General features: G+C 40.6%; 3 long non-coding RNA genes across 3 annotated transcripts; 2 read left to right on the top strand and 1 right to left on the bottom strand.

The window, feature by feature from the left end:
• Positions 1 to 1,642: 1,642 nt before the first annotated feature.
• On the top strand, positions 1,643 to 6,374 carry LOC117816218. Its single transcript, XR_004631913.1, has 2 exons — positions 1,643 to 1,682; positions 5,813 to 6,374. It is a non-coding gene; the product is annotated as an uncharacterized LOC117816218 (long non-coding RNA).
• A 3,763-nt stretch (positions 6,375 to 10,137) lies between these two features.
• LOC117816217 lies at positions 10,138 to 14,307 on the top strand. Its single transcript, XR_004631912.1, has 3 exons — positions 10,138 to 10,223; positions 12,863 to 12,961; positions 14,181 to 14,307. It is a non-coding gene; the product is annotated as an uncharacterized LOC117816217 (long non-coding RNA).
• A 9,679-nt stretch (positions 14,308 to 23,986) lies between these two features.
• Positions 23,987 to 25,022, bottom strand: LOC117816216. The gene is made up of 3 exons (XR_004631911.1): positions 24,639 to 25,022; positions 24,489 to 24,563; positions 23,987 to 24,404 (listed from the first exon to the last, which is right to left on the bottom strand). It is a non-coding gene; the product is annotated as an uncharacterized LOC117816216 (long non-coding RNA).
• Between the last annotated feature and the right edge of the window lie 35,926 nt (positions 25,023 to 60,948).

Raw genomic sequence — 60,948 nt, 5'->3', positions numbered from 1 at the left:
CAAATCCTCTACACTCAGACCTGCAGCCAACTGACTAACATTTACAGGGAAATCATCCACCTGCACTCACAATCCACAGACAGATGGTGCTGACTTTCTGCTCAGGGGAGGCAGGGACAACGTGACCAGCGATTTCTGTTTGTTTACAGAGAGGAGGAGCAGACCAGTGACAATGAGGCCTAGTGGGAGTGTTTTCTGCTCAGGGCCACCAGGTTTTTTTTTTTTACCTGTCAAGGTGTTTAATGTGATAAAATGTTTGCAGAAAGACTGAGAAAAAAACAGTGAGTGTTGTTTTTTCAAAGCTTTTTCTGAAATGTTGCTGCTTCTCTAAGCTACAAAATCATCACTTGTTCAATTCAGGTTGACATTAGCTCAGCTGGCTTTATTGCTATCTCTCCAGGAGCTTTTTAGCTGTCTGGTTTCCTAGCTTCCTGTAGGTTGTTATTTTGGACCTGGTGTAGTGCTCACAATTATGGTCAACCCAGCAGTATTAACCAGAATCTGCCTGTTTTGTTGGGGCTGTCGTGTTTTTACAGTCTTGTACTGTAAAAATGGAAACTTAAAATTGTTGGCCTGAAAAAAGTTTTTTTGGGTAGAGCTAGGGTTGGTAGTCACAAAAAAGTAGCATGAATTTGAAAGTAGCATTTCCTCAGGACTCGGTCTAAACCCTCCCTCCCTCCCCTCGGAGGGAGGGCCCCCGCTCACATGCACGAGCGCCACTGATTCACGACCATATGATGGTGACTGATTCAGAACCAGTCCTCAGAACATGGTTTGTGCTTTGCACTACGTCAACTCATGTCTCACTCAGCGGTAAGAAAACACCAAAACATTCTCATAGTGAAAATTAAAAACACAAACAAACATGAAATGTACGCTCTGCAGGAGGCGGGCAGAACGGCAGGACAGGATTTGATTGGTTTCATCATTTGGCTCCTGATGGCAGTGATTGGTTGGTGTTTTCCCAGGTTTACTCCGGCTGTAGATAGCAGCTTTTTTTTAACCTCTTTTTTAAGAACACATTATGTATTGATTACCATCAGGACATAAAGATCATTTTAACCAGTATAACGAAAAGTGGATCTAAATCTGACTACCAACCCCAGCTTTAATAGGACAGAAAATGTTCCATTTTGTTTCAAACTACATCACAGTAATTATCTCAACTACCTGTATTAAGTTTGTTGTGTAAAGTTCAATCAATCAATCAATCAATCAAGCTTTATTTATAGAGCACCTTTCATACAAATAAAATGCAACCCAAAGTGCTTTACAGCGACTGAAAACAAGAAAGAAGCAGAAATGAAACAATGCTAAGACATTTTAGTGGAAGATAATAATAATGATAATAATAAAACTAATAAAAATACAAATTAAAAATAAGAACAACATAAAAATAAATAAAATAGAGACCAATGCACACCAAAATAAAATATGTGTAATTAAAATAAGTTAAAGCATCAAAATTAAGAAATAAAAATAGTTAAAATAAGTTGGTCTCATTTCAGAAGATAGGTTGGTAAAACTTGAAATTATGAGTTTGAGGCTCAGCTAAATTATTTGAGTCTGCTTCAGGCAAAGAACGGGGTCTCCAACTCAAATCTACAGGGGTCTTCCACACTTACAATTCCCCACATGTGGCGCCACCTCTCCTGTCCTGTGTGGATTTGGTCGCCCTAAAGGTGAGTATTTTGTTTGAGTATTGTATTGAAACTCTAGCTTTACAGTTGGTCAGTTGATGGTGAGTTGATTACCAGTTAGTGTCACCTTAATTTGTTACGTTACTTTAATAATGCATGGTTATTACCAACAGTTAGCTGCTTTAAACATTGGCTAGCTACCTTGCCGGTGGGAAACGGTGCAGTAATGTGCAGTAACAAAGGGACATTTTCTGAACAAAAACTAATCAGCTGGCTCAAATATAAGATTTCTAGTTAGCATCAAAGCTCAAAAATGTAGTGCAGAGAGTTGCCTTGAAATGTTGAGTTTGCACAGCTTTTTCATTTTAACACTGTGTACCAGTGAGTTTTGTTCAATTAAAGTTTCTGCCTGCCTCTTCTTTTGCCTCTGGTGCCAACAGCTTGCTCGTATAGGATTAATATTTTGTCTCCTCAAAAGGTCTAAAGAGTGCTGTCATTACCTTCTCTTTTTGTAAAGTATCTTGTGATAACTTTAGTCATGATCTGTAGTCATTAAAATAAAAGTGACTGGTTGACGGCATCCAGACTGCTGTGTGGTGAAGCTGTGTTTTAGTTTCTGAGTGGTTCCCTTCTCAGCATTGAGCAGCAGACAACATGTGTGGAACTGTACCCGCCCTGTTGCCTCCGTAAATCCTGCACACCAGCAGCATCTTGTTACACACTAATGGTCCAAAAAGGCTGCAGTTCCTCCTCCCCACTTACTGCGGATGGATTCATTACTGAGGATAGACAATAAACTCGAGAGTGTCATCCAACCCAGTGAGCTCTGTCCGGGATTTCAACCTTTAGGTTTGTTTGAGTTAAAAACTGGTGAGAATGTCGGAGACCAGTTTTCTTAACTTGCCAAAAAATGTAACAACTTCTGCCTGTGAGAGAACTCTTTTTGTGTCAAAACTTCTATAAATTGTTGGTTTTAGGGCTGAATGGAGGACAGAAATAATAGTGACTTAGTTTCATCACATTTTATTTTTAATGCAACATCAAAAATACACCAATTCATTAGTGGTGTGATGTGACCATGACGTTTTACAGACATTGTTATTGGAGCATCTTTCAACATTTTTCACAGAAGAAGAGAAAAGAAAACTGTACATGCTCTGCTGCTTAGGTTGTGTAACTCTGACTGCAAAAGTGGAAAGACTCCTGGATGCTGATGTATCAATATTTTTAGTATCTAATATTTCCTCATTCAAGTTAGAATCATTCTGATTGAAGATACCAGTTCAAGTGTTTCCATGAAAGTGATTTAATCGTGTTTAACAGCTGTGAGACATGCATAAAAGAAATATTTCTCTGCCTTGAGCCCCTCTTCAATTCTGGCCGAAGTGCAAATTGACTTTTTCGTGTCCTTTCCTGAAGATGGATATCTACGTCTATTCAGCAGAGAAGTTGCTCTTATTTTGCCAACATGGTCTCAGCAGCAGATGTGTGTCTAACATGAGTCTGGTCCTGCTGGAGGTTTCGGTAACACTTTACAATAAGGGTCCCTTAATTAGCGTTAGTAAATGCATTATTAAGCATTAATTAACAGTTTAATAATAGTTTAATAATCGTTATAATGTATTACCTAACATTAACTAACACATTAGTTAATGCATTAATAAGCAGTTAATTAATGTCCACTGCTCAGAGTTAATTAATACATTATTAAGCATTAATAAAAGTTACAAAACTTAATTAGTTAACCATTAGTGAATGCTTTCTGGACCCTTATTGTAAAGTGTAACACATGCATCACTTAAGTAACACATTATAAATGCTAAACTGCCTCATAAGCATAAGTGTGTGCATCACTTTTAAGTGTCCTCTGGAAACACTTCTGTTGTGTTGCTGTCTATTTGCAGCACGTTTTTCTAATGTATTGTGTTGTGGTCTTTGCATCGCGTTTTCTAAATGCTGCACATGTGTTGTCAAATTGATGAAGATGTTTTCTTAATTTGCTTGTGTTTTGTCTTTTTGCATGTGTTTTCTTAAGTTGCAGTGCTGTGAGCTCTCAGGGCCACCGTACTTCTCTGTGCCAGTTGAGATGTTATCTGTGATTATCTGTTTTATTCTAAATAAAATGTGTTGAATTCTTTATATGTGTTGCTTCAACTACATTTCAACTCATTTTGCTTCAGCGTATGTGTTACCTAAGGGATACATGTGTTACACTTTACAATAAGGGTCCAAAAAGCATTCACTAATGCTTAATTATGGTTAAGTAATGCCTATGAGGCAGTTTAGCATTTATAATGTGTTACTTAAGTGATGCATGTGTTACACTTTACAATAAGGGTCCAGAAAGCATTCACTAATGGTTAACTAATGAAGTTTTGTAACTTTTATTAATGCTTAATAATGTATTAATTAACTCTGAGCAGTGGACATTAATTAACTGCTTATTAATGCATTAACTAATGTGTTAGTTAATGTTAGGTAATATATTATAACGATTATTAAACTATTATTAAACTGTTAATTAATGCTTAATAATGCATTAACTAACACTAATTAAGGGACCCTTATTGTAAAGTGTTACCAAGGAAGTTTGTCCTTGCCACTTAAAGACTCTGTAAGATGAGATCAGATTGAGTCCTGTCTGTAAGATGGGACTGTGTCACAACAAGGAAAAACTGAGGTGGAGAACCCATTTGCAGAATATAAAGATTGAATAATACAAGAACAAAAGGTAAAAACAAACTTACTCAAATGTCCAATAAACTGAATTCAAAAGAAACACTAGAAACACTGAGATAAGGAAACACAAGAAAGACTGACAATGACCCAACACACGACAGGATACACAGAGGAACTAAATACACAGGTGTGAACACAGGACACAGGTGAAACTAATCAGGTTTATCAAAGAGGAGGGACACACACAAGGACAGGACGTAAAACTAAACTGGAGACCCAGGGATCAAGAACCACAAAACAGAGAACACAAGACAAAACTAAGAAACACAAGAAAGTACAACAAGAGACATGGATCACTAAACACACGAGGAGATAAAGAATAACTAATACAGAACAAACACGAGAGGAACCAAGGCAAGAAACACAAGGAGAAAACTAAACATCGACTCATGACAGGACTGGATCTTATCCTGTCTTGATGTTGGGTCTTTGTTAATAGTAGAACATAGAGTACGGTCTAGGCCTGCTCTGTTTGAAAAGAGTCTAAAGATAACATTTGCTAGGATTTGGTGCTGTACAATTGATTGATTAGTTGATGCTCTTATTCAACCAACAGCTTTATCTCAACCAAGTCTTACTTGAGAAGAGGTTGAGCTTCCTGGCAACACAAGCTCACAGCAGCCACCCCCTCCTAGACGCTCACAAATTGCAAATTAAGATAATATTAATTTTTCAGCTGGTGTGAAATATTAAAAATCTTTGTATGAGATTAAAGAAGATAGTGATAACAATTCTCCAAACTTTGCAAATTGTATCTTGGGGGTGTATAAAAATGAAACACTGATCAGCTGAGACACTTATGTGTTAAAAACACAATCAAACAGAGCATCATGAATGTCCTGAAACTAGTCCTGATGGCACAACAACTTCTCACCAATCAGCTCCAGTAATAAATTCACACATTCATCAGCCGGTGTTATCTCACTGCTGCCAAACTGCCAGTCATCACCTCACACAGACAGACAGGCTGCTGTTTGTGCCAAGGTTACGAGTGGAAGTGACAGACTCAGGCATTTGATTGATGTTTTTATTTTTCTGGATCAACAAACTGGTTCAGAGATGACGAGCAGATTAATTAATAAATAATTCATGTTTTTTAATGTTTCTCATCGGCCAGCTCGGATCAATACAAACAAGACTTCTAATTTAGAAACAGGCTCAGCTTGGCAACTGTTTGGGAGTAAAGAGCATCATTTGTTGGGACTATTTTCAGCAGCAGAAGAAAACAAACTTTGAATTTTAGGGAAAACAGCGGTACAGCCAACAAACCAATCAATCAATCAGTTTTTATTTATCTAACCCCAGATCATGACGAAAGTTTTGATGAGGGAATCTTTGAAGGAACATGTAAAATGTGTTGCATCCCTAAAACACTGCAGGGAGTTAAGCTCTGAAGATATTCTTAAAAGTCACAGCGAGCCTCCTTTTTTCAGCTCGGGCAGGTTTCAGGACCAGGACATCTAAGTGAGTCGGACATTTTCAGCAGCATTCAGAATACATTTCCTGCTTCAGCTGAGGGAAACTTTAAATACATGCAAATGGATGCAATAGACTGCTACGGACATGACACCTGACACCTGCCTCTTTCAGTTCATCAGACGTCAGAGTTTGTACCGTGAGAATGGCTGACGTGTCAGACAGGTACATTTTTAAAAGCAGGTGCCACACTGATCTAATCCACAATGACCAGCACACCCTCTCTCTCTGCTTTGGAGTCTGTGAATGGACACTTTGTTTTTTCCAGGACTCATGACAAATTGTGGGAAACGTCTGTGGCTCTTTACGTCCGCGTTCATAAGCTGCTGATAAACTCTGCACTTTGCCCTCCCTCTCTGTGATCGCTTGGGAAAGCTGGTCCCAGAGAGTTTTTCCAAAATGATGCCTTCGAACACGGTATCTTTAATAACTGCTTGCACTTGTTCCAGATGATGCATGCTGGTTTTGTGTTTTAAGTAAACAAATAAATGTCTTGCATTCCATGCAGGGTTAAACTGACAGCTTTATCTGTCTATTTTTTCATATGTCTTCGCTTTAGTGCCGTACTGCACATGCACAAGTCTCAACAAAGATAGGAAGGAAGTAAGTTGGCTCATTTGCAAGCTACGTTTTTGCACACTGTTTGTGCTGTTCAATTATTTTTCTGGGGTGGGTTTGGGCCACTCTCATGCAATAACCATTAAATACACTGTGCAGTACCCCTACCACAATATTCATTCCAAGCACTTATGTACATACTTTTATTATAATTGTTATTTCTATCCTAATTGTGTATGAGAGCAACTGTACGGACTGAATCCCCCACTCCTGGGATAAATGAAGCATTTCTGATTCAGAGGTTACTACCTGTGGCACACACCAACATTAGTGTTTGGGTCATACTTTCTTTAAATGAGCTCAGTTTTGTCGGCAGCAGATGATAGATGATAACAGTTTCTCAAAAATAGGGCCGAGCTGACTGTCACCCCCTGTGGGTAACGCTCTTACTGTTGACAAGTACATCATGCAATCCCTCTTTAAAAAATTATGTAGCTGTCCCTTTAATAGGCAGAAATATTGGAAGACATGGCTGTTTTTCGAAACGGCCTGCTACATTCTACCTACGATGTAGCAGGCAGTAGGTACTGTCTACTAGGGATGCTCCGATCGATCGGCCACCGATCATAATCGGACGATTTCTGTGAAAAAGTACGTGATCGGCGTTTGCCGATCAATGCCTTTCATTGCCGATCACAAAAAACCATCACCAGTAGCTCATACTAGGCAGCCTGAAGAGGACCTGTGTGTAATGTGCCCCCTCCCCCCTTCCTTCACACTGCGCAGGCTCGCAGCGGCAAACCACAACAAACATGTCTGCCGTGTGGAACTTTTAGACAGTCTGTGAAAGTGATGTAAAGTTTGCATCCTGCAACACATGCAACGAAAAAATACCTCGCAGGGGAAGCACGTTAAATTTGTGAGGTTTTGAGGCTCACGGCAGTGAATGAAAAGAAGACAGCCGGAGCAGCATCAGTCAGACGGCAGCTAACACAGCCCACTCGCCTGTATGAGCGTGACAGTCAGAAGGCTAAGCAAATAACCCGAAAAATAATTCAGGCTAATTGAATATAATAATAATTGAATCAGGCTAGATGAGCCTTTCTCAGTGGTGGAAGACACCGGGTTCCGCCGACTGCTCTCTCACTAGGAGCCCCGCTACGTGCCACCAGGACGTAAATAATTCACAGACGTAGCGCTGCCAGAGCTCCAGCAGACTGTACTCTCACATCGAACGTCTCACTAAAGAAGGAATCCCATTCTCTGTAAGTTTCACGAGTTTCAAACATGGCATATTCAGAAAGACAAACTTGTGAGATATATTGTCGTTTATTTATTTGACTTTCTGCACTATTTAGCTTGTTGAGAGCCTTAATGTTTCCAATCTGTTAAAGATTGGGTTACTGATAGCAGGTACATTTAAGTGTTTTTCAGTTGTCCTTTTGACTGAATACCAGGAGGTACCGAGGTCCAAGCGGAAGCTCAGGGGGGATAGGGCTTTTTCTGTCGCTGCTCCCAAACTGTGGAACGATCTTCCTTTAGCCGTCAGACAAGCCCCCTCACTGTCCACTTTTAAAAGTCGTCTTAAAACCCATTTTTATTCCCTGGCTTTCGACTCAGCATGAGACCCTGCTCTTGTTTCAGTGCCTTTTTATTTTTATTTTTATTTTTTAACTTTATTTTATCTTATTGTTCTTATTGATTTTATGATTTTATTGTTTGTTTTTATCCATTATGTTTCTGTACAGCACTTTGTGTCCGACTGCTGTTGTTCTTAAAGTGCTTTATAAATAAAGTTGAGTTGAGTTGAGTTGAGTTGAGTTGAGTTGAATAGTTGCTGCATTGTGCCTGCAATGTTTTTGTATTTTTTCTCTTGAAGAAGTTAGTAAAAACATGTTTTTTTTTTCTAAATTAAGGTGATTTTATGATTCCTTTTTTCCCAGATCATGTAGCACTCACCATAACTAAATTGAAAAATGTACAGAAAATCCATGTGATCGGTATCGGTGATCGGCAGTGATCGGCACTCATGGCTGATCGGTATAGGAATCGGCAGCATAAAACCTGATCGGAGCATCCCTACTGTCTACTACATACTGTGTTTGAAGGTAGTCTGTGGTCTGACTGTTCTGTTAGGTCTGGTCTGCAGCATGCTGAGCCAGACGTCACTGGATTTCCGGTTTTGGAAAGCGGTAGTAAACAATGGCGAAGCTGAAAGAGAAACTGCTTCTTTAGTGGTTTATATGGAATTTAAAAGTTTTCACAGCACCTAAAAACTCATCAAATAAAAGAAAAGAGAGAAAACGTAACAAGCGCTGTGCATTGTGGGAAACACTAAATTGTGAAATTTTCCTGAATCAGTAGACATCCGGGGAGTTTTGGCATACTGGAGATTTTGCTCTTGTTCACATACTACATACTGAATTTAGACCAAATCAGTAAGTACTGCTAGTATACCAAGCGGTAACCTCCAGTCTCAAAATATGAAACCCATGCGGAAGTGTTATAAACTGCACTTCATCAAGTGTCCACTCGAGGCTGGCTGCAGAAACACAGGAAACCACATACACACCCATTCAAAGAAGCCGATCTTTACAGCAGAAATAAACATGTTTACATCCTGGTACAAAAAACATAACACGATTATGAGTTTTTCCAATTTAAGGACATGACTGACTTGATTGACATGCGGGAACACTGTAGCTGTTAGTGAAAAGGCTCAAACTCCGCCTCTTTACCTCACACTAGCTCGACAGAAGTTTGGTTGAGTTCAGTATTTCCAATATGGCACCCGACAACGATTGGCTTCAAAACAGAGCTTCAGAAACAGATGGGTTACGTCACGGATACTACGTCCATTATTTACACAGTCTATGGTCGTGACTGGACTGAGCTGGAAGTCAAACAGAGAGCGAGCATAGAAAGATGGAGACAGGAAATATAGACAAACAGACGCACACGGAGTCAGACAGACGGATGTGTACGAGACTCAAATCCCCTTTTTTAGTAATGATGAATGAACAAACGAGTCAATGATGTCCTCAGTGGTTGTCTGATAACAGGGAAGCTGGAGGAATGAGAATTACTGATCTCAGATACACAGACGATGCTTGATGGTAGGAGCAGTCCTCTGTTGGTTTTGGTCTTTTCATAGGATTTATTTTTATCTTGACTTATCCTTTAACACCACTTCAAACAGTCAGTTAAAGCCCCCGATAAGCCAATCTACAAAAATCAGCTTTATTGTACGGAGAGAGTAAAACATTCAAGGAAAAATGATGTTAATAAATGAGAATGACAACTTTCATAGTAATGGAGAATAGGCACATAACTGCAGGTTGTCATCCTGTCAAAGCAATATATACTGTAAGACTTAATGAGTGCATTTCAAAGACTTTCAACAGGCTTTTCTCTCTACACTAAATCCAGTTAGTCGGTAGAATAACCAAAGAGTTGTACACTTTTCTTTCATATGAGGAACAGCAAGGTTTAACAGCTATAATGTGCTTTCAGGGGAGTACTGTGTCAGCTGAAGATAAATGTTGGTTCTCTCTCCCCTCATAAACATCCTTTCAGGTACTTGTTCCCCCTGAGTGCCCCAAAACCGAAATAACATGAATACAGGATTTTGTCAGTTTAAGCTAATTCAGACTCTTTGAAGAGTGCTCATCTGATCCAGAGACAGGTAATAACAGACGATTCACTCTCTATGTTTGTTAGTGACGGTTCAGAGATGAGATCTTCACGTCTGGTTTCCACAACAATGAAATGTATAAATCTGAGTGACGGGACTTCACCGGAGAGAAAGAAGTAAGTGTCTTAATTCAGAGAGCTGCTAGCTGTTTTTCATTCAACGTGTGACTCAGAGAAGACAAGAGATGCAATTCATCACTCTCACCCGAGTGAACCACTGTGGAGACGACAGCAGTGCCTCTGTCTTTCAAGGTTGATGACGGTGGAAACTGTTCCAGCTCTTAAAATGAACTAAATAAAGCATAGGCTTTTGTTCCATGAGATGAAAAGCATGTCTGTGCCTTCATTACAGCAGTTAAAATCCTCTGTGTCTGTTCAAGACAGGACTGTTCAACCTTGAATACTCGCACTTCAGGTCCGGCAATCCGGTGCCTTCCACAGCAGATACCAAGACCTCTATCTTCATTGAATGCTGGAGCACGACACATCAATTAGCATGGATAAGATTGTGCAGGACAGGAAGTCACATGCTGAAACAACATTACAACATCCTTTGATTTTCAGAATAAAACACTCTGTGTTATCACCAGATCGTATTTCACTTCACTACAACAACAAACCAAAGTCATGAGGCCTGGAGTCAACAGGTCAGAGGTTTTCAGAGGACCAGAAAGACAACATGGATGAGGAGAGGATCATCATTGGGGTGGGAAACTATTGATTCAGTATTTAAAGCAGGAAATCCTTGGTCTCGTGGCTTAGAAAATGCAGTCGTTGGTGATGACAGGCAAAGGAGAACAGGGCTAAACCGCATTGGAGCAGAGACGGACCGGACATGGATCTGGTGGAAGTCCGGCTTAATGGTCGGGGAAAGGCATCCCACTGTTGGGCCATCATCTGAGCTGGTAACCCAGAGGAAAGTTTTCCTTCTCAAAGCTTTCTCTTCTAAGTCTCTGGAGAAAAAATTGAGATTTTCACTTCAGCCTCATTCAAGTTTCAAATTGTTCTCATTGGTTTCTCATTAGTGTCTCCTAAAATTCACTAGGAGAAATAGTTGAAACTATGACATGAGTCTTATTTGAGACTTAAATGAGAGATCTCATTCATGGCAAATTTTCTTCTTTTTTTTTAAATATATTTTTGGCTTTTTGCCTTTATTTGACAGGACAGCTGAAGAGAGACAGGAAATGTGGGGAGTAGTGAGCGGGGGAAGACATGCAGGAAATGGTCGACCGGCCGGGAATCGAGCCGGCGACCCCTGCGATGAAGACTGTAGCCTCTGTATGTGTGGCGCTTAGACCGCTAGGCCACCAGCGCCCAAAAGAATCCTCCCCTTTAGTTATAATAATCTGGATAAATCTGGTCAGCCCTTTTGCGGCCCATATTTTAAATAAATCGTATGTCATACCTGGGATGAAATCTCTATCTTTTGCAATTTCTCTCAAATCCACTAAATCTTTGTTAAGTTGTTTTGTTCCAAACAGACTTGTAAAGGAATGACCATAGTGTGAAGTCAAAGAAGAGATCATTTGACATCTAAATAGCTGATCTTGAAGTGGTTCAAATGTTTTAATGAGAATTGTAACTTTGTGGACAATTACATTGAAATCTTAATTTTGCAGGGCACTATAAATGTTGATGAAAAGATGAGCTCAGGCTCTTTCTTTGCTCCATCTGAGCTCAACTTGAGACACAAAAACTGAGCCTGACAAAAACAAATGGATGAGGTTAGATTGAAAGAGAGCTCCCTGATTTCTCCACCTGAGCTCAAAAGGAGTCACAACACTTGAGAAATACCTGAGAACCATTTCAGATTCTGACCAGATCTCCTTTTGAACTGAAAGGGAGACTAAGCTGAGACTTTTTGAAACTTTTTTTCTGAAGGCAAGAATGAAAAACAGGAGACATAAGCTATAGTCTCATTTTGCTTTCAAACAGATCTCATTGTTGTCTAGGAGACAGAAATGAAACACTTTTGAGATCTCCTCTTTAAATTTATTTTCCTATGGGAACAAAGTAAAAACAGCATCATTGTAAAGGCCAGAGAGAGGAGGACAGAAAAGCATCATATGTATGTGCTCTCTCCTTCGTCAACACCCACCAGTTGTGTTTTCAGAAGGAGCAGGACCTCTGGACAGCTGGAGTCACATGACCGAGGTTTTCCTGCAGTAATCACTGAATCAAGGATTCTCCTCCTCCTCTCCTCATCCATGTTGTCTTTCTGGTCCTCTGAAAACCTCTGACCTGTTGACTCCAGGCCTGGCTCCGCTCATCATGACTTTGGTTTGTTGTTGTAGTTAAGTGAAATACGATCTGATGATAACACAGAGTGTTTTATTCTGAAAATTAACCGGATGTTTTCATTTTGTTTTGGTGAAACCTGACTTCCTGTCCCGCTCCATCTGCTCTGTTGAGATTGATGCGTCGTGCTCCGGCATCCAGCAAAAATAGAAGTCTTGTGTATCTGATCTGGAGGACTCCGACCTGATGGATTAGAAGTTAACACATTGACTAGAATAGAATGGGTGACATTAGTGAAAGTCTTTGTCACATGTGATGTGTGAAGTCAGCACAACAACATTCATGGTATATTACAGCTCAGTTTAAAGATACAACAACAGTAAGTCTGGATGTTCAGACGAAAATGATGAACACGTAGTCTGACATGAACTCTTAACCTCATGTTGTGGCTGCATTTCAAAATGTTGAACTGAGAAATGCAGATTCAAACTTATTTGAGGCTTTTTCTTTCTCAGGTCAAAACCACGGATGCCTTTAATGAGAGATGTGTCCATAAATATGTCCTGATATGGTGGCAGCCTGTTCACAGCGTCTCCCTCTTCAAATATAGCCAGGTGATTTTATTATGAAGTGAGCTAGTCTCAGGTTCTGCTCAGCCTTAATGCCATGCCCAGACCAGCACGAGCACTACATGAAAATCCGGCTCCCTAATTAAACCCGATGAGACCACTTTGTTGGCTCAGCTGTGACGCCGGGCTGCAGCTCCAAAACGCAGAGTCGTCACACAAATACATCCTGGAACCAAATGCATCATGGGTACACGTCAGCGCTTCACATTAGTTCACAGTAAGGATTGTTATATCACCTGCACGTAAGAGGGACTTTGGCCTTTGCAATGCTTGAAAATGAAAGTGTGAGTTGTGTGCAGATTTGTGGGATTGTGTTTAGGTAACAAGGTGTTCAAACATCACTTCTTAAAGCATTCTTTTATCTCTGCAGAACAGATTTCAAAGTTTCCTGTAACTTTAATCAGTGGGAGCATCTTTTAAGTCAGAACACAAATAGAGGATAAAACAGCAGCTTTAATCGTCTCGATCACGGGGGCTGAACGCCTCCACGCCCGACTTCAAGCAAGCAAATCAGTGATTGTTTTTACTCGTTGGAATCGGCTGATGAATCGAGGAAGATTTAAACCCTTTGGTGAGAGGGTGTTAATTTTTTCTACATTGTTAAAGCAGCAGGAATAATCTCTCATCATTATCTCTCTGCCTTGCCCATGAAAGCACAGAGGAAACTGGATGGATTAAGATCAATTATAACTTTAGTGTTTGGTACTTTATGTCTCTAACTAGCCGGCTGATATTGAACTAAGCCTGCAGTCACCCAGGAAAGCCAACATACTGGTTTCCTGAAGCGTGAAGAATGTAAATACCACCTAAAAGTTCAATAATGATGTCCGTTAGGAGTTCACTGAGGCCTGAAGCCGCCACATCGACCTCCATGAAATCCATTTGTACCTCTCCTGTGTGCTCCAAACTTCGCTTGGACTTGTTTGATTTTTCGAAGGAGTGCAAAATCTGTCATCGCTGTGTGTGCTCCCTGCAGGTATCCCTCCCTGAAAACAGGAGAACTGTGTTTAAATCACAAATATATACAAGACATAAATATTGAACAAGGGGATGGGGTTATTTGTCGTGACTTTTTGCCGCTATGATCCCGATCATCAAGACCGACAAACCTAAAGAGGACAACACAAACATCACAGTCTATGATTTCAGGTGACCAACGTGATCACCATTCATGAGCACACCACACATTTCCTTTTCTTCACAGGAGAACGACTTCCCTGGCTTCTCTCCCTGCGAGCTCCTCAAACATTAATGCAGAGGATGAATAATGGATGCTCTGACTGTCGGTGTTGGGAGAGAATGACGGTAAATACAGTTTACCTCAACTTTTGTCTTCTTTGTCTCTCTTTCTTGAACATTTCCAGCTGAGTGATGTTTTAAACAGTGAACAACAACAAGGTGCATCTGTCATATGTCCATATTTTTGCTCCACAACACGTATTATGTATTCATTTATGGTTATCCATTAGGGACACATACTGTATACATATATAAACTGAGAACAGCATGCAAACACACAGCAGATGCTAGATTACAACACCGTCCCTAGAGAATAGAAGATTAAAACGGTAGTTTGAAAACAGCATGAAACAATAAAAAGGACATTCAGCAGAGACAACGCTTCAGAAGGTCAGACATGAGTGCAGGCTCGTTGCTGAATAAACCAGGATTTTGTGGCTCTCTTAAACGTGAGGAAGTCTGCAGGGGTTTCATGTAATCAGGTCTGGAGTGTCAGGATTTGACTTTCCTTTCATGGAAAAAGCTGTCTGTGTTAAAGATGTTTTGCAGAGTGAAACTCTACAGTCACATCTTGAAGCTGCTCTGGTGGATCTGCTGCAGCTCTGGATCTCAACGGATTTGCAGAAAAAGCTGAGGAGCAAGTTCTTTTAAACTGTTAAATAAAGCACTACACAATTAAATCAATAACATTGCTCAAACTTAAAATGTTGTATTTATACAGGATTTTTAAGACCTGTGTCGAGGCACTCCAAAGGTTTGATTGCTGACTGGTATTTAGTCATGTGTGCAGAAATGATTCCATTCACATTTATTGTCATGACAAGGAAACACTGAAGAAGACCCATGTCAAGAAAATAAAGATTTAATAATAAAAGAACAAAAGTAAAAAAAAAAGTCCTATAAACTGAATTCAAAAGAAAACACTGAGATAAACAGAAGAAATACTGACAATGATCCAACACACGACAGGAGGGAACAGAGGAAATAAATACACAGAGCCATCAACACAGGTGTGAACACAGGACACAGGTGAAACTAATCAAGTTAATCAAAGAGGAGGGAAACACACAAGGACAGGACGTAAAACTAAACTGGAAACCCAGGGATTCAGAACTACAAACTAAAACAGAGAACACAAGACAAAACTAAGAAACACAAGCAAGTACAACAAGAGACATGGATCACTAAACACACGAGGAGATAAAGAATAACTAATACAGAACAAACATGGGAGGAACCAAGGCAAGAAACACAAGGAGAAAACTAAACATCGACTCATGACTTTTATTATCTCTGTTTTTTTTTAAGCCAGGCTCTTAAATTTATTCTGCTCTGCCTCTGATGTTTTCACTGAATGACAATAAAGGGAATCTTGAATCTTGATGTGAAAGTATCATCATAATTAAAAATAGAGCAGCACAGTTGAGTGTTAAGCAGTTTCTAATCATCTTGAAACAGCAAACATTTTCCTTAGTTGTTTTTCAAGTCTTTGTAACATGGCTTTTAAAATAGTTGTTAAAGTTGTAGTTAGCTTTTCAAAGCGAAAGCATATTGACTCTGTTTCTTTTGTGTCAAACAAAAGGCATCGAGGCTGATGGGTACTTTTTGTACGTTTTTATTTGTTTATCAGTAACAGCTGCACAGGTTTAACCTGATACATACACAACTGTGTCATCAGCGTATCTGAGGATCTCCACCAAGGTATATACTTCTGACATGTCATTACTATACAGACTAACAAGGATGGGCCCCAGGACAGTTCTTTAAGGGATTCCTGTTTTCTTTCCTGTCTAAAGAGGAATCAAACCATGACAGGGACAGTTATAAGAATTAAATATAGAGCATTTTGAAATGAGAATACATGATCTAAGGGGTTGAATGCTTCTTTTAAATCCTGAAACACTGCGCCTCCAACTCAACACTTCCATTATTTATCCAGTGACTGATTTATGTTTCCTACACAGTTAGCTGACTCTGTAGAAAGACGATGTCTGAAACTAAACTGTAGAGGTTGCAGATTATGTTTTGTTTCCGAGTAATGCTGCAATCTTTCAGAGATTACCTTCCCCAGCCCTTTAGACAGCACAGGATGAAGACTAACCGGTCTGTAGTTACTCAGCTCTTCACTGTCCCAGATTTTAAAATTGGTATTGCAGAAGCGTTTCCAGCTTCTTGGAAATAACCTAGGTTTGATGGAGACATTATGAAGGGGAGTGATGGTCTGACCCAGGATGTTGCTATGAGGTTTATTAAATATATACATTTTATTGCTGATCAATTGTCAGTGCAGATTTGAAGATAATAGACAGATCTCTCCCTTTGAAGCAGTTTCAGCCTTCATTTTAATTTCAGTATGCAAGAAAAATAATTTTGCAATGACTTGAATCTTTACAACAATCACTTAAAGGTGACATATCACGCTTTTTTTTAATCAATATATATTGGTCTAAGAGGTCCCCAAAACATGTCTTTAAAGTTTATGCTAAAAAAAACACTTTGAAATCAGATTTGGTCTGCCTGAAAAACCCGTCTTCTTCAGTCCTCTTCAGAACACTCTGTTTTCCCTCTGACCACGCCCCCTCAAGAAGTGGATGTGCCCTCGGCTCTCCAGCACGTTGATCTAATGTTTACATGTTGGCTGAATATACACGGCTGCTCAGAGATCACGTTACTTCAACCCTCTGAATCTGATCCAGAATCTGATCCTGACGGAGAGGCGCCTGCAGCAGGACCTTTCTGAACGATTGGTCATAGATTTTGTGTTTCTTGTTGTTTTATTTATCAGTATGTCGACGTGTGTCTTGGTACACAGCTACGAACATGTAGCTATGTGGCTATGCTAACTAGCGCTAGCACTTATCCATGATAAATAAAAATCATCCACTAGATCTTCAAATCTGCAGACGTGGGGAGTAAAACCAACCTCTGCCAGAAAGGCAGCAGGACCTTTCTGAAGGATTGGTCACAGATTCTGTGTTACTTGTTGTTTTATTTGTCAGTATGTCGACGTGTGTCTTGGTACACAGCTAAAGCTACAGCTATGAACATGTAGCTATGTGGCTATGCTAACTAGCGCTAGCACTTATCCATGATAAATAAAAATCATCCCCTAGATCTTCAAATCTGCAGACGTGGGGAGTAAAACCGACCTCTGACAGAAAGGCAGCGGGACCTTTTATGGTCACAGATTTAGTGTTTCTTGTTGTTTTATTTGTCAGTATGTTGACGTGTGTCTTGGTACACAGCTACAGCTACGACATGTAGCTATGCTAACTAGCGCTAGCACTTATCCATGACAAATAAAAATCATCCACTAGATCTTCAAATCTGCAGACGTGGGGAGTAAAACAGACCTTTGTGTTTATAAAGACAGCCTACAACTAGCATGCCTCCCTCCTAAGCTCCTTGTTAGCACACGTGTGCAGGTAATGAAAAACGGAGGAGGGATTGAGTTGTATTTTATACAGTCTATGGGCTGAACAAGCTCCGAGCTCTGACTCCGTGACAGACCGGATATTGTTGTTACGTAACAAAAACACTGAAGTCTGAAACGGCTCGTTTCACACACATTTACAGAAAGGTGGAGAAATCAGAACAGGGGCAGAATGGATTCTTTTCATTCTCAGGGGGTTTGTAGACAGGGACACATATTTCAGGTAGAGAACCATTAAAAAGTCCATTTTGCATGATATGTCACCTTTAATGGTTCTCTACCTGAAATATGTTTCCCTGGCATGTCTACAAACCCCCCCGAGAATGAAAAAAATCCATTTTGTTACGTCACAACAATATCCGGTCTGTCACGGAGTCAGAGCTCGGAGCTTGTTCAGCCCATAGACTGTATAAAATACAACTCAACTCCTCCTCTGTTTTTCATTACCTGCACACATGTGTGCTAACAAGGAGCTTAGGAGGGAGGCATGCTAGTTGTAGGCTGTCTTAATAAACACAAAGGTCGGTTTTACTCCCCACGTCTGCAGATTTGAAGATCTAGTGGATGATTTTTATTTATCATGGATAAGTGCTAGCGCTAGTTAGCATAGCCACATAGCTACATGTTCATAGCTGTAGCTGTGTACCAAGACACACGTTGACATACTGACAAATAAAACAACAAGAAACACTAAATCTGTGACCAATGGTTCAGAAAGGTCCTGCTGCAGGCGCCTCTCCGTCAGGATCAGATTCTGGATCAGATTCAGAGGGTTGAAGTAAAGCGGGTCTGTGAGCAGCCGTGTATATTCAGCCAACATGTAAACATTAGATCAACGTGCTGGAGAGCCGAGGCCACATCCACTTAATGAGGGGGCGTGGTCAGAGAGAAAACAGAGTGTTCTGAGGAGGACTGAAGAAGAGGGTTTTTCAGGCAGACCAAAATCTGATTTCAAAGTGTTTTTTTGAGCATAAACTTTAAAGACATGTTTTGGGGACCTCTTAGACCAATATATATTGATGAAAAGAGCGTAATATGTCACCTTTAAAGGAATTCAATCCTCATCCTTGTGTTTTAAGTATTTGTAAACTCTTTAAAAACTGCAGCATTTGAGAGCTGCTAACAGAGGCTACATCCACAGGCAGGAGAGGAGGAGCAACAACCACACGAACAAAATGAAAAATAAAACAGCGTTTCGTTAATAACACAGAAAAGTTTTTATTTGAAGATTTGATTTTTTTTACCTAACATCAAAACCTGCAGTTTGGTAGACCCATAAACCATTTCAGGTGTCCCACAGTCCCTGATTGACGACTGAAGGGAGGTTTAAAACTGGTTTATGTTCATAACTGCAGCAGAGTTTGGAGAGTAAACTATATTTCAGAGTTTTATTATAAGATAAGAGATATGTGGCTTCAGCCCTCCATCTGTATCAGCACCACAGGACAGTAAGGATACAATCAAGATTGTGGCCGTGGTCCCAGGAGCAAAACAAAAGAATGAAAGATTCAACGTTGGAGGAGCAAAGCTTCGGCTGACACAAAAAGTACATCGAGGCACAAAACAAGGTGCAAGCATGCACACAGGATGACTGAACTCCTCCTTGTTTGTACAACTTCTTCAAGAGTTTATCTTTTCACAGCGAGGTGTAAACGATAGCATCAGTGTTTCAGTAAGAGATTATCTAAGGTGAACACAGTGAGCAGGACTCTGATTTACATAACCACCTATTCACTGTACTTTATACCACTTCTTACCCAGCTACCAACTAAAGGCATAAACAAGATGACACAAAGGATTGATTTATCTATTCATACATCTAATAGTCCCTCTTATTCCTTGGTCATACTTCCAAGACAACAGATTTTTATCAGCCTCCTCGCTGGACAAACTTACTTTAAGGTAGACATTTAGATTCAGAATCAGAATCAGAATCAGCTTTATTCGCCAGGTATGCTTGAACACACAAGGAATTTGACTTAGGTAAACTGTGCTCTCTTTGTACAAGGCAGAAGAATAAGAATAAGAACTACAATAAAAAATAAAATAAAAAATATAATGACAATAACCTTAGCTATAAATACAAAGAAACAAAAAATAGGCTTGACTAATATGTACAGGCTAAAATAATATGATAAAGTGCAGGGGTGAGTTGCAGAGGTAGTTTTTACATTATAAAATAGAAGTTAAATAATACAAAAAATAGAAATATGGAATTCTGCTTGGAGAATTGTTGCATTGTGTATCTACATGTATATTTACAGAGAGAATTTATCTGACATTCATGGTCAACTTGAAACATTGGACTGATCATTGCTCATATTTTGCATGAAACTGAAAATTTCTTTTGAAGGTAACGTCAGACAAGGTGAACAAGACCTCTGCAGGAATATTTGTCAACAGGCCAAGGTCAAATCAAGGGAGGGGGTTGGAGCCTATCCCAGCGGTCATTGGGCGAGAGGCGAGGAACACCCTAGACAGGTGGCTAGTCCATCACAGGGCAAAAATGTAGAGATAGGCAACCATTCTCACACACACTCACACCTACAGGTGAGTTAGAGTGACCAATCATCCCAAGGAGCATGTTATGGACCCACACATGCACATAGAGAACATGCAACCTCCACACAGAAAGATGCGTGCCTGGCCAGGTATTCAGACCAGGAAGCTTCTTGCTGTGAGGCAACAGCAGTAACCACTGCACCACCATGCACCCTTCCCCTCCTCCAAACCAGTTTCTAAATTCCTCACTGAGAGCAGTTATCCATCCAGCAGTCCAAGCAAATTGACCCAGACATCCCTCTCCACAGCAACACTTTCCAGCTCCTCCTGGAGAATCCCGAGGCGATCCCAGAACAGGTGGAAGATATAATCCCTCTACCGAGTTCTGGGTCTACCCCGGGGCCTTCTCCCAGTTGGAAGTGTCCGGAACACCTCTAAAGGGATCAGTGAAAAGGGGCAACCCTGGCAGAGGCCAAGAAGAACGTGAGAACGTGAACAGTTATTTTATTAGCAAGCTTTGACACATTTTGCTGGATTTGTAGTTCTTATTACAGAAGATGTGATCTGATTCCCTGAACTTTATTCATGGAACATTTAGGAAATACTGTCAAGGAGAAAACAGTCAGAAACTGCCTTTCTCAACCAGTACAGACACGTGAATATAACAGGATATGAACAGAAAATGGGAGGACATGACACAGACTTGGCGTGATGATGAAGTTTTGTTTTTGGCACGTGAACTCTGCAGGGAGAGATGGAGTGATCGAAGAGTGTCTGCTTTGAGTAGCAGCACAATTTGTCCCCCCCTGTGGAGTCCACACACCGGGGATGGAGGTGTCGGTGGATGTGAAGATGGAGCTGATAACAGGAAGATGGAGGGTGAACATGATGATGGCATGATAAAACTGAGGCAGAGAAAAGTGATGTTTAAAAGGGACAGCAGAGATATTGGCTGGCAGTGAAAGTGTTGCAGTGCTGTTGAACGGAGATGATGTGTATGAAAATATAAGGCAGGCATGATGGAGTGAATGCAAGAGATGAATGAAACATTGAACAAGCATGCATAATGAAGTCTTCTTTTACAGCTCCAAACATACAGTCATGGCCAAAAGTTTTGAGAATGACACAAATATTACATTTTCACAAAGTCTGCTGCTTCAGGGTTTTTAGGTGTTTTTGTCAGATGTTTCTATGGTATAATGAAAAACAATTAGAAGCATTTCATAAGTATCAAAAGCTTTTATTGAGAATTACACAGAATTCATGCAATAAGTCAATATTTGCAGTGTTGACCCTTCTTTTTTAAGACCTCTGCAATTCTCCCTGGCATGCTGTCAATCAACTTCTGGACCAAATCCTGACTGATGGCAGTCCATTCTTGCATAATCAATGCTTGGAGTTTGTCAGAATTTGTGGGTTTTTGATTGTCCACCCGCCTCTTGAGGATTGACCACAAGTTCTCAATGGGATTAAGATCTGGGGAGTTTCCTGGCCAAGGGCCCAAAATCTTAATGTTTTGTTCCCCGAGCCATTTTGTTATGACTTTTGCTTTATGGCAAGGTGCTCCATCATGCTGGAAAAGGCATTCTTCATCACTAAACTGCCCTTGGATGGTTGGGAGAAGTTGCTCTGGGAGGACGTTCTGGTACCATTCTTTATTCATGGCTGTGTTTTTAGGCAAGATTGTGAGACAGCCCACTCCCTTGACCGAAAAGCAACCCCACACATGAATGGTCTCAGGATGCTTCACTGTTGGCAAGAGACAGGACTGATGGTAGCGCTCACCTCGTCTTCTCCGAACAAGCCTTCCTCCAGATGCCCCAAACAATGGGAAAGGGGATTCATCAGAGAAAATGACTTTACCCCAGTCCTCAGCAGTCCAGTCCCTGTACCTTCTGCAGAATATCAGTCTGTCCCTGATGTTTTTACTGGAGAGAAGTGGCTTCTTTGCTGCCCTCCTTGACACCAGGCCTTCCTTCAAAAGTCTTCGCCTCACTGTGCGTGCAGATGCACTCACACCTGCCTGCTGCCATTCCTGAGCAAGCTCTGCACTGGTGGTGGCCCGATCCCGCAGCTGTAACACCTTCAGGAGACGGTCCTGGCGCTTGCTGGACTTTCTTGGGCGCCCTGGAGCCAGTTTGGCAACAATTGAACCTCTCTCCTTGAAGTTCTTGATAATTCGATAGACGGTTGACTGAGGTGCAATCTTACTCGCTGCTATAAACTTCCCTGTTAGGCCCTTTTTGTGCAATGCAATGATGGCTGCACGTGTTTCCTTGCAGGTAACCATGGCTAACAGATGAGGAACAATGGTGTCATGCACCATCTTCCTTTTAAAGTGTCCAGTCACTCAATCATGACAGATTGATCGCCAGCCTTGTCCTCATCAACACCCACACCTGTGTTAATGTGTGTGACACCTGTGTGTCATTGAAATGATGTTAGCTGGTCCTTTTGTGGCAGGGCTGAAATGCAGTGGAAATGTGTTTTTGGTGATAGAGTTCATTTTCAAGGCAAAGAGGGACTTTGCAATTAATTGCAGTTGAGCTGATCACTCCTCATAACATTCTGGAGTATATGCAAATTGCCATTATAAAAACTGAAACAGCAGACTTTGTGAAAATGTAATATTTGTGTCATTCTCAAAACTTTTGGCCATGACTGTACAGCACCTCTTTGAAAACAAAACTTACAAAGTGCCCTCCATAACCAACATCCTGCAAGAGGCCAAACAATTAAGCAAATACACACGACAGCTGTCAGAAACTCAAGTTATACACACATAATACATTCAGAATTACCTTATGGAAGTGTGTTTCCAAAGAGGTTTAAAAGATTAAGCTAATTTTGGTTTAATTTCCTCCACTCAACAGAGAAGTCGCCTCATGTTGGAGTCTGAACTGTGGGGAAGGATCTTGTTGATACTTGAGGATCCAAGGCTGCCACTCAGTTAGGTCAGTGATGCATCTTAAGGCCAACTCTTTCTATTCCTTAAAAGCGTTCACTAACATACAGTGTGATAAACACCTAAATCAGAGGTTGTTTCCCGCCTTCTCTTTTCATCCCCCTGTACCCTCTCTCTCATGTCAGGGAGCTAATTGGGCCGTAAAGTTGTCTCGAGTGCTGAAGCTCAAACAGAATTAGCCCCGTTCTGCCTCATTTGGCAGGAACAGAGTAATCCGGCCTCTCTGTTGCCGTGTCGCCCGCAGCCGGCTCTGTGGGCAGACGTTGGTGGTTAAACAGCTGTAGGTAAACAGACAGAGAGAGGAAGACGGATCACCTCGCCTCCTACTTCACTCAGAGGTTCAGTGCAGAGGTAGCACAGGTAACAAGAGAGCTGCAGGGATAGAACTGATTATTTTATGTCTGATTAAACCTCGCACAGAACAAAATGTGAATATTATATAACTTTAACAGAGGTGATGCTAGGAACAACCTTATCACACGTCGCACATGAAACAAGTAACGGCACTGACAAAAGCACAACAACAGTCAACAACATGGAGGATATTTCATCATTACTCTCAAGTCATTCGGAGAGCTCAAAACTTTATATTGGTGGTTAATGGCTGAAAACTCATCTTAAAACCCATTTTTATTCCTTGGCTTTCAACCCTGCATGAGACTCTGCTCCTGTTTTAGTGTTTTATGGTTTGTTTTTATTGTTTTATTATCCTGTGTTTTAATTGTTTTTATGCCTGCGTTGTTTGTCTAGACTGAGACGTGGTTCAAAAGAAAATGTAAATTTATTTATAATTTAAAATGGGAATATCTGTAAAGAGAAGGGGGTTAGTTATTGCAGTAAGGATGTAAATAAGTCAGTTTAGGGAGATGTATTAAAGTTTATTAGTGTAATTTGTTTATTTAAAAACAGATTTAAAATTAGCAAAATGGGAGGGGGAAGTGAGGGGTGCCAGCAGAGGGGAGGCAGCCTAACATCAAGTGGTGTGTTCCAGGAGTGCACCACTCATGAACTCACAGCAAACAGGTGCAAACTATGGTGTCCCGCTGTGCTTACCACTACAAACAGTGCAGGGAACTACCTAGAGTGCCTAGCCTCGACCAGCAGCTGGCAACCACCTCACTATAGGGAAATTAACAAAAGTGTTAAACAAAAGAAATCAATTAAACCAGTTGGTTCTATTAAGAGTACAAATCAGTCAATAAAAGGCAAAACAAAAACAGTCACTCAGGGCAAAGCAACAATAACGGCAAAACAGTCAAAAAAATAGGCAAAACAGCAGCTGATATGGCCTGAAATACAAAAAAAACATTACATGTTAAAACTTCTTTATAACAATTCATAATATACCTCAACCCTCATGTTGCCTGACTTACAAGGAACTTGCTTCACTGTAACAATGACTCAGGAACAGCTACCAAGGAAGCCTCAAGCAAAAGGATCAACAGACACTATACAAGAGATGAAATAGACCCTTTAAAATAGTTCCACATCTCAGGAAGTAATAATCTTTAAAACAAACTAACCTTAATCAGACCAGACACCAGTTCACCCAAGGCAGAGAGGCAGACAGGGGGCTCAGTGCAAGGAACATGTGGCAACCAGCAGGCAAACCAGACAAAGAGGCAGCCATTTTGCCACAGGTGCCTTTGATATGGTTCACCTGATTAAGTGGAGGAGTTGACCTACTTCCAAGAGGCTGCATTCAAAGCCAACAATGAAAAACCAACACTAGGAGCACTAGGAGCACTACATTAAGTCACTTTAAAGACACAAGTGCAAGTCCTTGTCAGGAGACGTGAATGATGCAAATGGAGCAGGTTATGTGGATGAATGAATTTTTGACACATTCAACGCGCTTCATTTGCTTATTTGCAAGAGTTGAAAAATTGGATTTGTTCCGTCATGAATGTGCGACCCCCGAACTGTGAGACACGCTTGTTTTTATCATTTTATTTTATTTTTATGGAATGAGGAATAAAAAGTAGCTCACTTGGAGGACAGTGATTGAGGAGGTCCGGTTATCTGGTGAGTTGTGAAAACCTTTGTCTGTCACTTGATCCAAGTGTATGTAGCACTGCCCCTAATTAGCATCACCGGCCTTTTGTCTTGTGGTACTCACGTGCACGAAAATGGAGCAAGTTCCATCCATCCATTATCTTGCCCGCTTATCCCATTCGGGGTCATGGGGGGTCGGAGCAACTCCCAGCTGACTTTGGGCGGGAGGCAGGGTACACCCTGGACAGGTCGCCAACCAATCACAGGCAAACATGGAGAGACAGAAAACCATTCACACACACTCACACCTACGGGCAATTTAGAGTGACCGTGATTAGCCTGGAGAGCATGTTTTTGGACTGTGGGAGGAAGCCGGAGTACCTGGAGAGAACCCACGCATGCACAGGAAGAACTCGCAAACTGCACACAGAAAGGCACCTTCCAGATCGGGGATTCGAACCAGGAACCTTCTCGCTGTGAGGCAACAGCACTGCACCACTGCACCACTGCTCAGCCCATGGAGCAAGTTATTCGTGCAAGTAAGCAAGTAAACACAAAACATTTTGTTGCTGAAACAGGCGCAAATAAAGTGAGCTAATGATTTTATTTGCATAAAAGTGAGTAAATTGGACTATGTGTCAGATGTAGTCAGATGTGTGTACAGAGTAGCAATAAACCCCATGTCTCAGCATCTCAGGATTATTATAAGTATTTGTCTGTTCAAACTTCTGGTGTTGTTAAATGAAGCCCATGTGTGAGTGCTAAAAGCTGCAGTTCCTCTGCTGTGTCCAACTTAGGCTCCAGAAGCCCAGGAGACCCCAATAAACCCATGTTAAACTGTCCAGCTTTAAAGCAGACATAAACATGTTTACGGCCTGGGGTGCTCGTTCAGCTCAGATGGAGGAGCAGACGCTTCATGTGCGGAGGCTACAGTCCTCATGGCACTAGTCGTGGGATCAATTCACAGGCCTGACTTGAGTTGATGCATGTCATCCTCCACTCTCTCCCATTGCCCTGTCACTCTCTCAAGCTGTCCTTTAAAAAAGTTGAAAACTCCCCAAAAATCTTTCAAAACATGTTTTTCAGTGAGTCAAAACAGTATCTGGACTCAATATCTCAGTATTCTGTTCATGAGAGCTGCACAGGGTGTTCAGCTTTCTCCCCTACATGGAGTTTTTTACTTCAGAACTCTTCAAACTGAGGCCTCTTCATGACCTCCAAAAGCAAACCAGACCATCTGCCACAAAAAATGTCTACACTGATTTTGAACGCCTGTAAGACCTGCGTGAGGAGAGGTCAGACGAAACATTCACAGTATTTAAAGATACAACCTGCTTTTTTTCACATCGTTTAAGTTTCACAGCAAGAGATTCATTCGACTGTTAAGATGAAAGTTTACATGTTGTGTCAGAAAACAGAACCTGGCTAGGTAACACGCAACATCAGTAAAGAAATACCAGGGACTACTTTATCTGAAAGTTGCTCACACAAGCTTTAAGGCCAAGTCTGAAGCCTGGTATGCTTCTATGTCAAATTAATGCTGAAGCCTACGCCTTAGGTCTACTTGGCCCTTTTCGAGGTGCTATGCCTCCAAAATGTAAATACTTGTCTAAAGACTGACCCAGAACCTCCACCAGATCTGTGTCCGGTCGGTCTGCGTGCTCTCTCATGCGTCAACACCCACCAGCTGTGTTTTCTGAACGCAGCAAGGAGCAGGACCTCTGAAGATCTGGAGTCATGTGACCGAGGTTTTCCCGCGGTAATCACTGAATCAAGGCTTCTCCTATCCTCTCCTCATCCATGTTGTCTTTCTGGTCCTCTGAAAACCTCTGACCTGTTGACTCCAGGCCTGGCTCCGCTCATCATGATTTTGGTTTGTTGTTGGAGTTAAGTGAAATACGATCTGGTGATAACACAGAGTGTTTTATTCTGAAAATTAACCGGATGTTTTCATTTTGTTTTGGTGAAACCTGACTTCCTGTCCCGCTCCATCTGCTCTGTTCAGATTGATGCGTCGTGCTCCGGCATCCGGCTAAAATAGAAGTCTTGTGTATCTGATCCAGAGAACTCCAACCAGCCGGATCAGAGACACAGCCGGAAAGCAACGGAGCGGATCCAGTGGAAGTTAACACATTGACTAGAATAGAAACCTGTAGGACCGGACACGGAGGCGGTTAGCCTCTGTTCAGCTTGACTCAGTATTCTTATGAAGTGACCTCTATCTTTGGGCCTCATAACATCTTGAATCCAGAGGATGACGTCCCTGAGACTACCTTCATGTTTGTCTGTGGTTTCTCTCGGTCCATCACTGCCTTTATCAGTTACCAAAACTTTATTAATAGACTGTGAGGTCCATTTTATAGCTGACTGGGTAACCTTTAACAGTCTGATATAGATGTGAAAATCAGAATGTGGCACAGAGGAGTGCTGGAGAACATTGTCATCATGTAGATGAAGATGAAAGGAAGTTTGTTGCTCTGTGAGGACGTTTATTCTCATTAAGTGTGGCTCTGTGCCGCTCAGGCTCCAGATGAATTTAGTACATTGTGTTCTGAGGTCTATCTCTTCTGCATGCTGACTCTAATCTTCTTATGCAGGACTCACTTACTGTTTTATTTTGGTTGTGGCATGAATGATTTCAAAGTCATGTCTCTTATTATCAAACAATCTATCTCTATTGAATCTACCGGTTCATTGTGGAGTCATCATTAATGATTCATTTCTCTGAGACACAATCCCTCGCTTGGTTTGGACATCTTGAAAAAAGCTGCTGGCTGCTGAGCTGTGGATACTGGAGGGACAGTCTCCAGGTGACACTGTGGGAGCAGGTTGTTCTGTGTGGTGGAGCATTTCTGTGTAATACAATCCAAGAACACGAGGAGGAGGAAGAGAGGGAGGAGGAGGAGGTGGCAGCCAGAGCAGGTAAATAACACTGACCCACATAATGAGCTGCAGGCTGGGCTCCCACCTCCTAAATTTGCTATTGATTTGGACACTTTGGCCTGAGCTGGACCACTGCTGACAAGTCTGCAGGGTTGTGTGAGGGAACAATGATGAAGTGTTTTGATTAATTTACCCAATATAACTTGTTTTCTCACTTCTTTGGGGCTCCCTCTTTTTATAACGGGACAAAACCACGGAGTAATAAGTGTGTGAACATTTACTGTGCTCCTAAATCACAGAGCTTCACAACAGAGAAATGAACGAGCTCAGACCATTACAGATTAGATCAGAGGAGTATCAGAGCAGCAGAGCAGCAGAGAGACTTTCTGCACCCTCCCAAACATTAATAACCTTTCATTGACACAGTCGCTGCTCTGCCACCAGCTCTGCGGCCCTCGTGTGCTATTTTGCACCATTAATCTTGTTCTGTTTACTCTGGTTAGAATCACTCACCCAGACATATGTAGGGAGGGTTTAATGACAGCTCCCACAGAGAGGGAGACAGAGAGACTTGTGTGGTCAGCTGAGCTGGATGCTGCCTGGCTAATGTGGGGACTATCAGCCTCCAGGTCTTGCTGCTTGTCTGTCTGCAGACTCTCCCTCTCTTTGTGCCTTTTTCCTTCTGTGTTTGGACGTTTTCAGGCATGCAAATATTCAAAATGTCTGAGTCCAACACTTCAATGACAAGTTTTGCCTTTAAATCAGTGAATTAGACCTATGTATATATATATATACATATATATATATAAATATTGATTTGATTTGATTTGATTTGATTTGCTTTATTAGTTTATTTGACAGGGACCATGCACAGCACAAAGAACACACAATACAAACAATCTATAAAGGTTTGCCTTGGGCCATGATTTCTGTTTGGTTTTATAAAACACTGAAGCTTGTGCAGTCTCTGATAACAGTCGGAAATGAGTTCCACTTTTCTGCATCTTGGATTAAAAAAGACAGATTGTCCAAAAGCAGTTTTCAGTTACCTCTTGCAGACGTCCTGGTCTCCAGAGCATTGTTCCTGCTGAGTTACACACCTTGTTGAATTGGTGGTGGTGCCTGATCATGAACTAATTTATGCAGATCAGACACATATCTGCAAAACGAAGAAAGCTTTAATAAATGATACTTCTGAATGATGTTACAGTGATGGTAGGGTTTTTAATCAATAATTTTAAAGAGTATGTAGAGAGTGAATAGTGACTTAAGAATGGGACCAGCTTGTGACTCAGTATGATAGATGAGAAAAAATCATGGAGTGCATAAAGAGCTTAGCAGTGGTTAAAGGTAACTGATGCCTAATGTGCCTGAAATTCCTCATGCTAGCTCTCACATTCCTAAAGACATTTTTTATGTTCCAATGACCAGTCCATTCAGGATTTCGCGGGATTTTTTGTGTGATTGCTGCGGCCCAAAAAGCCTGAATTTGCGACAGCTTTTTGAAAAAATTGCGGTGAAAGTTGCGATTATTTTTTTTTCTTTTTTCCTCCAATAACATCTCAGGGGCAAGTAAATACACTAAATTACAGTTGTTTTTAGAAAACATTCTTGATGTGGCAACTGACTGTATTTTGAATCTCTTGATTCACAGAAAAGTGCCATGAAAGGACTGTATTGCACATTTACGACGGTCCCTGAATGCACCTCACAGCGACGGAGGCACAGACAGTCAGTTCACGGCACTCTGAAATTAATCTGCATCTTTGATTACTAGGAGGTAATCCAAACTCACTAAATGTGTCTGATGTTTCACCAAACTGGATTAAATCAAGCTGTAGATGCAGAGCTTTTTATGGTGAGAGCGGCAAAAACGTCAAACGTCAAACAGTAAACAGACGTCCCCCGGTTATGTCTTTGTCACTAACGCACACTGGGGGTAAAAATCATCAATGAAGATGAGACAGATGCATGGAGGTGAGGAGAGCTGGTTCATAAAGCACACCTGCTGCAGGTAGAGACCAAGCTAACACTGAGCCCCTCAGTCTATAAATAACAACATTGTCATCGTCACTTGTCCTGCCTGCTGTCCCCTCTCTTCACCCGTTCTCTGTGCGTGTTTTGTTGTTGAAAAGTGCCGATCAAGTGAGGACTTACGTTTATGTTCCAATGAAGTCAAATCGATGACAAAACCGATGACGTACAGGGGCTGAGATTAAGGTGATTGGTAAAATTTGCCTATGGTCATGAGCTGTGGGTCATGACCGAAAGGATAAGATCGCGGATACAAGCGGCTGAAATGAGTTTCCTGCGAAGGGTGTCTGGGCTCGGCCTTAGAGAGAGGGTCAGGAGCTGCTGCTCCTCCGCGTCGAAAGGAGTCAGCTGAGGTGGTTCGGGCATCTGATAAGGATGCCTCCCGGACGCCTCCCTTTAGAGGTGTTCCGGGCACGTCCAAATGGGAGAAGGCCCCGGGGTAGACCCAGAACGCGGTGGAGGGATTATATCTCCCGCCTGGTCTGGGAACGCCTCAGGATTCCCCAGGAGGAGCTTTTGATAAAGCTTATAGTTAGAGCTGGATCAGGCTTGGACCAGCTTTTGTCATGCTGCTATAGGCTTAGACTGCTGGGGGATCTGGTGGACTGACACACTGGGATCCTATCTCACCCCTTCCCCCCAACCCCCTCATCACTTACTTTAACTCTGCCTGTCCCATTAAAGTTACTAACCATAGACCTTTCTGGAGTCCCTGAGCTCCATTGTCTCGTAGGTTCCTCTGAGCTGCCGTAGACGTCCTCCTGCTGTGGACGTTCCAGACTCCAGCGGCAACAGCTACTACTACTTGTCTCATCACTATCACCGCTCCCTCTCTCTCTTATTCTCCTCTATCCCTCTTTCCAGACCCAACTCGATCGAGGCAGATGTCTGTCTAACATGAGTCTGGTTCTGCCTGAGGTTTCTGCCTGTTAAAGGAAGTTTTTCCTCGTCGCTGTAACTAGCTAAATACTGCGAGGTGCAATGCTCATGGTGGATTGTACCTAAGTATTTTTTTTATGATTATGTCATTTATTATTTTACCCATTTTTGTTGTTTTCTGTCTCCCTGTTCCTTTGTGAAGCACTTTGGGCTGCTTGCTTGAATGTATTAAAGGTGCTCTATAAATAAGAATGAGTTGAGTTGAGTAAGGATGGTACACAGAGACTAAATATACACACTCTGGGTAACGAGACACAGGTGAAAACAACGAGGCACAGGTGAAGGCAATCAAAAACGAGAGACAACACAGGACGTAAACCAAACCAGACATACACGAAGCTATAACTAAGAGGGAGCAAAATCATATCTTAACAAAAAGCAGCTCATGACATTTCTGACCTCTGTTTTCACAGTCATGTCAGGTATTCAAAGTGTGAGAGAGCATGCAGAAGCAGAGAGAGAATGAACCAGCTTCACTACATGCATGAAGACTGCAGACTTTGTGCACCAGTTGCATAATAAGGTCATCCCCTGAGCCTCTTCCTGGCTTTACCTTATGGTGCTTAAACATCAGGTCACATGACTTCTTGCAGACATTTTACAAGGGGCCTGGCAAGACAAAGTGCAGGTAAAGTGAGGTGAATAGATTAATCTGTTTGCATTCTCACTGGATGTTAAGAGGAGTTTGATGCATGTATGAAAACAGCTCATTATTCCTCTTGCACCTTTCTCTCTCTTACAGGAGGCCACTCAGCCAGTGTACCTCTCTGTCTTCCCCACATTTGTCCTTTTCTCCTCCTTTTTCTTCATCTCCCATCATTCACTCTCATGCACACAAGTACAAACTATTCATCTTGCCTGCTGTCCTCTCAATCTTTCGGCACTCTGGCCACCGGCAGAAATTACACCTGATGGCACTGTGAAGATGCTTTCCTCCCCCTCTCCTTCACGCCTCTTTTTCTTCTCTTCTGCCGCCACTTCTTTTTCATTTTGCTGTTCTTCTCATCCCTACTCTGGTAGATGGTTTTCTGGAGAGCTGTAACCCATTTACCCCTGTAACTCATTTTTTTTCAAGTCCCCTATATAGACTTTTCTCTCCCGAGAGATCGCATTAGCCAAGCAGACCCAAAGTGCTCTCTTGCTCAGATTCACGGCCGAGGCACAAAGATGTTCCCTTTGTTGAAAAGAATATATGGATTTCTTTTCCCTTGTTGTCAGCAGAAGGAGCTGTTAATCATGTTTTACACATTATCACCTTATAGAGACAGGCTAACAGGAAGAAGACATTTGCCTTTATTTGAAGTCTTGTTTTTTGGGGCAGTGATAAATCTGAGGCCAATCTGCGCTCTGTTTCGGATCTGTTTTTCTCTCCAACACCTCCTGAGGGAAATATCTGGCTCTTCAGATGTTTCATGCAACACTCTGTTCTCCTGCTAGCATCTAGCTGCCTGCTGTTAATCTTTAACACAGATACTGTACAGTGACATTTGTTGTTGTAAACAGCCGCCTGCTGAGACAGTAATATGAACCAAAACTGTAAACGGATTGTTGAAACAGGACAATAAAACTATAACACACAAATAGATGCTAATCAGGGTGATGTTATTGAAACCCTGGATGTGCCACCTCCTGTGAAGTTTCCTCTTTAAGTTTACAAATTCATTGATCCTTAATGAACATGTAATTATATCCAGAGCAGCTTTATCTTGTGTTCTCGCTTTGTATAAAGCATATCAAAGAGCAGACAATGGGTGATTACTTTAACTCCAGTCTGCCACAGGATTAGGATGAAAGCACTCAATTAAATACAAGCCAAGATCAGATGAAAGCAATTTTGAAAAAGTGCCTGTATGCACTGAATCCCCCTGCAGCCACAGTCAGCACTGTGATTGCAAATTAAACATTTCTCTTCCTCCTCACACAGCCACAAAAGAAATCCAGAGGAGTTCACTGACTGGAGGAGGGAGAGGTAAAATCAGAGGCTTGTGTTCCTCTCAAAATGTGCATCATTGTCATGGAAACTATCTGAGCGAGCGACAGATAAAACTCCCTCCAGGCAGAGACAGGCAGTTAAAAGTCTCTGGTTTCTTCTTCTTTTGCGTACACTTTGAGGCAAACTTTGATTCATGGCATTGACTAAAAGTTGTACGCCATACTTTTATTCTCGCTAACTCAATTTTCCCACAGTGTGACAGACGGAGGGAGATAGACTGTTCTTTCGCTCCAGCTGCATTTTCAAAGAAAGCAGCTCTGCAAATAGAGGGGACAATTTCAGGAATGGGATTTTCTGTAGTCTCTGACAGAGTTTCACTACAAAGTGTGCTAGTGAGATTAGCTCAGAGCTGTGAGTTTTTCCTCTTCCAGCACATCTCATCCTCGGCTTTCAAACCTTAACAACATTACAGATGAGTTCGGCATGAACTCGTATACTCAGCGTCAGTGCAGGAACATATCTGAGTCATCTAGTCTCTCTAATGTGCCACATTTACAGCCAATTAACTCCTCACCTCTATAAAGGACCCACTGTTAATGCACATCAGCTCAGGAGCCCTCTGTAGGAGTCAGGAGGTTTCCTCTGCAGCCGTTTTGACCTTGCATAGTGACCAGATGTTAAAGTGCATGAAGAAGAATACCAAGCCTGGAGAGGATATCAGCTCTGTGCAGACACTAAGTCGTCACTGTTATTCACAGAGGAGGGCCTTTTCAACACATGAATGACAGTTCACAATACCCAAGAGGTCAAGTCCTCTCTTTCTGAGCTGCAGCAGAGAATAAAAGAACTTCAAAATGGATTGATGGTTTGTTCGTAAGGCTCAATGTCGAGCTCTCAGATTGAGATGCAAATATCTAAACAGCTCTCAGATGGGTTGGCTCCCTTATCTTCAGTTAATTAAGGTTACCAGATGTTGTATCCTGATGAGTTTTGTTCAACCCTGAGCTTTTGTTAACCAGACATAAACTATTGTGTCATTAAATGTAGATGGTTTTAATTGCTAAAACTGCAGTTCCTCAAATGTCCACTAGGGGCTCGCTCCAAAAGCCCAGGAGACCACATTAACACCCATGTTACAATGTCCATTTCCTTAATTTTTATGTTGCTTGTTCGTTTTGAAGGTATTAAAGCTACAAGTTTTGCACAATTTGGCGATATTAGGGGCATACCAAGCGGCATGAGAATTGAAGCCAATGCCGAAGTGTTAAGAACTGCAGTTCCTTGAGTGTCCCCTTGAGGCTGGTTCCGGAAGTACTAGAAACCATATACACACCAATTCAAAGAGCCAATCTTTACAGCAGAAATAAACATATTTACAGCCTGGTTCAAAAGACCAGTGTAGTCTGGATAGTGTATTTCTTGATCGCCACACACTTTAGGGGGATGAAGTTTTTTCTAATGCGGCAATTTCAAAGATATCAAGATAACGAGTTTCCCATAATGAGAGGCACAACTGACTTGATTGACAGGCGGGAACACTGTAGCTGTTGGCGAGGAGGCTCAAAGCCCGCCTCTTTACCTCGACAGCAGTTAGATGAGTTCAACATTTCCAATATGGTTCCTGCCGACGATTGGCCTCAAAACAGTGCTTCAGAAACAGATGAGTGACGTCATGGATACTGCATCCATTATTTGTAAAGTCTATGGGGCCTACCTGAAGGGCGCATTGCAGCTGTTAGCCAGGAAGCGAGAGGCACGGCTTTACTCTGCCTCTTTACCTCTTGCTCGAGCACCTAAAAAACTTGCTTGAGTCTACTTTTGAAATATGAATACCCCTATCACTGGGCTTCAAACATGTGTGCTTTGCGCCTTACACAATTACTTTTAGCCGTCAGTCTTTCAAACGTTGGTTTAGTTTCCAGCTTAACTTGACCGGGGTCTGTCAGGTCACCTGAGGTCACGTTTTCCTTTTGTTAATTAATTTTTAGTCTCATTGTCCTTTCCTGACTGACCCTCATTTCTTTCCTCAAGTTCCTGCTCCTTGTGTATCCCCACCTTCCTGCCCTTATCGTGCTCACCTGTGTCTCATCACATGCTCAATCCCTGTGTGTTGCCTCTCGTGTTCCAGCCATCCATCTCGTTAGTGTTTCTCCATGTTTGATTAGTGCCTGCTCTTTGACCCCTTTTTGGATTTGTTTGCTGAACAGACCGATTACCTGTGTATTGACGTGGACTGTCATTAAACTCTATCTTTATCACACCTTTCCCTGAGTGAGTTTGCATTATGGGTCCATTATCTGTTGGGTTCTGTCATAGCTTGTTACTTTCTGAAATCCAAGCAGCATCAGCCTGCAATATCTTTCTATCACAGGAATTTATGCCCCCAAAAAATGTATCCTAAAGTTAAGGTGGAGATAAGAGGAACATGACAAACTTTAGTAAATATATGATCTGTAATATAGGTCACAGAGGTATATGATGTGACATCTGTTTTGGGGGTTTCTTACTGAAGATAGAAGATGTCTCAACTGTCGTCCTGCATGACTATTTCCATTGTGTTCAGCAAAGTTCACAACATGATGTGTCGCTCTTTTAAGCAGAGTTTTGAATCCTTCTTGCGTTGGTTGAGCTCAGCCCACAATAACTTTGATATTTGCCTGTGCAGTTTGCCAAGACTCGAGCTACACACCTCTGCTGGTCACTTAAATAGTGACGTCTTTTTAATCTACCCAGAGCTCTACAAGGTTTATTTGCTCAGTAGTATACCATCCTTTTCTGTGCATGCAGGATTATGACGTAAGGAGGGAGAAAGCTGTAAAAAAGAGGCACTCACAGCTCGATCTGGGTCGCCATGAGTCCCACTATGCTTAATTTTTATAGCACCTTTGTACATACAGACATGCATCCCAAAGTGCTTCACAAAGGAACAGAGACAGAAAATTACAGAAATGGGTAAAATAATAAAAAACAAAATCATAAGAAATACTTAAATATAAAATAAAAATAATGTAATAAAAATAATGATATAAGTAATGGAAGAAAGCAAAAATAAAAGTCAGTTAGAGTTAAAATATATCAAATAAATACATAAAATAAAAAGATAACTTAAATAAAATGAATAAATGTTAAAATAATAATTGGCAGCTTGCTTCTTGGAGCACCATCTCCTGGTTTAAATACGTTTCACTGCATTTGATAATAAAACATATGGCACAGTCCAGTTTCAGATGCATAGATGATATTATATTTTGTCTTGTACACAAAGTTTTAGGTATATCATTATCATGCATGAGGAGTTTTGTTTGTTGTCCCACCTGTAACGTCTACTGTTCAGTCTCACCGCCTCTGTTTTTATTCCCCACCATGCATCGTGGAAACATAGAGCGTGTGTCTGCAGCTGTTAGATTTAAAGAAAGTGTAAAATGGAAATTAGACTCTTGCTGACAGCAGCTGCATGCAGCTTGAAATGAAGCTGGCGGGAGTGACAGTGAACAAAAACATGAAGTTCTAAAAAACACAGAAATGAAAGAGCAAGAGCTGCCTCTGGGTTTAAAGTCTCCGTGCATTCACGTTTATAGGTGACCCCTCTGTCATCGGGGCAGTCATTTGATTCATGAGCGATTTCACAGTATCAAGGATCAGCTCGATATCACACGGGAAATAACACGCCTTGAAAGTTTTGTCTGATCACACTCAGTCCAGTGATTGGAAATGAATCATGTTGAAGAAGGTCTCATATTTACAAAGTCAGTTCAGGGACGATATGATCCAGAGACAAATTTTGAGTTTCACAGCTGTTAGAAAGAGATAAGGCAGCCTGTCATCAATCACGATGTTCACCTGCCTCTGCTAGTTGGTAGTCGACTGATGTGCTCAACCAGTAACCAGACATCAACAACACATTTCAGGAAGGACACATTTCCAATCGGAGGATATACTGAGGCACAAATATTCAGTCTAATGAGTTCTGAAACAAAAAGTTAATTTGACTAACAACCTGAGAGCTGAGATCTCATCTGCTGACATGTTATGCATGCCCCCAAACTGCAACACAACTCATTACTGCTCAGTCTGAGTAAGAGCATGAAGGCCTGGATCAGGTTAATCAAATGCATGTTAAAATTAATATTTGGACATTATCTTCAACATAACTCACGTTAAAGGTGACATATCATGCAAAATTGACTTTTTAATGGTTCTCTACCTGAAATATGTTTCCCTGGCATGTCTACAAACCCCCCGAGAATGAAAAAAATCCATTCTGCCCCTGTTCTGATTTCTCCACCTTTCTGTAAATGTGTGTGAAACCAGCCGTTTCAGACTTCAGTGTTTTTGTTACGTAACAACAATATCCGGTCTGTCACGGAGTCAGAGCTCAGAGCTTGTTCAGCCCATAGACTGTATAAAATAATACTGAATCACCCCTCCTCCGTTTTTCATTACCTGCACACATGTGTGCTAACAAGGAGCTTAGGAGGGAGGCATGCTAGTTGTAGGCTGTCTTAATAAACACAAAGGTCAGTTTTACTCCCCACGTCTGCAGATTTGAAGATCTAGTGGATGATTTTTGTGCTAGTTAGCATTAGCTACATGTCGTAGCTGTAGCTGTAGCTGTAGCTGTAGCTGTAGCTGTAGCTGTAGCTGTAGCTGTAGCTGTAGCTGTAGCTGTGTAGCTGTGTACCAAGACACACGTCGACATACTGACAAATAAAACAACAAGAAACACTAAATCTGTGACCAATCCTTCAGAAAGGTCCTGCTGCCTTTCTGGTAGAGGTCGGTTTTACTCCCCACGTCTGCAGATTTGAAGATCTAGTGGATGATTTTTATTTATCATGGATAAGTGCTAGCGCTAGTTAGCATAGCCACATAGCTACATGTTCGTAGCTGTGTACCAAGACACACGTCTACATACTGACAAATAAAACAACAAGAAACACTAAATCTATGACCAATCGTTCAGAAAGGTCCTGCTACAGGCGCCTCTCCGTCAGGATCAGATTCAGAGGGTTGAAGTAACGCGGGTCTCTGGGCAGCCGTGTATATTCAGCCAACATGTAAACATTAGATCAACGTGCTGGAGAGCCGAGGCACATCCACTTCCTGAGGGGGCGTGGTCAGAGAGAAAACAGAGTGTTCTGAGGAGGACTGAAGAAGAGGGTTTTTCAGGCAGACCAAAATCTGATTTCAAAGTGTTTTTTTGAGCATAAACTTTAAAGACATGTTTTGGGGACCTCTTAGACCAATATATATTGATGAAAAAAGCCTGATATGTCACCTTTAAGTTCTCTCCCATGATCACAGATCAATTATAAATTCACAAGCTGGTAACGAAAAGTGTTCAAGTGCTCTCAACAGCTCGGATCAAACAAAGAGATGAGAGAGGAAGGGGAATTAATGCAACAAAGACACTTTCAACAACCTGGTGAAAACGCTCAGGCCTCCTTTTTTTAACCTTTATTAAAAGTTTGAGAAAACTATCTCATGATGTCTGAAGTGCAACACGACAAGAGTGTTCAAATTACGCCTCATTATCATCTAACGCAGAGAGAAGCAACCATTCATGTGTAGAAGCCATGAGACATGAAGGAGTAAACAACATTTTCTGTCATCCAGTCCTCCACATCCACATTCACACGCAGTCTTGATGTCCACATTCATCCCACATGCAGCAGATGTATTCTGCTCCTCTCATATGTGAGATGGTTCGAGGTGTAGACTGAACAGGTTTCTCTGGAAGAAAGCCAAGCAGCCCACCTCTCATCCTCCAGAGTGTGGAGAGTGTTTGAAGAAGTGAAATCCTCCGTTCTCCCGTACTTCAGCTGGTGAGAGGCGTACCAACGCAACACAAACAAAACACAAAATTACCTCCAACGCCTTCTCAATGAATACTCAGTTGGCTGACACACACGGCTCTCTGCTGGAGACTGTGATGTTATCCCTCTTTATGTATTTACAGAAGCATACATGAATATGTATGATTGACTTTATAAGATATTTATATCTAGGTTGAGTTCCTGGAAGTAATTCGTCACATTTACATTTCTATCTGTACATTAAAGTATCTTGTGTATGTGTAGCGCCTGTGCAGTAAATATTGCTGCATGGGTTATACTCATACAATAAACAATGCTATAAAATGTGTCCTGACATGTGATCTGAGCTTTTAAGTGTTATAAAACCGCTGTAAGAAGTTTTTCTGAGCTCTAAGAATTATTTTCAGGGCACCAGTTTGTCTAGCTGTTTGGGTGTGCGCCCCATGTACAGAGGCTGCGGTCCTCGGCGCAGAGGTCGCTGGTTCAGCTCCTGGTCATGAACCTTTGCTGCACGTCTTCCCCCGCTCTCTGCTCCTTGCATTTCCTGTCTTTCTTCAGCTGTTGTAGCATCCATCCACCCATTATCTATTACCGCTTATCCATGCGGGGTCGCAGGGGGGCTGAAGTCTATCCCAGCAGTCTTTTGGCGCCAGTCTCAGGTCGCCACCCTATCACAAGGCTAACGTGGAGAGACATACGCACACTAACACCTACAGGAGATTTAGAGTGACTATTCATCCTGGTGAGCTTGTTTTCAGACTCTTTTTGGAGTAGTAGTAGAGAACCCAAGCATGCACCTGGGGAAAATGCACAGGGAATTCAAACCAGGATCCTTCTCGCTGCGAGGCAACATTGCTAACCGCTGCACCATCGTGCAGCCAATATCACATTCCCCACCTTATTCTCTGAAGTTTTTCTTTCAGAATCAGAATCAGAATCAGCTTTATTCGCCAAGTATGCTTGAACACACAAGGAATTTGACTTCAGTAAACTGTGCTCTCTTTGTACAAGGCAGAATAGGAATAAGAATAAGAACTACAATAAAAAATAAAATAAAAATATAATAACAATAACCTTAGCTATAAATACAAAGAAACAACAAATAGGCTTGACTAATATGTACAGGCTAAAATAATATGATAAAGTGCAGTGGTGAGTTGCAGAGGTAGTTTTACATTATTCTTTCTAACATTCAGTACAGTATCACAAATGTAGGCACAGGAACAAAGTCTCTCTATAATCTCCCTCCTCTCTGCAGGTGTGGTTAGTCCGCGTGTTGAACTACCTGCAGAGTTTTTGCTACAGGCCCCTCGTTACCTCATTATTCTAACAGACTGTTCACCACCCAGCTGCACTGAAAGCTGCCATGTCAGCCGGAAAAGCGGAAAACTGGATGAAGTGTTGCTGGTGAAATTGATTCAGTGACTTTTTTCAGGTCAGACAGAAGCAAATAAAAAGAAATGCAGTAGAGTTAATGAGGTTTGTGTTTCAGTACGGACCAAAATGAGAACATGTAGAGGACAATTCACTCGCCAGCGCCTCCAAACTCTACAAATAATCTGTCAAGTCAATCAAAAGTTTGTAGCAACTGTTCCAGGTTTTGCAGGCGGTTTAAACAGTCCAGCATGAAACCGCTGGATGCTGCTAATTTACAAATGTATCCAGTGTTATCTTTGAGGAGCCCAGACTGACTGTTTATTTACAGCTGTTTCTAGCCGTAGTGCCATATCGAAGGTATTGATCATCTTATCTTATTCTCAGCAAGAAAGCAAATACACAAAGCCCTCCTTCATCTCTAATCTTACATTTATTATGTTTTCAAAAAAAGCCCACATTGCAGGCATCTTAGTTCTGTGGTGGGAAAAATACAGACATGATAGTATGTTGTTCTTGCTTTGATCAGAAGCTAGAAACATTCACACATACCAAACCTCCTGTGATTTGCATATTGTTATCTGTTCCCATGGCTGAGGAGCAGACCATAAGGTGAGAAGTCAGGAAGGTAACCAGGAAGCAAGAGGTGATAAGAAACTCTCTTGTTTGTCTCACAGTTCTTTGAAGATGCTTAATGATGTGTTAATATTATTCTCTGAAGAGGATAAGTAACGTGTTGTATCTGCAATCTGGGTCAGTTGAGCAGACCTTGTCTCGGTTGTTAGATCACTCTGCCATCTGACCGCTTTGCAAAGCTCACTGAAGGCCGGAATAAAGCTCACAAAGACAAACCGTTGTTGTTTGAGTCTATCATTTCCAGATTTCCACCACAGTTCTACTTCATAAGTGTTAAATCAGACATGAAACACAGAAATCCAGTAAGTCTCAGTTCTCTTAAAAGTGCCTCCTAAAAGCAGACGACTATTTCATAAAGATTTTCCAAACACTGAGGTTTAACTGCACATTTACCATTCTAGACACAGCCTTGTATTCTATACCTGCACATCCCACAGCTCACATAGCGCTGTATTGTTTAAGAACCTCTGCGATCTTCACCTCACGGGGGGAGGGAGGCTCCTCTGACCACAACAAGCTCTTAATGCAGTGATAGGCCTGCTCGGTGTCCTGCAGAGCCGACACAGTGAGAACAGAGCACACCGCGATACGTGAGGAGCATTCATGGGCTCTTTCTCTGAAACCATGATCCACCTTTCTTTTCCTCCCTCCACTCCTCCTGCTCTCACTCCGTGCACGCCCCTGCTCTGCCCCCCCCCCTCCCCTCACCTCCAGGATCGATCCAAGACGTTCTGAGAAAGACTCTGTTCTCTGCAGCGCTGACCTACTCCCTGCTCACAGCGGGTCTCAAGCAGCCTGATTAGGAAGCCAGGGGGGGCCTTTAAGGCTGTGGTTAAAATAATTTTAAAATGCATTACAAGTCTTGCCTATCATGTTGATTAACTTTAATGAATGTGTGCAGCTTAAACAGAGTTGTCTGTGAAGCACTACAACTCTGGCAAACAAGGTTGTTTTGAATCCTGCGCGGATGCTTTCTTTAAGTGACCTCGTGTTTTTCTGTTGTGGTGAAAGTTTGACACTTCCAACGTTTTTCTTTCCTCTTCTCAGTCTGAAAAAGGCTGAAGTCATTATAGCTCTGCCAGCAGAGGAGTTAAAGTGTCCTTCCTTTCGCTTTTCATTAAAATTTCTATTTAAACTTTTTTTTTTTTCGCACTTTCCACATTTTGTCTCCATCCACCTTCACACCTGTTGTGCTTTCAACAGGTGTCTTCAGTAGGATTTGTTTTAAGAGTTGAACTCTCTGCAGAACCAGCTGGCTGAGAGTGTAATTACACATCAGATATGCTGTGTTTTGAAGCCTTCGAGAGTTTGAAGATGAAGACCAAAGCAAAGAAGGAAGCCAGGCCTGCCAGAGTGCTGAGGCAGAAGTATTGATAGAAGTAAATGGAAGTTTGCCGTCTCCTCCGCTGCTGCCTGCAACCCTCAGCAAGGCCGTATCGGACATATCGAACCCCACAGAACGCATTTATTTGATTCAATACAGCCTAAACACTTTTAAATGTCTGAAACTTCACTGACACAAAAACATCAAGGACGCAGAGGATTCACTCCGCTTTGAATTCCCTTCATCCGGTCTGAAGGACTTCATACAGGATTGATTTGATTAAACACACACAAGTGAAAATATAGTGACAGTGAAAGTGAATAAACACAGTGAATGAAAAGTTTACTAATCCAGGGCTGATCTTTTGTGATTATTTGTTTTATTTTTGAGGTTTGAGAACTCTAAAGTCAGAGTAAGAGTTGAAGAGGAGGGCAGAAGTTCAGAGACAAACTGCTGCCAAACAGCCAACACGGCCTTGGAAGAACTCAAGAGTGTTTTTTGTGTGTGTGTGTGTGTGTGTGTGTGTGTGTGTGTGTGTGTGTGTGTGTGCGTGCGTGTGTGCGTGTGTGTGTGTGTGTTTTATCTGTTACATTCTTAACTGGTTGTCTGTTGGACTGTAAAGACCATTTTACTTATATTGTAAAATAGAAGTGGTGGTTATAACAAAATGAAGCGTTTGTTACAAAGTTACATCCAAGCTGCCCCTGTGACACCCACCAATCAAGAGTCAGAACTGTCTATGCATTAGAAATAATTTTATGCCACCAGAAGGAGTATCCAAAATCCGGCCCTGAGTCAACCACGGCCCAAGGTCCATATTTCTACGGCTCCCAGCTTCCATCTTAAAATCTGTTGCTTATGGCACAGAAATGAATCTCATTCTGAATAATTAGCATTTTCGTTCAAGTGTACAAACAAAACTCAAATAAATCTGCTAAAGTCTCTCAAAACTACTGTAAGTATGAATCATGCTTAGGCTACTTGAATAAGCTAAAGCTCTGTGAATTCTGCAGGATGTTTTCAAATGAATGTATTTATCATGATGAGAAAATGTTCTTGATGAACATAGAAGAAAACACAAGACTTAATCAAAATTATGAAATGGTGCAGAAAGGAAAAAAATTGAGTACAAAAATCGTTCAAGATGCAGGATAAGAAAAATGTGGTGCTAAGAATGTTGATTACTAGTCAAAATAGTCTCAAAAACAACATGAACAAGAAGTGTGATAAAATCCAGATCTTGATGCTACCATTAAAAAATCAGGACATTTTTCTCACATCGTCGTCCTCTTTTTTTTTTTTTTTTTTTTTTCTTCTTTTCTCTTGTCTGCATATATATTTCTGGTTTGTGTCATGTTTGTCACAAACTGTCAAATATTAATGCAATTTATTCTTGCAGCAAAAGAAAAGAAAGAAAACCTTTTTCTTCTGTGCTTGTGACTGTGTGCATGAGACCATCACCATCCCTCTAAGAACTCTGGCCTATCTTTTATTGACAGCTAATATCATGTTCTGTAAAAGAGGGCGTGCACACCTAGGTGGGCCAAAAAAAAAATAAAATAAGAGAAAGTGAAAGAAAGATTACATAAGGATATACAAAGGGACAGGGAGAGAGAAGGAGAGAGAGACCTAACACACTTAGATGGAGAGGGACCATCTCACCATGATGCCAAAAAAAAAATCCGTGTGGTGATACTAATGATTAAGCAACCCTTAGTGTCCACAATCATTACTGAAGCTTGGGTCGCAGAGGGTTGCCGCCGTGCTGTGTTCTATTTGTGTAACAAGACCACCACTGGTGCAGATGAAGCCACTTGGGTCAGATCAGCCGAGCGGTATGGCCCGGCACCCGGGCCGCGAGAGCAGTCAGACCGAAGGACCCAACCCGCCGCGGGAGACCCAGGCCAGGGGACGAGCCAAGGACCCAGACCGGAAGCAAGCAGGTACCGCCGGAGCACCCAGGGCGACCCCCAGGTCACCCAGTAGGAGGAAAGGGGGGCGAGGGGGGAGAGATCCCGCAGCCCCCCCAAGGGACACCCCCACAACACCGCCCCCACAGCCCCCCAAGACGGAGCCAAAGGAGCCACCAGGGCCGAGGGGGCCCGGCACCAGGAGCAGACAGCCAGGCAGACGGGCAGGACCAGGACCAGAGCCCACCAACCGGCGCGCCGGAGCGGGGGGAGGGCGGAGGCGGCAGGGCCAATCCCCCCTGCCCCCCCCAGACGGCCCGACCACTCCCCCCAGCCACGCCCCCCACCCACGCCCTGCGACTGATGGACCAGGCCGCAGGGGCATGGAGGGACACCCCAATGGCTGCCGTAGTAACACCCCCCCAGCTGCGCACCACCCCACCCCCCCAAGAGGACCGCGAGGGAACACCGGGAAACCCGGCCCCGAGGGCAGCCGCGGACCAGGCCCCCACAGGGGAGGGGGCAGCAGGGGGACGGAGGGTGACAGGGACACCAGCCACCCACCCGGCCCCGATGGACCCCCAACGAGTAGGGCCGAGCCAAACACTAAGGCCCCGCCAAACCTGAACTGTGTGTGTGTGATATGATTTGAATTTTGTTTTGTTTGTTTTTTTGTTGTATGTATGTTTGCTAGTGAGGTGGATTAAAATAGGGGGGGCAGGAAGGGAGGCGGGAGAGAGGGGGGAGAGCCGTAGTGCGCTACTGCATCACAATCCGCCGCCCCCCCCCCGTATAAAACCCGCCCCCCCGACCCTATATCTTCACCTATATCAGTATCTAGTGAGGTGCATTAAAATAGGGGGGGGGGGGGGGCGGAAATAGGGGGGGGGGGCACATCGTCGTCCTCCCTTAATGGAGAACGTTTCCTCCAGAAGAAGGAAGGGTGAACTGAAGTTTATGTGGCTTGTAACACTGGAGTGCAGAGAACTGAAGACATCAGCAGGTATTTAGAGACATTGTATGGATAGGAGGTTTTATTTCACGCAAATATATGTGACACTAGCTTCTTACTGATGTTTTAAAGAATGTTGAATGTTAGAGCAACATCAAACATGTTTACAGCCTGGCACAAAAAAAATGAAGTTGAAGTCTGAAGAGCTAATTTCTCTCTGCATAGAAGTATGTGTTCATTTGCATAATTGGGGGCGGGGCTAATTCGACAAGTGTGTGCTGTAGCTGTTTGTAAGGAGGCTCAACTCCGCCTCAACATTGTCCCCGTGCCTGTTTCTATTCTGACTGAAAGTTAGGTTGTCTTGACATTTCCAATATGACAACCAATTTTTTGCTTGATAACGCTTCTGCAGGCATCAGTGAGTGACATCAGTGTGCCTGTGTTTTATGGGTTCCCTCTTTTCTGACAGGGAGCAGACTGCTGACTGAGTAGACCCAACGTCTCCTGTCCCTGCTGCCCGATGCACTACACATCACTGCTTACAGGTAACTCATGTGACGCCTGTGCTGACCTGATTTCACCTTTATGTGGCTTCTTTGCAATGCAACACTTCTTAAAGCTAGGGTTGGTAGTCACTGATAACTAGCATGAATTTGAATGTAGCATTTCCTCAGGACTCCGTCTAACCCCTCCCTCCCTCCCCTCGGAGCTCCTCCAAAACGACGCCCCTGCTCACATGCATGAGCGCCACTGATTCGCGACCATATGATGGTGACTGATTCAAAACCGGTCCTCAGCACATCGTTTGTGTTTTGCACTACAGCAACTCATGTCTCACTCAGCGGTAAGAAAACACCAAAACATTCTCATAGTGAAAGTTAAAAACACAAACAAACATGAAATGTACGCTTTAGAGGTGACCCCTAAGGCTCGAATATTCGACGATTCGTTCTAACGAGCCTTAGTCGACTGCCAATCTCATAGTCGAATATTTGCATATGAAATGTGGATCATTCCATTCAAACCATGGGGGTGCTCAATGTCTAATTTTACATTATTTTCCTGTTTCCCGTAAAAATAGTGTCTCATTTAGCCTATTTTATATATATAGACTAGGGATGACCACAATTAATGGATTATCGATTAATTGATTGTTAAGAAATTACTCGAAACACACATTTTTGGGTAACACTTTACAATAAGGGTCCCTTAATTAGCGTTAGTTAATGCATTATTAAGCATTAATTAACAGTTTAATAATAGTTTAATAATCGTTATAATGTATTACCTAACATTAACTAACACATTAGTTAATGCATTAATAAGCAGTTAATTAATGTCCACTGCTCAGAGTTAATTGATACATTATTAAGCATTAATAAAAGTTACAAAACTTAATTAGTTAACCATTAGTGAATGCTTTCTGGACCCTTATTGTAAAGTGTAACACATGCATCACTTAAGTAACACATTATAAATGCTAAACTGCCTCATAAGCATTACTTAACCATAATGAAGCATTAGTGAATGCTTTTTGGACCCTTATTGTAAAGTGTAACACATGTATCCCTTAGGTAACACATACTCTGAAGCAAAATGAGTTGAAATGTAGTTGAAGCAACACATATAAAGAATTCAACACATTTTATTTAGAATAAAACAGATAATCACAGATAACATCTCAACTGGCACAGAGAAGTACGGTGGCCCTGAGAGCTCACAGCACTGCAACTTAAGAAAACACATGCAAAAAGACAAAACACAAGCAAATTAAGAAAACATCTTCATCAATTTGACAACACATGCGCAGCATTTAGAAAACGCGATGCAAAGACAACAGCAATACACAATAAAAAAAGCGCTGCAAATAGACAGCAACACAACAGAAGTGTTTCCAGAGGACACTTAAAAGTGATGCACACGCTTAACTTTTATTAATGCTTAATAATGTATCAATTAACTCTAAGCAGTGGACATTAATTAACTGCTTATTAATGCATTAACTAATGTGTTAGTTAATGTTAGGTAATACATTATAACGATTATTAAACTATTATTAAACTGTTAATTAATGCTTAATAATGCATTTACTAACGCTAATTAAGGGACCCTTATTGTAAAGTGTTACCCATTTTTGTTATCAATTTTCCGTCACGTGGAACAAACATCATGTGGTCTCATATTACACTCATCTATCAGGGAGGTGTTTTAAGTTTAAAGCATGTTTGGATGTGAATCAGCTGTTAAAGGTGTTGCGCACAGCGGAGACGCTCAGCTGGCGGCTGCACCTGTGCGTCAGGTCTCCCTGTGCGCTTTTTAAAAAGAGGATCAATACAAAACTGCTGCCAACAACAACACGGACACAAAGGTTCACAACTTTAAACAGGATATTTCCCACCTTTAGATACAAAGGCAACAGACAGGTGGGAAATTCTGGTACGCTACGTTTACAGAGCAGCAACATCAGAGCCGTCTGAGCTTTTCTCCAGCTGGACTGATTATGACCCGGTTGCGCTCCTGGCTGACACCTGACTGAATACACATGTTTATTTTTCTCAATAAGAACGAGTAGACAGAAAACTGGACTCTGTGAGTCTGAAGTACTTTTCTGTTAGTATTATGAGCCTTCACTTTATAAGATTATGTCCGCTGAGAATATTTTAATGAGCCTGATCGTTGATATTCTGCGTGTCAAACGTGTGCCCGTATTCAATCCCATCAGTTATTTGCATTTTGTTGCTGTAGAAAATAAAATTTAGGGGGAAAACAACCTATTTGGCATTGTTTTTGATGTAAGAATAATAATGTTTTTTTTTATCAATTAATCGATAATTGATCGTTAACATTTCCAAAAATCGATCACGGAAAATACTTAAAATGTACATCCCTAATATAGACTTAATTAATGTAATTCTGAGAACAGATCTTGAAATGTTAAATCTCCTTAAAGTGGTAATTAAATCTCTCCTGGTAATTAAAGGTGGACTCTCCCATTTAGCAGGACCTGTGGAGCAGACGTACCTCAGCTGGCCTTTAAATCTTTCTACGTTCATAGCAGCTCAAAATGTCAGGAAATAAAACTTCAGTTGATCCTAAAAACTAGTGATGAAGATGAGGAGCAGCTTCATGAAGAGGGCTGTGAGATCAAGGATTACCGGACCACACAAAAACTGTACGGGGCCAAAAGAACGAGGGGTTTCCCAAAGCTGCCCGAAGCCTCAAAAACAATCCACAGCATCCCATCCACCTCCACACCATCAGAGAGGATATTCTCAAAGACAGGATTTACAGTCAACAAAGACAGGAGCGCACTTCTGCCCGTACACACGATGGTTTTCCTCACGTACAATTTGAAAAGACTCAAGCGGACAAAGACGTGATGAAAGACTGTTTTAAAAGGTTCTGTTAAGAGATTTAAAAACCCTTTAGCTGGTTCAGGTTTGAACATTATACAAATGTTTAGTCTTAAGTTGGACAAACTACCCTCCACAGTGCTGCTCTCCTCTGTGTGAACACTGTTTAAATATCTCCTGATTCCTTACTCTATAGTGCAGCGTTGTTCCATGTTTAACTGATGGTGGCCTTATTTGAGTTTTCTCTCCTTCATCACCTCGTTGTTTTTGTGATATAGATTTAAAAAATCTAAGTTTTATACTTATAATATTCTGTTGTCCCTTTTACTTTAAGCTATGAGTCTCTTAATTGTAAAGGGTTATGTGTAATATTGTCATGCGGTCACCATCATGCAGACTTTGGGTCAATAAGGAAAAACAACAAACATTCCACTATTCGTCCACTATGGGCAAAATCTGATGAATCAGATTCGACTAAGAAAATCCTTAGTCGGGCTCACCCCTAGTACGCTCTGCAGGAGGCGGGCAGAATGGCAGGACAGGATTTGATTGGTTTCATCATTTGGCTCCTGATGGCAGGGATTGGTTGGTGTTTTCCCAGGTTTACTCCGGCTGTAGATAGAGGCTTTTTTTTCACTCTTTTTTAAGAACACATTATGTATTGATTGTCATCGGGACAGAAAGATAATTTTAACCATTATAACAAAAAGTGGATTTAAATCTGACTACCAACCCCAGCTTTAAGCATTGTTTTTAACATTGTGCCCTTAAAAGCAACAAGCCAGCGATGCAGTTGTAGTCATATTTTTAGTTTACATTCTGCCTGTCTCTCTGGGATTTAAAAAACAATACTTAAAGTCTTCAAAGACAGTCTCACAGCACGCGGACTGTTGTTTGTTTTTGCCCGCTGAATTGATTTTAAGCCTATTGCGCTCTGCAACAATACAGATGGATCAATCTCAGGAGCTGAACTCTTTACCTCAAACAAGGTGTAATACTATTGTGCAGCACAGCGTTTCTTTCTATGAAACTCAAACCGTGCCCTCGGTTCACCTTCTTTCCAGCCATGACAAGAAATGATTTGACAGCCTGTGATTTTAGAAGTATGAGTTTTGTGTAACAGAAGCATTGAAACCAGGATTGTCTCTCTCCTGTGGAAAAGGTGCACCGCAGGCTGCATCCACCATGATTACAAGTGCATGGCTACCAGAGCTCTGAGACATACAAGATGAATCTCTGCGTATGATTGCATCTTTCAGTTGGCATCAAACTTGGACAATACCTGGGCAGAATTTGGCAGCCAAACTATAAGAGCAGCTTGACTGAATGTGTGGCTCGGAGCAGGAGAAAGGAGCCGTGATGCTGCAGGTTTGTGCACCTGTCTGTAGAGACGAGAGGCAGATGTGAATCCTGCATTTGTTTTTAATGTGAGCCTGATAAAAACTTTGGGGACATGTAGATTAAAGAGCTAATTGTGTTTTGATGAAAACTGCTTGGGGAGGGAAAGAGCCTCTTCATATTGGAAACATTTCCAGATTAAAATAAAAGTCCAATAAAGCGCTCAGCAGAGGGAGAAGGCGACAAGAGGACATAATGTGCAGCAGATGAAGCAACTGTCTAAACAGTGAAGAGAGATCAGCAGCTCTAAAAGGAGCAGGAAAAACAGAATTAAAAGGAACAGCAGGAGATGGTCACCACAAGTATAAAGACCTGAGAGGCCACTTCTACCTGCGGGGGAAATGCGTTTGTTTATGACAGATGGAGAGCAGCTGGTGCACGCAATGCCAGAGCACAGTGAAACAAACACAAACGCAGCGGAGCATTAATCCCCCATTACACCTGTTCAACACTTTCAACAGTCTAATAAAATCTGACTTTACGCGCTCTCCTGCAGCTTCTTCTTCTTATGCTGCTGAACAGATTTGTGCAGTTCATCAGTGTCAGAGATGTGGAAGTAATGCGCAGGTGAAACATTTGTATGTATTTCCCCAGTGACTCATAACCATTCCCTGTATGTACTCTCCCATGTAACAAGAATCAGTCCTAAATGAGTTTCTCTGCTTCCAGTCTTCAAACGTTTTTCATTTCATCTTCTCTCATTTCCCAAATCTCTATCCTGTCTGCAGAGGTCTTTTTTTTAACTCCAGCATAGCCGTTGTTTCTAATAACAAAAATACTAGACTTCAAAATATTCTTCAGGTTATTTCCTCGAGTGTGGTTGAAAGCAATCTCTTTTATTTTCCACCAAGGAACAGTCTCTTTAACAAGCAGCATGGATATGCAGATAGGTTAATAGCTAGCTAACTTGCTCGTTAGATATTTAATGCTAATTGTGATAATGTTTCTGAATGTAGGAATAACTAGGAGTTTACTTTTAATGTTCTTCCATAAGGTACCTGACCAGATTACACGTCATACCCTGAGAATATCTTCATCAGCTGGGCCTCTTTGTTGAGAAACTTGGCAGAGAAACAGAACAGAAGAGTCAATCTTATCACGTAATTTAGCAAATTTAACACTTTAACAGTGAAGCAACATGCACATGTCCCTCAACCTGCATCAAAATAAAGACACAGGTCCAATCTCACGTCCTCCCTGAGCTCTTCTTGACTTTACCTGGAAAGTGATTGAGGGCAGGAGGCAGTAAGGGCTCAAACTGTAGAGCTGGGAATGGGACAGCACTTTGAGACTTCTCAAGTAACCTGTATGACGTCGTCAGATCACCTTAGTGTATTAGGAATTGTTATTGCACAATTTTTACTTCCCTCAAATTTCAAGGCGCTTGAGGGACGACTGACTGACTGCCATGTGATCCAGGCTCTTACCGTACAGACTGCTTAACCACACAATTTAAAATATATGAATAGGCTGTATAACTATCAATACATTAATAGGCTATATAACTATAAATATATGAATAGGCTATATAACTATCAATACATTAATAGGCTATATAACTATAAATATATGAATAGGCTATATAACTATAGATACATTAATAGGCTGTATAACTATAAATACATTAATAGGCTATATAACTATAAATATATGAATAGGCTATGTAACTATAAATACATTAATAGGCTTTATAACTATAAATACATTAATAGGCTATATAACTATAAATACATTAATAGGCTGTATAACTATCAATACATTAATAGGCTATATAACTATAAATACATTAATAGGCTATATAACTATCAATATATGAATAGGCTATATAACTATAAATACATTAATAGGCTGTATAACTATCAATACATTAATAGGCTATATAACTATAAATATATGAATAGGCTATATAACTATCAATACATTAATAGGCTATATAACTATAAATACATTAATAGGCTATATAACTATAAATACATTAATAGGCTATATAACTATAAATACATTAATAGGCTATATAACTATAAATACATTAATAGGCTATATAACTATAAATATATGAATAGGCTATATAACTATAAATACATTAATAGGCTATATAACTATAAATACATTAATAGGCTGTATAACTATAAATACATTAATAGGCTATATAACTATAAATACATTAATAGACTATATAACTATAAACACATTAATAGGCTATATAACTATAAATATATGAATAGGCTATGTAACTATAAATACATTAATAGGCTATATAACTATAAATACATTAATAGGCTATATAACTATAAATACATTAATAGGCTGTATAACTATCAATACATTAATAGGCTATATAACTATAAATACATTAATAGGCTATATAACTATAAATACATTAATAGGCTATATAACTATAAATATATGAATAGGCTATATAACTATAAATACATTAATAGGCTATATAACTATAAATACATTAATAGGCTATATAACTATAAATACATTAATAGGCTATATAACTATAAATACATTAATAGGCTATATAACTATCAATATATGAATAGGCTATATAACTATAAATACATTAATAGGCTGTATAACTATCAATACATTAATAGGCTATATAACTATAAATATATGAATAGGCTATATAACTATCAATACATTAATAGGCTATATAACTATAAATATATGAATAGGCTATATAACTATAAATACATTAATAGGCTATATAACTATAAATACATTAATAGGCTATATAACTATAAATACATTAATAGGCTATATAACTATAAATATATGAATAGGCTATATAACTATAAATACATTAATAGGCTATATAACTATAAATACATTAATAGGCTGTATAACTATAAATACATTAATAGGCTATATAACTATAAATACATTAATAGACTATATAACTATAAACACATTAATAGGCTATATAACTATAAATATATGAATAGGCTATATAACTATAAATACATTAATAGGCTATATAACTATAAATACATTAATAGGCTATATAACTATAAATATATGAATAGGCTATATAACTATAGATACATTAATAGGCTGTATAACTATAAATACATTAATAGGCTATATAACTATAAATATATGAATAGGCTATGTAACTATAAATACATTAATAGGCTATATAACTATAAATACATTAATAGGCTATATAACTATAAATACATTAATAGGCTGTATAACTATCAATACATTAATAGGCTATATAACTATAAATACATTAATAGGCTATATAACTATAAATACATTAATAGGCTATATAACTATAAATATATGAATAGGCTATATAACTATAAATACATTAATAGGCTATATAACTATAAATACATTAATAGGCTATATAACTATAAATACATTAATAGGCTATATAACTATAAATACATTAATAGGCTATATAACTATAAATACATTAATAGGCTATATAACTATAAATATATCAATAGGCTATATAACTATCAATACATTAATAGGCTGTATAACTATCAATACATTAATAGGCTATATAACTATCAATACATTAATAGGCTATATAACTATAAATACATTAATAGGCTATATAACTATAAATACATTAATAGGCTATATAACTATCAATACATTAATAGGCTAAATAACTATCAATACATTAATAGGCTAAATAACTATAAATACATTAATAGGCTATATAACTAGAAATACATTAATAGGCTATATAACTAGAAATATATTAATAGGCTATATAACTATAAATACATTAATAGGCTATATAACTAGAAATATATTAATTATTCTGTATACACAAATGTGTGAAGATGAATAGATTAAGGCTGTTTTCTATATTTATACTGACATGCAAACTTTTTTTCCTGTAAATTTCGTTGCAACTTTCATGCTTCTTTTTTACTATTGCACTTTTTAAAATGTCATGTTACGGCACTCATATACCCTTCCATGCTCACTGGCTTCCCCTGGGAATCCTGTGTTTCATGTCACAATGCCATGAACTCTGGGTAATTACCTTACGCCATGTCTGCAAAAATGCTTATGGACAGGGGCCATAAAGGTTTCAAAAAGTCAGTGAGAGATCCCTCACACACTTGAGGATTTGACAGTGGGACAGCCCTAAGCCCTCACGGACTTAGGGGGAATGCACCTCAAAGTCAGTGAGTGTTTGAGAGTGGACATTGAGATTGGGCCACAGTCTCAACTGTAATGCAATCACAATAATAAATTAGCTTTTTCTTTTTCAAATTATTTCAGTTTATTATTTAAGTTGTGTTTGTTTTTGATGTCACATGCATTATAAGTTTGTTTTTTTTTTTTTTTGAAGCAATGGTGCTTTTATTTTGAAATCGCATCAGTGAAGCTTCAGAGCAGGGAGACAGACAAGTCTCAAGAATTGAGTTGTGTTTTTGGAAGTGCACATTCTTACCTCCTCTATGTAGCATGCATCAGACAAGATTTCACTGTGGATTTGTAGGATCTGTAAATACATCAGCCGTAAGAAAGGCACTTGTGTCCGTCTGAGCTTCGAGGCTATAACATTACCTCTAATATAACTTGCAGGAGAGTATTTGGACTTCAGACATAAATGTAGGGTTTAATGTAGATTATCTTAATGTATACGTTTAAAAACACTAAGATATTAAGTGATCAACAAGCCCCTTTTACAGCCAGTGTTTTAGCTGACATTTAAGGAGATTGACCAGCGAGCCAGTGAGCTTTATTGCTTTGTTTCCAGCTGACTTTCTTGGAATGAGATTGAGTTTTAATTTGACACTAGTTAGTAACTGTGGTTATAGCTGGGGCAACATAATAAGATCTAATCTTTGAAACTTTAAGGCTACACGTATAAAATATGGGCAGAACAAATCCACCCTGAGTGAAACAAGACCTTTTAGAGCTCCCCCTGCTGACTGGCTGCAGAAAGGCCGCCTCCTTCATAATAACAGATGGAACTGAGGTCAAACTATGAAACTGAAATACATTATACTTCAACATGCTGTTCATTTTTCTGAGAAGTTTACTTTTAGTTTTTGTCTGATTGTTGTTAAAGTTGTTTGATTGACAGTTCTGATGACGATCAAGGCCACTGCAACGTTCTGTACCAGATGGTAACAGCAAGAAAAAATATAACGAACACTATCACTCTATGGTCATTAAACTTTCCATAGCCATGAGTTTCTGCTTCAAATCAACACGAGAATACATTCTGCTGTGAACTGTGAACAATCTGAAGGACCTTTGACATTTTATTGGAAGTTTAAATCATTGTTTTGTTCAGAGGAAGGGATGTGACTTCAGTCCCAGGGCTCCACCAGCCAGGTTGAGTCCTGGCTCCACCAGCACAAAATGTCAGCTCTCACTGAGGCAATATTTCACACACCATAACAACATAACATCATCGACCTAACACAGTTTTCCCATTGCACCTCTTCCCACCTTCATCTCAGACAAGCTTTTGGAGTGTCTCTAATACGGCATAGCTGTGTTAGCTTCCAGACGCCAAATTTCCCCCTCTCCCTTTCCCCCTCTCCCCCCGGCCGTGTTACATAACGCAAGCTGCAATCTTAGCCAAGCGGAGCAGATACCAACTCCCTGTTGTCTTTGCATTAATTAATTGTACTAAATGTCAGTGGCTGCTGGCGAGGGAGCGGGCGATTAAAGACAGACATCATTTAGCAGGTCATGATTTTGATAAGGGCAATTAGCCACAAGCTGCTGCAGAAAATCAATGGGCAGAGGAGGAGGCTGTCTTTCAGATTTTCCCAGGACTGAGAGTGAAAACATGGAGAAGGAGAGAGAGAGAGAGAGAGAGAGAGAGAGAGAGAGAGAGAGAGAGAGAGAGAGAGAGAGAGAGAGAGCACCACAACAATACTCATCTGAACAGATCAAAGATGGTGCAGGTGAGCCCCGAGGCGTCGTCATCACCCGGCAAGCTTTGAAGGAGAGACAAAAGGAGGTTTTTAAGCTTGTTATGCAAAACAGGAAATAAAGTTGCCATCTAACATTTGATGGATGACGAGACTGAGATGCAAAAACATGAACTTTGTAAACTTTGTAAGTTATACTCGGATGAGAGGAGCTTCACTTTTTATTCAATGTGAGCACAGCTTTGTACAAATCGAGTCAGGAGTGCGCTTTGTTTCAGAGACAATCAAACCACGCAAAGCTGACCGTCATTAGCATTGATTTCTTCCTATCTTTAAATCATCATTATAAAAAAAGATGAGCGATGTCAATAAGAGCCTCCGCCTCTCGTTTCCAACCCTTTGATTATGAGCCTGCTGGCAGGTTTGCTTCACATGCATATGAGTGATGCTGAGGACAGATAAACCATCCTGTGGTAATGAAATACTCTGCAGCTGACAAATGGTGGTCCTCTGAGCTCAGCCTTTAGATTTAGTCCTCTTTAAGTGTCTCTTCTAGGATTGGAGAAAAATTTCATCACAGATGATGTTCAGGAGCATTAACTTCACTCTCTCTCTCTCTCTCTCTCTCTCTCTCTCTCTCTCTCTCTCTGGTGTCTGTGAAGTGAGAATCTCTCATCTTCCTCAGATACTCTCTTATAATCAGAGAAAACAGCTCCGTGCTCATATTGATGTATGGCTGAAATTTAACTGTGACATTTACAGTCTCCTACAGAGGCAGTAATATCGACAGGCAGCGTCTTACAAGTGAATCTGTCAGCTTTACTGTGCCTTTAAGTGCTAAAACGATGATGGAGGACATTGTGGATTTTATTCACTGTATGCTGCAGGCCTCCAGGTCACAAAAAGTTTCTTCACACTGAAGTCACCCCAGTATAAAAGCCAAAAGGTTTTCGTGGCAGCGGTACGATCAGCAGGACGTTGTTCTGGGGGGATTTTTTCTTTGTGACATTTTGAACTTTGTGCATTGTTTCTTTTCTGCAGATATTTGTTATTTTCTGGGAGAAAGACATGCATTGTTAGCATTCCTCATGAGGAGCATAGAGAGCTCTGCTTCATGACCTCAGGGTGATCCCTGTGTGCTTTCCACACTTGAATTAATCAATGTCATCTACATCCTTTAATACACACTGTAAAATCTCAAAATCTTACCAAGTGAAATTGTCTCTTTTTTAGTCTAAATGTCTTCTCCCACTTGATCTAAGATAACTTTACTTAACAAGTAACATTTGAGCAGTTTATTTTACATTTCAGACATTTTTCAAGCTGAGATCTTATTTGTAGAAGATGGATAATCTTGATTTAAGACAAACCCTTTACTTGATTTAAGTCAATGCATTTTATGAATCTATCAGAAAACAGCTCCATTGATAAAAGAAAGAAAGAAAGAAAGAAAGAAAGAAAGAAAGAAAGAAAGAAAGAAAGAAAGAAAGAAAGAAAGGAAGGAAGGTTGTTTTTAAGGGTGGGTTTCAGTTTTCAGGCACTGTTTCTTCTAAATCAGATCAAAATATACATCCTCAAACTACATGCACACAATGAAACACCTACTTTAGAGCATAGCTGGCTTATTCTAAAAAACAACATGACTGAATATTAGTATATCCAGCTCACTATGAGAAGACATTATATCTCAAAATGCTCAATTTAAACTTTGTCATCTTATTTCAAGTAAAAGATGGTCTTAAACCTAGAGAAGTGCTGCTATAATACAACTCAAATGAAGGTGAATATATCTCAAATGAAGAAGTTGACATGAAATGTATTAGTGCAAAAATCTTTTTTTGAGTGAAAAAATACTAATTTTTATCATTCCTGTATTATTCTGAGACACTAAGCTTTAAAATAAGTTTTCCCTGCTAATTTTAATATCACAGTTTTCTAAATATTACGTCTTATTTTAAGAAATCTTAACAAGCAAATTTTCACTTGTTCTATTGGCAGATTTTTTTTGCTTATTTCAAGGTAAAAGTTCCTTGAAATAACTTTTTGGAGGGGCATTTTTTCCAGTGCACAGTCCTACTGCAGATTTTCAAATAATCATAATCATAATAATAACGCCCCTTTCAAGAATCAATCAATCAATCAATCAATCAATCAATCTTTATTTGTATAGCGCCAAATCACAACAAACGTTATCTCAAGACTCTTTTACAAACATAGGAGGTCTAGACCACTCTATGTCAAATTATGAACAGAGACCCAACACCAAGACAGGGTAAGACTCAGTCTGACCCCACCTTAATCCATCATGAGCATTGCACATCGCAGTATTTAGCTAGTTACAGTGGTGAGGAAAAACTTCCTTTTAACAGGCAGAAACCTCGAGCAGAACCAGACTCATGTTAGACAGCCATCATGCCTCGACCGAGTTGGGTCTGGAAAGACAGATAGAGGGGATTAAGAGAGAGAGGTGATAGTGATGAGATGAGTAGTAGTAGCTGTTGCCGCTGGAGTCCAGCACGTCCGTATCAGCTGGAGTCCAGATCGTCCGCAGCAGGAGGACGTCTACGGCAGCTCAGAGGAATCTACGAGACAATGGAGCTCAGGGACTCCAGAAAGGTCTATGGTTAGTAACTTTAATGGGACAGGCAGAGTTAAAGTAAGTGATGAGGGGGTTGGGGGGAAGAAGGTGAGCTAGGATCCCAGTGTGTCAGTGTGCCAGTTCCCCCGGCAGTCTAGGCCTATAGCAGCATGACAAAAGCTGGTCCAAGCCTGATCCAGCTTAACTATAAGCTTTGTCAAAAAGGAAAGTTTTAAGTTTACTCTTAAAAGTGGAGAGGGTGTCTGCCTCCCGGACCCTGACTGGTAGATGATTCCAAAGGAGAGGGGCCTGATAACTGAAGGTTCTACCTCCCATACTACTTTTAGAGATTTTAGGTACAACTAGCAAGCCTGCATGTTGGGTCGAGTTCTAGAGGGGTAATAGGGCACTATGAGCTCTTTAAGATACGAGGGTGCCTGATTTTTAAGGGCTTTGTAGAACAAACCAGACTTTGTATAAGAGGAGACAGCATGTGACAAAACAAAACAAAACAATATACAATATAAAAAAAAACACAATGACTGAGTCTTAATCCTTGGGAAGAAGTTCTGAGATGAATTGATAAATTAAAAGGTTCATTTCGGTTAAGACGAGATCAATTGTGATTCTGTGTCCGGCGGGACAGTAAAGACTTTGCAAGTTACGGGCTTCAGAGCAGCAAAGGAGGCTGATTATTGAGAATAATCCTTCCTAATTAAAAACAGACCCAACAGACTAAAAAACATTCCTCATTTTATCTGCTTACTCCACCCCTTAAATGGATGCTAACTCATTTTTCAACCTTATTTTTTCCATTTCTGTAACTACAAACTTTTCATATCTTTTAACAAACTCAGTTTTAATTACATTTTTTAACTAATTTTATTTTCTTTCTTCTGGGTCTTATATTTTAAAATATTTCAATTTTTCATGCTTGTATTTGTTTAATGTCATATTTTAAATTGGATATTTTCTGACAAGGTATGGCGTTATGGAATTAACCTGTTATTGGATCTACAATTAAATGTTGGGCATACGGGCACCCTGCGGGGGTTTTGTACACAGAGAGAGAGAGAGAGAGAGAGAGAGAGAGAGAGAGAGAGAGAGAGAGAGAGTAGATCAAACATAACTGGCTGCATATAAAATGTAAATGTTTGAAGTGTTTGCTGTGTGTTTTTTTGTTGATTGTCCCTGCTCTGGTTTTTGTTTTTAACTCTATAAAGCACTTTGAATTGCTTTTGTATGAATAATTCTTTATAAATAAACTTGCCTTGCCTAATGATGAAATATAATAAAAGGCACATGTGACGTGTTTACTGTGACTATGCAGCTCTATAAAGGAGGGTTTCCAGACTGGATTTGAAACTGAGGATAGTTTAAGTAACATAATGTTTTGTGGTAAAGAGCTCAAGAGACGTGGGGCTGCACGGCTGAATCCTCGAGATCCCTTGGAGGTCAAGTGAGCATGGGGTACAGTGAGGAGCATGGAGGGAGAGGATCTGCGAGTGCTGGTGTGTAAGAGAGGTATGGAGTGATAGGTTATGGAGAGCCTTGAATGTGAGAAGAAGGATCTTGAGGTTGATGCGGTACTTGACAGGAAGTCAGTGAAGTTGTTGGAGGACAGGGGTGATGTGTTCGATGATCCAAGCAGCTGAATTCTGGACCATGTGAAGTTTGCGGGGCAGACCGAAGAGGAGAGAGTTGCAACACTCGATACGGGAGGTAACCAAGGAATTGACGGGAATAGAGGTGCTGTTAGGTGTCGGGGACGGCAGAGGAGATTGATTTTGCACAGGTCAATCAATCAATCAATTCAATTATACAGTGCCAAATCACCAGAAATGTTCTCCTCAGACTCTTTCCAAACAGAGCAGGTCTAGACCGTACTCTATGTTCTATTATTAACAAAGACCCAACATCAAGACAGGATCAGATCCAGTCCCATCTTACAGACAGGACTCAGTCTGATCTCATCTTAATCCACCATGAGCAGAGCACTTTGCAGCATTTAGCAAGTTACAGTGGCAAGGACAAACTTCCTTTAACAGGCAGAAGCCTCCAGCAGGACCAGACTCATGTTAGACAAGAATACTAAAACCCTCAGAGTTTCATTCACTAAAAGAAACCAAATGAGTTGTACCCTTAGGTGTGAGAAGCAGTCAAAACTTTAGAGAAAACTCCTCAGTTGTGTTCATGCATACAAAATGTCCATTTTATATAACAGGTCTTTGTCTCTGTGTTTATATATTGTAGTTTTAATTGCATAGTTGAACATATGGAGCATCCTACACCTGTGGTTTGAGAGAAAAGAGAGCTGCCAATCAAAACCACAAATACAATCATAACAGATGTTCAAGGGAGCAATTAAAATGCTAATGATGCAATCATGTGTTTTATTTGATTTTCAAAATAATGAACATTGAGGCTGATATCCAAAAGTTATTGTATTTTTTTTATTGCTATCATAGTAATTATTAAGAACAGGGATTAATCACAGGACTGGCTGTGGGAGCTGTGCCTGCCATTATTCTTCCTTTTTTTAAATGAGTTTTGTTTGGTCAGTAGTCTTAAAATCATGATAACAAGAGACAATAGTGTGTCTTCATTTGTCCAAGGTATTCAAACAACACAACAATGTTCATTATTTCTTCTTCTTACAGAACTCCAAACAGAAAACAAACTATTTTGCCTCATTTTGATTAAAATATCTGCACCGTCACGATGACTGTTTCTTTCTCCCGTCAGCCTCTTCCTCCTGCAGCTTTGCTCAGCCTTTCTGTACTGATATAATACTCTGCAGACCAAAGTCTAACTCACATTTACCTACGAGCT

The sequence above is a fragment of the Notolabrus celidotus genome, chromosome 7, assembly GCF_009762535.1.
Source record: "Notolabrus celidotus isolate fNotCel1 chromosome 7, fNotCel1.pri, whole genome shotgun sequence".
Taxonomy (NCBI): Eukaryota; Metazoa; Chordata; class Actinopteri; order Labriformes; family Labridae; genus Notolabrus; species Notolabrus celidotus.
The sequence above is the reverse complement of the archived record's forward strand: the minus strand, read 5'-3'. Positions and strand labels throughout refer to the sequence as shown.